This window comes from Pecten maximus, chromosome 4, assembly GCF_902652985.1.
Source record: "Pecten maximus chromosome 4, xPecMax1.1, whole genome shotgun sequence".
NCBI classification, from domain to species: domain Eukaryota; kingdom Metazoa; phylum Mollusca; class Bivalvia; order Pectinida; family Pectinidae; genus Pecten; species Pecten maximus.
This window is the reverse complement of record NC_047018.1, coordinates 41,148,078-41,207,966: the sequence shown is the minus strand read 5'-3', so window position 1 is coordinate 41,207,966 and position 59,889 is coordinate 41,148,078. Positions and strand designations below refer to the sequence as shown.

General features: G+C 35.7%; 2 protein-coding genes and 1 long non-coding RNA gene across 3 annotated transcripts; all 3 read left to right on the top strand.

The window, feature by feature from the left end:
• The first annotated feature begins 36,052 nt into the window (after positions 1–36,052).
• On the top strand, positions 36,053–37,677 carry LOC117326105. Its single transcript, XR_004532426.1, has 3 exons — positions 36,053–36,172; positions 37,217–37,315; positions 37,585–37,677. It is a non-coding gene; the product is annotated as an uncharacterized LOC117326105 (long non-coding RNA).
• Positions 37,678–41,997: 4,320 nt separating this feature from the next.
• LOC117326104 (scavenger receptor class F member 2-like) lies at positions 41,998–46,975 on the top strand. Its single transcript, XM_033882721.1, has 5 exons — positions 41,998–42,088; positions 42,186–42,296; positions 44,319–44,418; positions 44,962–44,996; positions 45,793–46,975. The coding sequence occupies exons 2-5, from the start codon at positions 42,200–42,202 to the stop codon at positions 45,858–45,860; spliced, it is 300 nt and encodes a 99-aa protein (XP_033738612.1). The 5' UTR covers positions 41,998–42,088; positions 42,186–42,199; the 3' UTR covers positions 45,861–46,975.
• A 3,712-nt stretch (positions 46,976–50,687) lies between these two features.
• Positions 50,688–57,590, top strand: LOC117326543. Its single transcript, XM_033883299.1, has 3 exons — positions 50,688–50,795; positions 56,484–56,684; positions 57,559–57,590. The coding sequence occupies exons 1-3, from the start codon at positions 50,720–50,722 to the stop codon at positions 57,588–57,590; spliced, it is 309 nt and encodes a 102-aa protein (XP_033739190.1). The 5' UTR covers positions 50,688–50,719.
• The last annotated feature ends 2,299 nt before the right edge of the window (positions 57,591–59,889 follow it).

Below are 59,889 nucleotides of genomic sequence, written 5' to 3'. Positions count from 1 at the left end.
TTTTAATTTTTCATATTTGAAGCTATGATATAAAGGTGCGTTTTGTGTATATATTTGAACTTAAGTATTGTACTACTTTTTTGTTTATTTTTGTTCTCGTGATGACAGAGTCAAATACATTGTATTGTTATAATGGAAAGCTATGTTTATTATTATATCATTAACTTTTGTTCACGGTGGGACCTTTTGTATATAGAAGATTCAGCAAAATTTGGTTTTAGAATTGTTGATAATAGAAGATTGAATACCAAATCCAGATACTAACGATATGTTTATCGTATTTTTCTCTAATTTTATATGTTAGATTATCTACAGTTTATGATAATCATATCGTGATTCTCATACTTATCTATATATATTATTTTACATTTGTAGTAAACCTTTCGTATGAAAAACCAGCCATGCAAAGCGAGGATTTCAATAAAACAAATTACTGCATAAAACGTTGTTGTGATGGGTGTTTAAATCTTGAAATGTTTGGTGGTTACTTTACCATCAGTTATGTATCCTAATGACGTGAGAGACCTGAAGCACTCACTTGGCAATCATTTTGTGGACAATGACCATTTTTATTTCATCTTGGAGAATTTTTTGTCACTCAGAGCTTAGAGATTATGATTATCAGCCAAACAAACAAAAAAACAATATTCAATGATGATCTCAACTATCTGAAAATTCAAACAATACACAACACGCTTCATTGCGAACTTGCATTAAAATGTTGTAACTAATTCGTTTCGTACGTGTTTACATGCTCGTACAGGAACATTCAAATACGCATGTGAAGCAGGCAGGGTTTTAATTGTAAATACTGTACATAGTTGTATGATCGCCTTCTAGCTTCGGGCTAGGGGGGATTTCCCTTAAGCTCAGCCAGTAGAGCGGCGGACCAGTAAGCCGAGGGTCGCGGGTTCGATCCCGGCTGGCTGCACACAACTACTCCTTGAACTTTTACATTGGTGCCGCAGACCTTTCCAAGTGAAAGCAACAGGCTTCCTTGGAGATAGAACCTAGGTTGGTGTGTTTGGGGGCGACCTATGAAGAAGGGAGTAGTGTAGCAGGCCGTGTTTTAGTTGTAAATACTGTACATAGTTGTATAATCGCCTTATAGCTTCGGGCTAGGGGGAATTTCCCTTTAGCTCAGTCAGTAGAGCGGCGGACCAGTAAGCCGAGGGTCGCGGGTTCGATCCCGGCTGGCTGCACACAACTACTCCTTGAACTTTTACATTGGTGCCGCAGACCTTTCCAAGTGAAAGCAAGAGGCTTCCTTGGAGATATAACCTGGGTTGGTGTGCTTGGGGGCGAACACATTTGAAGAAGGGAGTAGTGTAGCAGGCCGTGTTTTAATTGTAAATACTGTACATAGTTGTTTAATCGCCTTATAGCTTTGGGCTAGGGGGAATTTCCCTTTAGCTCAGTCAGTAGAGCGGCGGACCAGTAAGCCGAGGGTCGCGGGTTCGATCCCGGCTGACTGCACACTACTACTCCTTGAACTTTTACATTGGTGCCGCAGACCTTTCCAAGAGAAAGCAAGAGGCTTCCTTGGAGATAGAACCTAGGTTGGTGTGTTTGGGGGCGAACACGTATGAAGAAGGGAGTAGTGTAGCAGTCCGTGTTTTAATTGTAAATACTGTACATAGTTGTTTAATCGCCTTATAGCTTTGGGCTAGGGGGAATTTCCCAATAGCTCAGTCGGTAGAGCGGCGGACCAGTAAGCCGAAGGTTGCGGGTTCGATCCTGGCTGGCTGCACATTACTACTCCTTGAACTTTTACCCATGGATACATACGTACATACAAACGTACACAAACAGTGATTCTATCACATCCCCAGTCCGACGCCCAGACAGACGAAAAAATAGGACACCCAGACATACGACAAACAGACACAATAGTAGACAATGACCGGCGCAGATCCTGTCACAGATAGATATAAAGACCAATACACAACTCATTAAGAGTCCAATACGACAAAACCGACAGACAGACAGGTACACAAAGACATTTAAACTAAAGATCAACATGATTACAGACCGATATACAGCGTAAACTCAGTCAAACTTACACAAAGACGTGTACATACAGACACGTCCTCACATGTTTACACTGAGTACATAGAACAGACAGATCTCATATACATATCCAGCTACAGACTTACACTCATATTTACGTGTACAATAACGTTTTCTATTTTACATAATTCGATAATATGTTTTGTGTTTGCTGATATCAATATGTTCTATTCTTTGTCAGCATAGTGCTTGAACAGTTATATTTTAATTGTTCCTTCCATAGAACGATCCTTATTAAAGTCTTTTACAACTTAGGAATGAATACCATAAACATTCCCTTCTTGTACTTGTAGATTCGCTGCATATTTTAATATCAAATTTAAATACCGACATAACATCAGCTACTCTACGTTTCTGTTCACTGAAAAGATACATTTTATGCATCGTATAAATAATCAAATTCAGTATAACATTTGTATGGTTACAATTTTTGTATACCCATATATATTATAATGCAGTTTTCTCACATTGATGCAATTACCAAATTCTTGAAATATCTAGGTCCCATATTTCTACAAAATGTTTGCTTTCAATGAAATAATGTGTATAATCTTCGGTAACATTTCAAACGTTATGTTCCTCAATTCCCCATCTTTGTAGAATAACTTTACACGGTAAAAGTTGTAATGGAATAACTCCCATTTAACCATACTTTATAACGGTTATCAATCAAAAAAGTAAAACATGGCAGTAAAATACATCATTTAAAGGACCCGTTACAGGTTACTTTGATTTTTGCCCACGAGCCAATTTAATAATTACCGGGTGATATTTGTAGTACTATATGAGACAACCCATGAAATATGTTTACACAATTACCAGGGGCATGTTCAATGACCATTTAAATATAATCCTACATGGGAGTGTGACAGGGTTCCATTTTTAGTCAAAATAACGCACATTTAACTTTTTTTTGCTTCAAAAAGTTATCATTTTCTTTAAAGTAATATTAACTGCAAATCGTAGATGCATATATGCAACAAAAAATATCTATTAAAAATGTAGGCGACATAAGTGTCGGCCAGGAAGCATATAAGTTCATATAATAAATTAGTGTGTTAGACAACACCGAACACTTTTCAGGGGCTTAACAACATATTAACGATGCCTCATGCCGTCATACAGGTAAGTATAATGTCGTAAAAATATCTTCGTTCTAATATGTTATCTATGTACTCTTTATACAAATTAATTTTCGTTGTGCTCAAATTAATCTAGATTTTATATATATACCAATATACAATTTATTTTATAGCTGTCAAATTTGTGACTAAATCTGACCTTTTAGTAACATACACATATGAAAAAAATAATCCATTCCATTCCATAAAAGGTCCCACAATACGGGCACCGTAACAAACAACTGAATATACTTCCTTGTTAACTGGTATTACCAAACTCGGACCACTAACAAGCATGGCTCCCAAGAAGATTGCTCTTTTGTGGGGATTGTTTCTGTTTCTGTTCTGTGTCCAGTTACTGCGATCGGAAGGTTAGTAATTAGATCGAAGAGTTTGATTATGTAAGAGTAAGAGCCATGTTGAAAACGATTTTCGAGTGAGAGAGGTGTATGTACATGTTTGAGCGAATGGGAGTATTCATCTAAGTATGTTGTGCTCGCTCGTGTGTGTGTACATATATATATAAAGTAGGATATTCATTTTTCAGATGTATCGACTATGTGTTCGCTTTACCTATATATAGCAGGACTTTTAATGATCACACCATTAATATATGTATCTACTTTGATTAGCGTTTACGTTGACTTTTACCTATAAAAATGTAAATGTTGCTTTCTCGCTTAAGGAAACGCACACTCATTGACGAGTTAATTAGAGTTAGTTAATATCAGAATATAAGTGAACCACTTTCCTGGTCACAAACTGTAGTAAATTATCATATCATATATCAACGTTAGGATAGTGTGACCTTTGCAATAGAGGTAATTACTGCCGTTGAATCTTATCTGTGGACGACAAAAGTACTTCAGGTCTCACGCAAGTATATCATCCATTACATTCTATTAATAATGATTTAAATATATAATTGATTAATTTGAAGTTCACTTCAAGTCAACAAATGGCTTAAGTTATAGATACAAACCTGTTACACAATTCAAAACCCAACATTTTATAGGTTTAAAGACCTTTAAGGATTTGACAGGTCTTTATGCTGCAATAACGGAATTTACATACACAACCGGTGCTATTGTTATGAATGTTATTGATAACCAAACGCGGGTTACAATGTTCTACAAACAGGGCAGTGAGGGGAGCTGTTAACACCTGTGTGTTCACTGACGCGCTTAGCTGTAGACTGACTAACAATAGAGCTTTTCGCCAGCGTCACTCATTTGACGAGTTGTCTCCTAGGCATTGATAACTCCATAAGAAAACTAATCCATTTCACCACATAAAAATCCTCCCCATTCTATTCCAAAGGAAAGGCATGATCGGGGAAGCAACTTTATTCTCTCTGCCGACCTGCGAAATATGCTCATTCCGCATTCTCCGCATCCAGCTCACAATCGGCCAGGTATTTAGGCATTATTCTCCGCCTGCTTCCAAATCCGCAACCAGATTAACTCACAGTCTCCTGATGATCCTGTGACAGCTACTGTCGAGCTAATTCTTCTCCATCCTTAGATGACCCTCATGTGAGGCTCGGGTCCGGGTGAGACAAGAATACTGATGCGAGTTCTCTGTCAATCCCAAAGGGATGAGCGGTCTGCACATCGTCGCTGACTGAAGTATCTGGGCTCCAACCCACCAACCTGGTAAAGCATTTGGTTTCTATGTCTCTTGAGCCAAGTGGGAACTCACAATTCCTGCATGGCTTTAGACGATCATAATTAACCACAGTCTCCCTTTTCCTGTCCGCGATGCGGTATAATACTGATGACTTCACAGGGCCCTTCCAGTGCGGTTTCAACTTTGGGTTTTGTCCAACCTTGGTTGCTGAGTCTACTTTTAGAACCACGTCACCAACGTCGTACAGCTTCTGGATCAGATGTTCATCATAGCAGCGCTTCTGCGACCCTGTGCCGCAGACGAGCTATTTGATGAACTCCTATTATATTTGGCTGGTTCCTTGCGTACCTGGTTCAGCGACACGGTACCCAGGAAAAGATCCAGAAGCTAACTCACTTCTCTCCCTAACATCACGCGGTTTGGGGTAAATCAAGTCTGCCTGTATTGTGTGGCTCGAATAGCTCCAACCAGTTGCTGCAAATGAAGGTCCCAAATACTTTGTTTGCCTTTATGGAAACAGCGTATGATTTGCAAAATGTTTCGATTGTACCGCTTCACTTGCCCATTTGAAGCTGGATGGTATGGCGACGTACGTTTTTTAGAAATCTGCGGCAGCTCGCAGATTCCAGCCGCAACAGTTCCTTCCATATTTTCCTCTGGTCAGTATGAAGATCAGTTGGACATCCCAACCTCTTGGGAAAGGTTGTCAGCTTACAGGGAGTATCCCCTATTCCAAGCTACCTCAGAACAATAAAGGAGTGGCCCTGTGCCAACAAACAAGAAAGAGTGAATCTTTCTCAGCTTCACAGACTACGACAAATCATAGCACTTTGACTTTGACTTGGCTTCTTAGTTTCCAGCATTTTGAGGGCCAATAGCCCTAGGTGAATTTAGGAATTGCCTGCCTACGCGATGATTATCCAGCATCGTCCGGGGAAAGAGCATATCAGTGCAGATGGTCCCCGATAGACTGCCGGTGTTTTGCCGCGGAAATATCTCTTTGGCTGCCTTACCTTGTGGAGGGTGTAGATACTGCTCTCGGGCGCGGAAGATGTGGGGGACGTTTGAGGAAGACGTTGATTATGTGGTTACATTATCTCTAAGAAGGGTCATAGAGCCTTGACGGGGGGGGGGGGATTATGGTTTTGTTTGCCTGTTTTTTTATTCTTTCTTTTTTTTTCGTTTTTTTGGGTCGTCGGATTTGTCGGAAAGAAGAAAGCAATGATACTAATATGTAACCATCATTAACCCATCCGGGTGAAGATCGGAATGAAAAATTATCAAGTCATTGTCGTCCATCCGCATCACAAGCTCTCGATTTCAAGATCACCTCACGCAACATTCACTTTCTTGAGGATTTGATTTTAGTGTATATTTAATTGAAATCCCAAAAATGAACTTTGATAAAAAAAAAAATGTGTAAAGCTTAAAGCTCTATTAAGTAGTTGGAATAGACGAAATCGGACTCCAAAAGGAAAAATGAATGTTATTAAGTCATTGTTGATTGCACAGTTTCATTATTTGTGTATTACTTTACCAAATTCATCAGAAAATAATATTACACTTTAGAATACACTATTATTTGATTTTTTATGGAATAGTAAATGTCCTAAGATTAAGAAAGATGTAATGATTCAAAATTACATAGATGGAGGTTTAAAGATAATTAATGTCTGTGCATTTATAGATTCTCTTAAGCTAGGTTGGATAAGGAAAGTAACACAATAATAAGGGAAAAGGAGTTTAAAATTAAACACCACAGTGGATATATACAAGCTGTACAATTGTGGAAATGAATACATTAATTTCTTTAGTCAAACTTATTTTGGAGAGATGTGTTTAAAACATTGGATCAACTAAATACTTCTGAAGTCTTGAAAATCAGTAGACAATTTTGAAAACTGCTGTGTGGTGCAATAAGGATATCAAAACAAATAATAAACCTGTTTTTTTTATTCTACTTTTTTGTACCAGTTGGCAACTTTCTGCACTGATTAATGGCAATTTCAACCCTTGGTTCGCTGAATTAGCTCCGTTTCCACTTAACTTTGGATTTACATATATTGTGAAATCTTGCCTCTGTCTTTTTTTCTCTTCTCTTTCTCTTCCATTTACTCTACCTGCCTTTTTTTCTCCTACTCCAAAGTGTGTACATATGTGTACATGCATTTATGATATGTGAGTGTGTGCGTGTGTGTGTGTTTGTGAGGGTTTTGTTGTTTGTGACAAATATTGATATTATGAATGGGCTGAATCTTGCATGAAATTAAGATAATTATAATTCACACATTTATATACATATAATTACATATCAGCGTGACAGTGGTTTTTTTCTTCTTTTTTTGTGTGTGTGTGTATGTTGCTGTTGACGATGTTGTTGATGATGAAATCAATTGTTTCATTGGGATTTTAAATTATGAATGCATTGGTAATACTATTTTCATAATGATAATTATATTGATGTGGAAGCTGCTGATGACAGATTGTGCGAAATGTACTAATGGTGTAGGTGATGATGATGATGATGATGATGATGATGCATTGACACATTAATATATTAATATATTTCATCAATAAAAATCCAAGCACTGTTCCTTTATTGGGAGTAGTTTCTTGGATTATTTTTCGGGTCAAAGGTCCAGATAATTAGATATATCAAATAATTCAGGATAATACTTGCATACCATTTAGATCAGTTTAGTTCTAATCTGCCAAATGTTTAGCATCTACACTAATTAAAGGGTAATTTTTATTTCCTCATTTTAAATTCTGTTGTATGTCTGCTACAATAAACAGTAATGCCTGTTTGTCTTAAAATATTAGCGAATTATGAATCATATGTATCAATTTAACAAATATTTGAAACGCTGACTGTTTGGTTTATGCAACAAAGCATTGCATTATCAGTTGTCCTAATCAATCTTTATTTCCTGTTTTAGAGAACATTGCGGTTGGAAGAATGGCTTTGCAGAGTTCTACACACAAGAGTTGGTCTGCAGATAAAGGCGTGGACGGCTGTTTAAACCAAGGACTCGCCTCTGGTTGCTGTACACATACAGGGACTAACAAAAACCAAGCCTGGTGGCAGGTAGATCTAGGACATCGCTCCACAGTCAGTTACATCACAATATACTACCGAGGTGGGTCAAAATTAATAGCAATATTGATGTAAAATAATTCATTTTAAAATAGATCATAATTATTGATGTTATAGAGATTTCAAATCAGAGGTACTCGAACCCTAGATATTTGTATCTGAAAGACAATAAATACTTGGCCTCAGACTGGCGTTTGTGAATACATGTATGATATACTGTATGTAAATAGATATGAAGATGAGCATCATTCCTTTAACCAGTCAACAAGTGAACAACAGTAAAAGGAAGTAAAATTATTTCATATAATATTTTCACCAAACTGTTGTCGGACTAACATAAAGTAATAAGTTAAGCGAAAGCTGCACTGTCAATAACGTTTTTTTTTACTGTGGCTACTGAACTTATAAGTAAAAACATCACATAATCCTGCAACTTATGTTCCTATGTTGTGCACGTGATGGAGACGTCAGGATTTGTACAAATACAACAAGGCATCTCACACCAATCCCCCTCACTATTAAACATCGACATAAACGCAACAAAAATGGAGAGAAGTGTCGCAAGGCTGCTAAATATTATAACAAGAGATGATGACAGGGATTAAGAGTTTGAAGTAACAAAACTATCTGATAACGTTTACACGTGCATTGCATTGTCACTAGATGAACAAGCCCAATGCCGGAGACAGAATCCTTATTATATGTTTCGAACTCTCATTCTGTGACCTATGGTAACTAGTGCTTCGGAAATATTACAGCAACTTTGTGGAAGAGCTAATTGTTTGCTACCGAAAGTCGGAAACCCTGACCAGAAAAGATTAAAACCCGTGTTTTCACGTCTGCATTTTAGACTTCCAAGCCAACTTTCTTTATATATCATTACATGAGTACGAAGATACATGTTATATGTGTCCTGTAAATTGTGTACAGAGGATTTGCTGGTTACCATCAGCAGTGACTGGACACCAGACAATTTATGAAGTTTGCAGATTTGATTCTCACTCCATTTTTGACTATCTAGAAATGAACAACACTTGCATATATTAAATTACTTTTTGATTTTTTTTTAGAAGAAAGTTATTTCGACATGAGAATTCGACTAGCTGGTTATCAACTATATTTGTCCAACACCACTGACTGGTCACTAGGTGTCCTTTGCTACGAAGATACAAGTAGTGATATTTCTGCAGTGAAGTTGATAATAACAAATCAATGCCCACATGTAGCCCAGTATGTGACCATCTATAACTCTCGAAGTAATCCAAAGAGACATGAATGGTACGATAATTTTGCTTACCAGGAGCTTTGTGAAGTACAAGTATTCGGTACGTAGAAAGATTAAAAACAAACGAGAGAGAGAGAGAGAGAGAGAGAGAGAGAGAGAGAGCACTCGCAATACCATGCATATGGGGAATATAATTAGACGTTTGACAAACATTGTGGGGAATAATCGGTTTTATTGGGATTCCTCCGATTCCCCATAAATCCAAGCACTATTTGAAAAGAATCCTGGTGCGAAAATGTGTAAGTTGTCGTCGAAAATTGAAAATGTGCTATTTTTAGAACAACTATCAAATTTCATTCTCTCACACTGCCGTAGAAGTGGGCTTGAATAATTATGGGTAATATTCCCCACAAGACGACTTTATAGAGAGATAATTACGACTTCCCCTCAAACCTAAGAGCAGTGGCAGTGATAATTATTCCCCATAAATAGGCATATTAAGAGAGAAACCTAAGTATATATCCCTATTAAAGCACAGAATGAGAATATTTAACATACCATCCCCCCCACCCATCCCACCCCCCTCCTCCAACATACCAACATACATACTCACAAGAATGTGAATATGGCGGGCTGGGGGGGTCGTTCTCTCCCTTCGAGCAGTGATTTGACCTAAACAGTGGGCTGGGAAACATTCTATTTTTAATAGGAACGTATGTATTTGTTTTCCGAATCTTTAGCTATAACTCTTCATTCTGGTATCAATGAAGTACCTAATTCAAACGTTAATTCCTCAGATAAATCCACACAAACATCAGCAGATTATAACTTTAAGGAACTTGGTTCAGGTGAAACACCACCTCATTGGCCGATAAGTTTATTCTTTTCCCGCCAAAATTTAAAATCATCAAAAAAAAAAAATTAAATTTAAATGTTTTTTGTTCAATGCTCTGACACATACTGACTGGATAATTAGCACACACACAGTACTTCATTTATTGGCAGCTACTTAAGAAATGTGTTGAGTGAAACCATAATTTCCTCATTTTTCATTTTTGAGGCTGTGCGAGAGAGAAATACGGATATGGTGACTGTAATCAATCCTGTTCCGATAACTGTTACGGTGGCAACTGTGACGCTTCAAGTGGTTCCTGCTTTTGTAAGTACATTAATCATAAATCAAAAGTTCAGCTGAAATGCTTTCAAAGGATAAACATTGATAATTAGTCAATAAAAATGTCTTATCGATGTCATTTAAATAGCCAAGAAAGTCAATATATTTTGTTTTTAATTTTCCAGCTATATAAAATTCTAATTTAGCTGATAATTTATCAGCTGTTGAATTTCACTTTGTATGTAAAATCACGAATCCGATTAGAAATTCTTTGATTACATTTAATATATATAAATGTGACACGTTTGTTTTAGATTGTCGTCAAGGGAAATGGGGCGATACATGCGATCATGACTGTTCTGCTGACTGTGGCAATGGTTGTATTTCAAAGAATGGATCCTGTACAGGTATTAACAATTATACAAGTACGTCAATATCACTAATAGGTTAAGGTAATTTTGTTTATGTAAATAATGGCCTCATCTTATTTCAGGCTACTGCGTCCAAACACCATTGAAAGATGCAATTGATTGTCAGAGAATCGATATTGAACGTAGTCGTAATTCTAACAATACTTTCTTTTCTGTTTTTATTTTCGCACATTTTACCATTATTGTCAAACATTTGAGAAACTTTCACGACACCCAGGTGTGTTAGCAGCCCATGCTTCATAGATTATAGATTAAACACTTTGCGCGGGTTCTGCTGATTTCTGAAAGCATTTTTTTTTTTTCTTTCCCCCCCCTTTCCCTTTGCTAGAAATGTCCTTTAAATATTTTGCAGCTTCCTTGGTCTAATATTGATTACACATCGTGCATTTTGGTTTTTGTTTGCTCTTGAATATAATGTGATATTTCTCTTATTTTCCCCTTTTGAAAATCGTTCCATAATTCAATCAAAACGTCTTTTAAAGAGTTTCTGCTAAGTTAGGATCAAGTTATTTTCACCTCCCTTATTCAGCATTTTTAATTAGATCGCCATAAGAAGATACAGCTGAGTGTAGACTAAGATATATTTGACAGGTTGTTTGTGGTCTAACAAAATGTAGAATCGGTACGTGGATCGGAACTATCTGTTTTTAATATTTCAAATACTTTAATTTTAAGACTAAAACTGACCCTAATACTGACCCATTTTCCAATTTAAACTTATAAGGTTTGAAGATCTGGACAGGTGTATACTGTCATCTAACAAGGTAATGACCTCTTTATTGTTAGATGGAAACTGGTCATCACACCTTACCTTTTTCTATAATCGTACTTTTGAAATAATATGACTATAGCAAAGGATGTATATAATGTTTAAATAATATACAATCCCATTACAGTACCATTTCAAAAACATTTTAAAGTCATGATTATAAAAATATATCACAAAAGATACTTTATCTCAAACTAGTTACTCAAACTATGTATGAATTTATCAAACAACATGTTCTTATGAATTAAAGAAACTAGATAAAATAGCTTGAATGATCAATTCGTTCAGAAATTTTTAATTTGTTATTATTGATTCTTCAAAAACATTCATAAGAAATGATTATAAAACAATTAAATGTCCCTGATAGAATAAAAATGGAAATATATATAGAGTATTAGAGGTCAACATGTTAATCGCCATACATTAATATAATTTATATGTGTAAGTTTCATAAATACGTATCAAACATCCCACATACTAACTGCTGCTGGCTTTATTGACTAGACTAGAGCAAAGGATGTATATAATGTATAATATTTACATTAACACTGCAGCCCCACTATATAGCTTTACCAAGCTCACTTGAAGGTTACGAGTCCATAACTTCCAAATCTTGATTATGACGTCATTATTATAGTGGCGTCATAATTGTAACGTCGGCGATAACGAAAGATGGCTGTTGAAAAGGCTGTTCCGTCTTTGACGATAATGATTTGTTCATTCATCGTAGATGCAAAATTCCCGGATATAGTCTTTAAAAATCGTTGTCAAATGTAAATATAAGCATTGAACTGCTTTCATTTGGAAGTTATGTGCTGATGAATGCCTACATTTAGTTTTCAAACAAAACAGTATATATTTGTCGGAGCAATATTAACGTCTGCACGCAGTTATCTCCCTTGGGCGGTCCACTCAGATTGAGAGCTACAATAAAATCCTTTCCTTCAAGTAAGGAAATAATCTTACGGTTCTGATAGTAATTTTCTGCAGTAAGCCAACCTTAGATTACACACCCTGCTTTGCCCAGCTTCATCACAGTATACAGTACCTGAGACTTGCCACTAAATAACTCACCTGGCACAGCTCTCATGTGTATCTGGCCAGATTCAGTCATGCATGACAATTATAACATATAATGACAAGTATTGTGGGTAGTACACAACTACATACATATGTGTGAACATTGTATGAGAACAATAAATCAGGTATTGCTTGTAAATATATATAGTAAATATCTGTTTTAATGATACATTTAAATGAATTAAATTAATTTAGTTTATTTTATACTTACTTGCCAGTGAATCAGCAGTTCACATCAGACCTGCACCGGGTAGTTATATTTTCCTTTCATGGAAAGATTGTCTAACGTTTGATACAACACGTATTTAAAAAAACGTATAATTCATTAATGTTATAAAATTCGCATACCAATAATTAACATAATATAGACATTATTAAACTACCTTCAAAGTTAAACATCTCTGTTCAGAAATGCATAATAAAATAACATTTTTATTTCAAATTTCATAATAAACTGTAATACATTTTACTTGCATTTCAATAAAAACCTAATAGTTGAAACCTAATAAGGGCACAAATTATATAGCTGTCTTTTTATACATATCAATAAATATAAATTTAACATGTAGGCGTTATCAGTAACATGAAACCAAACACAAATATTCCTATAATACTAAACAAAGATAAATAATAATGATATAAACAGATCATACAATGTAAGTAACATGTGTAATGTAATTATAGACCCAGGGCAGACTTGGTGTCTTATAGGACTCCAGGTAGACTCAGAGTCCACTCCACGTTTACCTAGAGTCCAAACAGAGTGCACTCCAAGTCAAAATGGAGTGCACTCGGAGTGCAATGGGATGTAACCTTTAGTCTACACTCAACTGTACAGTGCAGTGCCATAAGTGAGTAGCCACTTCTACGCGACGTCATGTTGCAATGTCAAGTAGATGGCTTTGTATTTTCGACGTTTTTTTCAATAAAATAGCAAAAATAATGTTACTTACTTGTTAATATTTGGTAATACATCCCTTTGCTTTAATAACTGACTGTATTCTCTTTGGAATTGATTTATATAATGCCTTTATTCTTGTCTGGTCCAGCTGATTCCAAATTTCAGAAACGACCCTCACCAGATCTGCCTTTGACCTAATGTCATTCAGTCTTTTTGTTAGTTTAATTTTTAGTAATCTCCATAGATTTTCTGTTATGTTGATGTCTGGGGACTGTGCTGGCCAAGGAATTGTTTCAATGTTATGTTCCGTTTTCCACCGGCAGGTCTGTCTTGACACATGGACGGGACAGTTGTCCTCTTGTAATATCCAGTAAGAATTTCCAAACATTTTCGCAACAACTGGCCACAAATGTGTATCTAAAGCATTTATATATTTCTCAGAATTAATATTACCCTCCACTGGAGTCAATACCCCCACTCCTTGAAAAGTTATACAACCCCAAAACATGACCGAAATATTTGATCGTGGCGAATGAGCACTATACTGACCAAGGCATTCCGGTTTCCATATCTCGTCGCGTTTTCTCCAGACATATACTTTTCTATCCTGACCTAAGACAATCTTTGTTTCATCCGTAAAAATGATATTTTTCCAATTTTGTTCAACTGTCCATGTCCGATGATCTCGACATCATTTTACACGTCGTTCACGGTTCACCTTTGAAATGGTAGTACGCTTCCTAACAGCGCATCTTTTATAATCCAAATCACTGAGTCTTCTCTTTAAAGTTCTCTCAGATACTTCAGTGGGGTTTAACTCATTAAATGATGCCAATAAATCCAGAAAACTTTGACGTCTGTTCTGTTTTATCAGCCGCGAAAGCCAAGTGTCACTTCTGACGGTGGTAATTTTGCTCCTACCACTTCGGGGCTTGTTTTCTAAACTTCCTCTCTCGTGAAAACGTTGGAGAAACTTCTGAATTGTTGAACGGGATATGTTCAATATTTCAGCAATTTTTCGTCCAGAAATTCCACTTTCGTGCATTGCTGTGATCGTCTGCTTCTGGCACTGTGACATTTCACTACCGTGTGGCGCCATATTGTTTACACCGACAACGGTGCTTAAAAATGAAACCAAATACCGTATTCCGCGTTCCGGATTATGGACACGATGATCACGATTAAAATGATGTATGATATAACAATATTACTTGAAAATATATTTCTTTCATTTTATTAAAATACGACGTAACGGCGAAAACGTCGTTTTTGACGTTGAAAGTTGCTACTCACTTTTGGCACGGCACTGTACGTACAGTTGTATGAAGAATGTATGGAATCTCAATTGCATTCATATAATCGATAAGATGAACTGTTGGCTTCCAAATGCAATTGCATAGGGACATGTAATTTTTTTTATATGGTTGAAGGATTTAAATTTTAAAAAACTATATATTTTATTCTATCACTAATGACCCCAACCCTCAATCACTCATTTGAGTTTTTGAGTTTTTGCTACCTTAGAAATGATGGTATTATATATATTTCATTGTATAATAGAACAGAAAGGTATTTAGAAGATATGTAAAGTTGATAGTATACTACTTTTTAAAGGCTATTCAAGGACCCAATCAGCCATTGCCAATTGTATTTAATGACCTACAAAGTAGGCTTGTTCCAAAGAAGACACTACTTCTTCTTGCATTCAGAGTGTATACCAGGGAAGTATGGCGACGTCTGCGACCGAGATTGTCCTATCAACTGTGGTGAGGGGGTCTGCCATAAGAACTCTGGTTTCTGTAGAGGTAAGTTGTTTCTTAAAATATTCCTTGCATACATGCTTTGAAACTAACACACATTTATTGTTGAAATCATCAATACTGATCTTAAATCTATATTAAAGTTTGGTAGACTTTGAATTTGCATTTGTGTAAAAAGTAGCTATGGATCGCACACGCTTTCATTCTCTATGCGATGATGGTGAAAGACCAAAGATTTCAGATAATGAAAAATGACATAACGTGTTTCAGATTGCGTCTTTGGAAAGTGGGGAGACACCTGCACTCAGGATTGTTCTAGGATCTGTCAAGGTTGTTATCAGAGTGGATCTTGCAAAGGTAACTATATAAAACTGATTTAACAAAACAAAAAAAAAAAAACAACAACAACAAGGCGCTATTATGCATTACATCTTCCTTGGTTTATGATTATTAAAAATACATTAAACTACCATCAGGTGACGATTCATATATCAGGAATATATTTGATTAGTTTCTAAGCTGCCAAAAAGCTCTGCCATTTCATTGATTCGGAAGGGGATAGGTGTATTCACCGATTCATTGCGTCATAATTTCTTCGTCGCTTCAGGAGACGAAATTTTAGAGAAATATTGTTTTCTACATATAATTCATCAGCAAATTTCACTGCGAACATTAATTTGAATAGCTGCGGAAAATTCATGTCGCAGGGAGAAATTTTCTAATGGAAGCACATATTACTTCTCAATGAAAAATTGATTGACAAATCTTTTTTCTGTTTAGACTGTAGTCGTGGTAGATATGAACAATCGTGTGAACTGTTTTGTCCTACACACTGTACTAACGACGGGTGTGAGAGAGAAACCGGATCGTGTTTCGGTAAGAAGTACCATATTAAATATATAATATCAGCAGTATGTATGTTATGTCTATTTCTATGTAGAACAAAATTTTCCTAGCAATTTGCATCTTACATCCTTGTAAACATATATATAAGTGATATTCAGTCAAATCTTCTCATCTGGGAGTCAGTGAAAATTGCTTAGAGATATCCCGAGTACTCGGGCCTAATTTAGATATAATTCATTGTCGGAACTGGATTTTTACATCGGCTTTGGCACAGCTTTATCAAGGTTCGAGATAATGAAGTTTAATATTTTACTATGGAATTGTTTGTTTATATTTTTGTATGGAAAATTTGATAAAAATCCATTAATAACCCATTATATCCCTGCCTTAATGATATCCCAAACATACAATACAAGACTGTGATTACCTTAATATGAAACAATGTCATAGGCTACAAAGTTGAGATAGCTGTTGTGTTGATATTATATTGTTGATGTTCATATTATGTCGCTTTGTCCTTTAACGTAACATTACTTCCCTATACGAGTCTTTTATTAAAACTGGAATGTCGAGATAGTGTTCTATAAACGTCAGAAAACAAGACTGTTTTATTTTGACTTGGTAATGATAACTTAAAGTCCCAATATACAAACTATTTTACAATTTTTCGTAATCCTGTAATTTTCTAAAGAAAACATCGAAGTATGCAAAGATAGCACTAAAAATACCATTGCAGAGTGGTTATTCTTTCCCCTAGATATTTGGGTGAAAGTGGTGTATATTTGGGTTTTGAAAAGGGCAATGATAGTAGATTTACTTGGATTTGGAAAATTAAAAAATGCAGGCAAAAAAAATGTTTGTTTAGTAAGAACAATTCAAAGAACATATTTGCTAATTAAAACATCCTCTAATGAATAAACCTTTTCAAAAAATAAATAAATTAATTAATAAAAAAAAGAGAAAAACAAAACAAAACAAAAAAAACTCGAAAAATGGGGTGTTATTTGAAACTAAAACATATTTTTCTCATTTCATTTTTGATTTTTTTTACCATTGAGATTGTGAACCTGGAAAACACGGTGTGAAATGTGACTTGGATTGCTCGTCAACATGTAAAGACCTCCTCTGTGAGAAAGACACAGGGTTCTGTTCAGGTATGTATTTCCAAAATGTCCGTATCACTTACATGTACTAACCTATTTATGACTCACCGTATGGTGTATATCGAATTATATTCGTGTGAATTTTTAGAATGTACAGACGGAATGCATGGATACCAGTGCAACAAGACGTGTCCTGATGGATGTGGCTCAAACAAATGTAGACGCCATGACGGGGCTTGTGAAGGCAGGACTCATGAAGGTAAGGTAAATAATTGTTGGATACAATGCATGTATGGTATTATCTTAAAATACATAAACTATCCAGAATTCCTTTATGATGGTACGTGCGAAATTAAAGACATCTTGGTTTGATACATATTTAAATTAATCGAGGCAGGCTCACAATAAATAAACATAAAATATCCGTTGCAATCAATCCAGGGTATAAGCTATTTTTATGAATAATCACAAGCAAAGCAAAAACTTTCTTAAAAACTATTCATAAAAATAGATATGTATACATTAACGCTATTTCTCAACATTTCTAATTTGTAAAATTCTATTTTCCTTACCTGTAAAATGCAGATTTCTTAAGTTTCCCATGTTGACATTATATAGCATGTACTATATATAACAAAGTAACTTTTCTATAACACATTAACGTACGAGAATTGCCTCATGCATTACGATGTTATTGCCATCTCAAAATAATTTCAATTCTCCTGCGGCATTTGCGTTCTTCCTTGGTGAATCAGAAACCGAAGTATCAAGACGGTATTCATCACTATTGTGTATTTCCAGTATTGTTAGACGCAGAAAGGAGATATATAACTGGTGGATTCATCACCGGTAAAACCTTGTCTGAAAACTAGTCTTGGGCTTGGGCTGTGTATTCATTTCTAATTCACGACAATAATATATGTCACAATTAAAAATATGTACGTGATTGCCTGCCACCCGCTTTAACCCTGATATGTTTATCTACCCCAAAGTACAACTTATTTTCTAATTTGCTCAATCAAATTCGGTCTCATCAATATTTTTTTTTATTTCATTCTTGCACAAATCTTAATGTTTGTACAACATCCAAGATTTAATACAGATATATTGATGCGTTTGATTATACAATTGTATACATAAAACTCAGATTTGATAAATACGATACCTTGAGCTCTATAACAACAGGTTAATCAGCGACTTTTTATAATAAGTTAGGTACAGTAAATACGATCTCATGTCTAGTTTTACCGGCATACAGTAATAATAGATAGATACATGCCAACTATTACTCAGCAATCGTACATGTAATAATTTCAGCAACGCTGTCTCCTTCACAAAGGAGAATGTTCTAACAATGGGCAACAACCAATATCCTTGAAAGTATCATACTACCAAATGATTCTCTTTTGACACCGTTTCATTTTTTTACTATGACCATGATTGTCCTCTGGATCATTTCCTCCTACACAATATGAGATAATACCTTGGATATAACGTTGTACAGATCTCCGCCTTATATCCTGTATCAAATTGCTTTACAAAAATATAGGCTTAGAAGTTTGGTCCATCGGTCAAATTTAAGTCGCAGTCATGAAATAATATTAGCACCAAAAACATTAAAATACCTAGAAACATCAAAATAGATTATCCTATTGTTTATTTGGGGTATGATTGTATCTATATTAATTATAGGTGCTTTTGAGTCTCCTTGGTATCACAAGGTGTCTTTCAATAATACAGTTCAACGCCCATTCACTCTCATTTGGTCACATAATAGTTGGTATAACTTGTCTGGCAACTGTTGTAAAATGAATAAAGTCTCTAGTTATCAGTTTTAATATCCATGTTGTGAGCGATACATGCCTTCTTGTTCACACGTGTTTTGGCTACTGTGCAATTATCATATGAAGTTAATATCTAAGTTCTTTCATCAAACGTATAAAAAGTGATCACGCACTTGCATTTTTACACGGGGGGTTCCCCGAAAGGATGTGGAAAAGTATGGGGTCGCCTGCTCAACCACATGGGTCCCCCCCCCCCCCCCCCCCCCCGGTGACCTCCCAAAGTAAAATCCTTAACGCGTTTCCAACTGGGCTAACATGCGCAATCAATATAAGTTGTTACATCTTATTTCGCAATTGTTGTTTAATAAATAAAGTTTCACGAAATGAAAAGGGAGTGTTTTTTTACTTGAGCTAGGTAAAAATAAATTAAAAGCATAACACATATATTCCAAGCAGCCATTTGTTTCCCCCGTGAAGGATTTACATGTCCAATGACATAATTAATGATTTGGTTTTTTTACTTGCAGAAACAGACGAAAACAATAACATTACAGCTATAGCTGCCCTTACAACCGTTGCCACAGTCTGTCTGGTGGCAGCTGTCATCTCTGTTGTCTGTATGTTACGGTATGTGTCCTATAACCAGTCTATCTCGGGTGTTTTGAAACGCATACAAATGCCGAATATACGAATATTGCCTAGTATAAGGGTATATAAGGAATAAATGCATTTATCTGTAAATTCTCATTTAAATTTTATAAAATGATATTTTTCCACTTTCGGAGACATCTCCATGAGAGTTTGTTTCAATCGCAAATAAAAGGTAGCATGTGATATTATGTAAAGCATAATTGAATTATGAACTTGAATTAAAATATGTCAAACTTTTGGAGATATAACCTTGAATACAATGGAACATATGATATTAATGAAGAAAATATTGAATAATCGATGCATATATTCGAATTTGATTTAAAATGTGCCTTTAAAATTCGGTGATATAACATTGAGAGTTTGTTCCTAGCTTCAATACAACAATTAACAACATTGTGTCTTAAATCCTGATCAGATGATTATGTCATTTTTGCAATGTTCCGTGAGATTTTCGTTGTGTTGAAAAAAGAAATAACATTACTCTTTTATATCAAAAGATCTGAACAATGCCGGCATATGTTATATATTATCTTACGTTTCTTATTGTAGAATGAGAACCGCAACTAAAACGGAACGAGGAAAAGGTAGGTATGCTAATATCTATTGTAGAGCAATATGTAAGTTATATGTTAAAATATATAAATATACAATTATAATTCTTGTTAAATTATAGCAAATTGTATTTTGATTCAATGATAATAATTTTGACGTTTTCATAATGCTTGTCCTCTTTATGTTATTAAAGAAGAAAACCAGTACACGGACATTGACAACACCGGAAGACATATTCCTAATACCTACGAAATGTCATAAATGATACATCAACTGCGATAGGCGGTACTCTTAAGATACTCACCAGCTATACCAACAGATAAATTTCCAATCTGAAATGCCTTAATCAGATGATATTTCCCAGTTTGTGCTTTGGTAATACAGTAAAATCCTGCTTACTCAATCTCCAAGGACCCATGTAAATAGTTCGAGGAATACAAGGTATTCGAGTTTTGAGAGGTTACTTTTAAATCGTAAGGTTTGCCTATTACAAAATACAGTTCACCCAGCTGTATAATTGTAAATATTGTAGATAATCGTGATTCATATTGATTTAAATACTGTAATATGAAAAAGGAAGACATACACTAATTTGTAATGTTTCCTAATTTTACTCAGATATAGGCTGTAGTTATCTAGTTTCATGAAATGACATACATATACGTGTCCAAAATCTGCCATGTATGTACACTTATTCACGGTGAATTTACGGAATTATAAAGATATATTCAAATGTTTTCCGACATACAAATGTACATGTACTGTAAAATAGAAATTAAAGTGATCACTGTTGTAAGCAATATCATCAATCACTTTTCATCAATATTAAATATCACGGTACACACCAATGTAGAACATAATCCTCTATTACCTTCACTTAATATCACCATTTCGTATTTTGGTTTTTCGCAGAAATATAACTTCCGTTTGTACAGCAATTGGATGTTAAAAAGGTAGTCATAATCAACAATTATAATTAGCACTTACATAAATACTCAAACTAGGTAACAGAGAGGTTATCAAGCCAACATTAATCCTGTACGCTGTCTTGACCCGACACCGGTATAAGCCAATATGCGATCGTGCGGCCATGTGTGACACAGGTAAAAACAGATCAGGCGTGGAACCTATTCGACGAAAAGGTAGGATTAAAACATTGAATACGAAGGAAGGGGATGAAGGTTAGTTCGAAAGAATGCAGGGTATTCGACGAGTAGCGGTTCGAGTTACCAGAGGTTGATTTACAAAGAATATATAAGGACGAGGGCGGGACCAAGAGAAAAGTTCGACAAATAGGGGGTATTTGAGGAATGTGGGTTCGAATAAGTGGGGTATTGCTGTATCTGGTTTCGACATTCTTTTCATAGACTCAATGTCCAATACCGGTTCAACTACTAATAGATATTAGAGTTTAAAAACAGTTTTAGTTATTTAATCATCTATTACATCATTTCTCATTTTTTGTTTGTTTGTTTTGTTCAAGAATAATAAATAACAGCACTCGCGCAAACACGTGAATTTGGTATTTGTGAAAAAAGAAGTAGGCGTAACTACTGATTCGAACTCATCTTTGAATATGTCAGGTTATAAATTGAATTCTATGTAACACCAACCAATAGCGGTCGTAGTTCTCAGCCACTGTGGAAGTGCTTAGAGCATGCTATCGAACCTAACATCACACCCCAGTTCTCCACCCGAGGTTTCTTTTAATCCGATGTCCTTCAAATTAATAATAAATGCTTTACTCAAATTATGGTATTATGTGTTTTACGCATCTTACTTAGCATGTCATTAAAACATATACAGCGGTAAAAGTAATAAAATATAACTTATTCAAATTAGTATTCAAAAGGGAATTGCACATTCTAATACAAATTTAGAAAACTGTATTAGTCAGTTTTGCTCCTTCAGGACTGTTTGAAGCTAAACACCAAATGCATAAGGATCAAGAAGGGAGGTTGAAATTGATTCTTTTATTAAGATATAAAAGAGGAAATAAATTTAACGGCCGCATATTTATATCTGCAAGCTGAAAGAAAATTGTAAAGTTGATTTAAACATATACTACCTGTAGTTATGTATTTGTTCACGTTCAAGGTCAAATTTTACCAACTTGGGTGAAATAATAATAATAATAAAATAAAACCACACACACAAAAAAAACAAAAAAACAAAAAACAAAAAACAATACCGATGACCATTTTCAAAGAAAAGGAAAACAAAAACAAAAAAGAAGTTAGGAAATTATCAGGAAATGTTCGTTTTAATCACTATATAGTGGCTATGCTATAAAAGTGGAAAATACTCAAAATGTAGATATTTTTGTATCGATACCCCTGAAGACGATAGTAAATTTACGTCAGTTATAGTAAATTCTATATTGTTTACAGTTTGCATGATATTTAATTACTAATTATAATTCGATTAATTCCCGAATTCTCAACATTTTTTTTCTCATGTCAATCACTAATTGTATTTACATGCATATACTTACGTGAGAACCAGGAAAACTTTGAATTGTAAATATGTTTACAAACATGATGTCTGTTATCTGAAGTGGTGTAGTATTACTCAGGAGCTGTTAATATGTAGAACGTTTAACACACATAAAGGAACTTCCTTGATAGTTTCTGTTACAAAATGAGGACGGACAGCGACAATGGCTACTAGGAAGTTTTATTTTTTTCGTTGTTTTTGAATATGTCTACTTTTTGCACAATTATTACGTTGCGAAGATATGTTTTTTTCTTTAAAACATATATTTTTAGTGAATAAGTATGGAAATGTGGCAGATAACCTTAAACAAGTTTTAACTCTTAAAATTGTTTAATAGTGTTGTGATTGACTTGTGTGTACAATGTACAACCATGTCAATATTTAATTTCTTAACAAGTTAATGATATAATGTTGATAGACATGCAAGGAACTAAGCTTTAACAGACATTTTATTCTGTATACAAATCAGCTGAATGTAAGTAATACCGGATGGTAATTACTATTTGTACATGTTTAATATGCATGGTAGTCACGATGTTATTGGATACCGTTTGTCCATCTAGAGAGCTCTCCTGCGTGAAGTCGAGTCACAACGTACAGATGGATAGGCGACCTTTATGACGGTCTCTGGTCACTGATATTATTGTTATATTTCACTGTTTAGAGTGTGCCCCAGATAAGATGACTTTGGTGTCCGTTTCGTTATGCCTACATTACGAGCTAACGTTGGAACTACGATGATTTCCAAAAAGGAATAAATGATAGTTTAACATGTTGTTTCGATGTTAGTCTAACGTAAGTGTATTGTATGTAACTGTTGTTTCAGTGTTAATTTAACGTTAGTGTATTGTATGTAAATGTTGTTTCAATGTTAATTTAACGTAAGTATATTGTATGTAAATGTTGTTTCAATGTTAGTATAACGATAGTGTATGGTATGTAAATGTTGTTTCTATGTTAGTCTAACGTTCGTGCATTGCATGTAAATGTTGTTTCAATGTTAATCAAAAGTAAGTGTATTGTGTGTAAATGATGTTTCAATGTTAGTCTAACGTCAGTGTATTGTATGTAAATGTTGTTTCAGTGTTAGTCTAACGTTAGTGTAGTTTATGTCAATGTTGTTTCAATGTTAGTCTAACGTTAATGATTGTATTTAAATGTTGTTTCAGTGTTAGTCTAACGTTAGTATATTGTATGTAAATTATGTTTCAAGGTTGGACCAAGTGTAATTTATGCACCCATCAAACTACGTTGGTCAAACATGGAAATACTATCTGAGCTACACATTGACATACATTTTGCAACTTTGCTCTCTAGTGTATTTTAATTTTTCATATTTGAAGCTATGATATAAAGGTGCGTTTTGTGTATATATTTGAACTTAAGTATTGTACTACTTTTTTGTTTATTTTTGTTCTCGTGATGACAGAGTCAAATACATTGTATTGTTATAATGGAAAGCTATGTTTATTATTATATCATTAACTTTTGTTCACGGTGGGACCTTTTGTATATAGAAGATTCAGCAAAATTTGGTTTTAGAATTGTTGATAATAGAAGATTGAATACCAAATCCAGATACTAACGATATGTTTATCGTATTTTTCTCTAATTTTATATGTTAGATTATCTACAGTTTATGATAATCATATCGTGATTCTCATACTTATCTATATATATTATTTTACATTTGTAGTAAACCTTTCGTATGAAAAACCAGCCATGCAAAGCGAGGATTTCAATAAAACAAATTACTGCATAAAACGTTGTTGTGATGGGTGTTTAAATCTTGAAATGTTTGGTGGTTACTTTACCATCAGTTATGTATCCTAATGACGTGAGAAACCTGAAGCCCTCACTTGGCAATCATTTTGTGGACAATGACCATTTTTATTTCATCTTGGAGAATTTTTTGTCACTCAGAGCTTAGAGATTATGATTATCAGCCAGACAAACAAAAAAACAATATTCAATGATGATCTCAACTATCTGAAAATTCAAACAATACACAACACGCTTCATTGCGAACTTGCATTAAAATGTTGTAACTAATTCGTTTCGTACGTGTTTACATGCTCGTACAGGAACATTCAAATACGCATGTGAAGCAGGCAGGGTTTTAATTGTAAATACTATACATAGTTGTATGATCGCCTTCTAGCTTCGGGCTAGGGGGGATTTCCCTTAAGCTCAGCCAGTAGAGCGGCGGACCAGTAAGCCGAGGGTCGCGGGTTCAATCCCGGCTGGCTGCACACAACTACTCCTTGAACTTTTACATTGGTGCCGCAGACCTTTCCAAGTGAAAGCAACAGGCTTCCTTGGAGATAGAACCTAGGTTGGTGTGTTTGGGGGCGACCTATGAAGAAGGGAGTAGTGTAGCAGGCCGTGTTTTAATTGTAAATACTGTACATAGTTGTATAATCGCCTTATAGCTTCGGGCTAGGGGGAATTTCCCTTTAGCTCAGTCAGTAGAGCGGCGGACCAGTAAGCCGAGGGTCGCGGGTTCGATCCCGGCTGGCTGCACACAACTACTCCTTGAACTTTTACATTGGTGCCGCAGACCTTTCCAAGTGAAAGCAAGAGGCTTCCTTGGAGATATAACCTGGGTTGGTGTGCTTGGGGGCGAACACATTTGAAGAAGGGAGTAGTGTAGCAGGCCGTGTTTTAATTGTAAATACTGTACATAGTTGTTTAATCGCCTTATAGCTTCGGGCTAGGGGGAATTTCCCTTTAGCTCAGTCAGTAGAGCGGCGGACCAGTAAGCCGAGGGTCGCGGGTTCGATCCCGGCTGACTGCACACTACTACTCCTTGAACTTTTACATTGGTGCCGCAGACCTTTCCAAGAGAAAGCAAGAGGCTTCCTTGGAGATAGAACCTAGGTTGGTGTGTTTGGGGGCGAACACGTATGAAGAAGGGAGTAGTGTAGCAGTCCGTGTTTTAATTGTAAATACTGTACATAGTTGTTTAATCGCCTTATAGCTTTGGGCTAGGGGGAATTTCCCAATAGCTCAGTCGGTAGAGCGGCGGACCAGTAAGCCGAAGGTTGCGGGTTCGATCCTGGCTGGCTGCACATTACTACTCCTTGAACTTTTACCCATGGATACATACGTACATACAAACGTACACAAACAGTGATTCTATCACATCCCCAGTCCGACGCCCAGACAGATGAAAAAATAGGACACCCAGACATACGACAAACAGACACAATAGTAGACAATGACCGGCGCAGATCCTGTCACAGATAGATATAAAGACCAATACACAACTCATTAAGATTCCAATACGACAAAACCGACAGACAGACAGGTACACAAAGACATTTAAACTAAAGATCAACATGATTACAGACCGATATACAGCGTAAACTCAGTCAAACTTACACAAAGACGTGTACATACAGACACGTCCTCACATGTTTACACTGAGGACATAGAACAGACAGATCTCATATACATATCCAGTTACAGACTTACACTCATATTTACGTGTACAATAACGTTTTCTATTTTACATAATTCGATAATATGTTTTGTGTTTGCTGATATCAATACGTTCTATTTTTTGTCAGCATAGTGCTTGAACAGTTATATTTTAATTGTTCCTTCCATAGAACGATCCTTATTAAAGTCTTTTACAACTTAGGAATGAATACCATAAACATTCCCTTCTTGTACTTGTAGATTCGCTGCATATTTTAATATCAAATTTAAATACCGACATAACATCAGCTACTCTACGTTTCTGTTCACTGAAAAGATACATTTTATGCATCGTATAAATAATCAAATTCAGTATAACATTTGTATGGTTACAATTTTTGTATACCCATATATATTATAATGCAGTTTTCTCACATTGATGCAATTACCAAATTCTTGAAATATCTAGGTCCCATATTTCTACAAAATGTTTGCTTTCAATGAAATAATGTGTATAATCTTCGGTAACATTTCAAACGTTATGTTCCTCAATTCCCCATCTTTGTAGAATAACTTTACACGGTAATAGTTGTAATGGAATAACTCCCATTTAACCATACTTTATAACTTTTATCAATCAAAAAAGTAAAACATGGCAGTAAAATACATCATTTAAAGGACCCGTTACAGGTTACTTTGATTTTTGCCCACGAGCCAATTTAATAATTACCGGGTGATATTTGTAGTACTATATGAGACAACCCATGAAATATGTTTAAACAATTCCTAGGGGCATGTTCAATGACCATTTCAATATAATCCTACATGGGAGTGTGACAGGGTTCCATTTTTAGTCAAAATAACGCACATTTAACTTTTTTTGCTTCAAAAAGTTATCATTTTCTTTACAGTGATATTAACTGCAAATCATAGATGCATATATGCAACAAAACATATCTATTAAAAATGTAGGCGACATAAGTGTCGGCCAGGAAGCATATAAGTTCATATAATACATTAGTGTGTTAGACAACACTGAATACTTTTCAGAGGCTTAACAACATATGAACAATGCCTCATGCCGTCATACAGGTAAGTATAATGTCGTAAAAATACTTCCTTGTGACCTGGTATTACCAAACTCGGACCACTAACAAGCATGGCTCCCAAGAAGATTGCTCTTTTGTGGGGACTGTTTCTGTTTCTGTTCTGTGTCCAGTTCCTGCGATCAGAAGGTAAGTAATTAGATCGAAGAGTTTGATTATGTAAGAGTAAGGGCCATGTTGAAAACTATTTTCGAGTGAGAGAGGTGTATGTACATGTTTGAGCGAATGGGAGTATGTTGTGCTCGCTCGTGTGTGTGTACATATATATATAAAGTAGGATATTCATTTTTCAGATGTATCGACTATGTGTTCGCTTGACCTACATATAGCAGGACTTTTAATGATCACACCATTAATATATGTGTCTACCTTGATCAGCGTTTACGTTGACTTTTACGTATAAAATGTAAATGTTGCTTTCTCGCTTAAGGAAACGCTCACTCATTGACGAATTAATTAAATTCAGTAAATATCAGAATATAAGTGAACCACTTTCCTGGTCACAAACTGGAGTAAACTATCATATTATATATCAACGTTAGGATAGTGTGACCTTTGCAATAGAGGTAATTACTGCCGTTGAATCTTATCTGTGGACGACAAAAGTACTTCAGGTCTCACGCAAGTATAGCATCCATTACATTCTATTACTAATGATTTAAATACATAATTGATTAATTTGAAGTTCAATTCAAGTCAACAAATGGCTTAAGTTATAGATACAAACCTGTTACACAATTCAAAACCCAACATTTTATAGGTTTAAAGACCTTTAAGGATTTGACAGGTCTCTATGCTGCAATACCGGAATTTACATACACAACCGGTGCTATTGTTATGAACGTTATTGATAACACAACGCGGGTCACAATGTTCTACAAACAGGGCAGTGAGGGGAGCTGTAAACACCTGTGTGTTCACTGACGCGCTTAGCTGTAGACTGACTAACAATAGAGCTTTTCGCCAGCGTCACTCATTTGCCGAGTTGTCTCCTAGGCATTGATAACTCCATAAGAAAACTAATCCATTTCACCACATAAAAATCCTCCCCATTCTATTCCAAAGGAAAGGCATGATCGGGGAAGCAACTTTATTCTCTCTGCCGACCTGCGAAATATGCTCATTCCGCATTCTCCGCATCCAGCTCACAATCGGCCAGGTATTTAGGCATTCTTCTCCGCCTGCTTCCAAATCCGCAACCAGATTGACTCACAGTCTCCTGATGATCCTGTGACAGCTACTGTCGAGCTAATTCTTCTCCATCCTTAGATGACACTCATGCGAGGCTCGGGTCCGGGTGAGACAAGAATACTGATGCGAGTTCTATGTCAATCCCAAAGGGATGAGCGGTCTGCACATCGTCGCTGACTGAAGTATCTACGGGCTCCAACCCACCAACCTGGTAAAGCATTTGGTTTCTATGTCTCTTGAGCCAAGTGGGAACTCACAATTCCTGCATGGCTTTAGACGATCATAATTAACCACAGTCTCCCTTTTCCTGTCCGCGATGCGGTATAATACTGATGACTTCACAGGGCCCTTCCAGTGCGGTTTCAACTTTGGGTTTTGTCCAACCTTGGTTGCTGAGTCTACTTTTAGAACCACGTCACCAACGTCGTACAGATTCTGGATCAGATGTTCATCATAGCAGCGCTTCTGCGACCCTGTGCCGCAGACGAGCTATTTGATGAACTCCTATTATATTTGGCTGGTTCCTTGCGTACCTGGTTCAGCGACACGGTACCCAGGAAAAGATCGAGAAGCTAACTCACTTCTGTCCCTAACATCACGCGGTTTGGGGTAAATCAAGTCTGCCTGTATTGTGTGGCTCGAATAGCTCCCACCAGTTGCTGCAAATGAAGGTCCCAGATACTTTGTTTGCCTTTATGGAGACAGCGTATGATTTGCAAAATGTTTCGATTGTACCACTTCACTTGTCCATTTGAAGCTGGATGGTATGGCGACGTATGTGTTTTAGAAATCTGCGGCAGCTCGCAGATTCCAGCCACAACAGTTCCTTCCATATTTTCCTCTGGTCAGTATGAAGATCAGTTGGACATCCCAACCTCTTGGGAAAGGTTGTCAGCTTACAGGGAGTATCCCCTATTCCAAGCTACCTCAAAACAATAAAGGAGTGGCCCAGTGCCAACAAACAAGAAAGGGTGAATCTTTCTCAGCTTCACAGACTACGACAAATCATAGCACTTTGAATTTGACTTGGCTTCTTAGTTTCCAGCATTTTGAGGGCCAATAGCCCTAGGTGAATTTAGGAATTGCGTGCCTACGCGATGATTATCCAGCATCGTCCGGGGAAAGAGCATATCAGTGCAGATGGTCCCCGATAGACTGCCGGAGTTTTGCCGCGGAAATATCTCTTTGGCTGCCTTACCTTGTGGAGGGTGTAGATACTGCTCTCGGGCGCGGAAGATGTGGGGGACGTTTGAGGAAGACGTTGATTACGTGGTTACATTATCTCTAAGAAGGGTCATAGAGCCTTTAGAGCCAAACTGGACTGAACATTTGAAACCGGAAGATCGGAAAGAACAACAGCTTGAAGATCTGGATTTGGCGACGCTTATTTCATGGTTTGAGTCTGGTAATAATCATCGTATTCACGAGCACTGATTCTGCCACGGCCCGGGGATCGCGACCGACTTCGATGTACCCCCGTAACATGCAAAGTACTACCTGTAAACTCGTTTTTGATTATGCTGACATTATCAACAGCACCTTGTTCCTCGCCCCCGTTTTAATATAGATCCCATCGGGCGCCATTTTATCTACCCTATCTAACATCTGCTGGACGGTACCATTTTTATCCCCATAATCTCTCATTCGCTGTAGTTCTTCATCCCCACTACGGAATGAGCTATCTGGTTTCGAAAATAATCTAGTTGCTTTCTGTGCTCCCGCAGAGAAAGCGAGAACCTTCCTTCCATGGAATCGAGTGGAGTAGCCCGACTTTTTGTTTGCCCTTGACCGTCTGACCGTGGATTCGTCCCTTGCCCAATTACAACCTTCCCTCCTTAATGGGTCCCAGAATGTGTTGGGCACACCTTCCAAGATTTTCAGGTCCTCCAGCGTAGGTCCCTTCAGACGTTCACGCCTAGCCAGACTAATTTATTTTAGTTTACCTATAGCATTACCTATATCTATATTATTAAAATATATTCTTTGCCTGTTTTTTTTTTTTCGTTTTTTTTTGGGGGGGGGGGGGGGGGGGGGGGGGGGGTCGTTGGATTTGAAATTTTATGCAATAGAACGGAGAAAGCAATGATTCTAATATGTAACCATCATTAACCCATCCGGGTGAAGATCGGAATGGAAAATTATAAAGTCATTGTCGTCCATCCGCATCACAAGCTCTCGATTTCAAGATCACCTCACGCAACATTCACTTTCTTGAGGATTGATTTTAGTGTATATTTAATTGATATCCCAAAAATGAACTTTGATAAAAAAAAATTTTTAAAGCTTAAAGCTCTATTAAACACAACAGTGGATATATACAAGCTGTACAATTGTGGAAATGAATACATTAATTTCTTTAGTCAAACTTATTTTGGAGGGATGTGTTTAAAACGTTGGATCAACTAAATAAAGAATGGAGTGTAGTAAGGGACGATAACTCGTTATCGTTCCTTACGGAACGTAATGAAAGTATGAGCTAATTCGCGATTTTTGCCGGCTATTGTAGCGATTTGGGGGTGGAAAAAATGACATACAATTGTGATGGGGTTTTGAACCATTGTAAAACTCGGCTCGATCTAGGTCTGGATGTATCTGGTATCCCTGTGGAAATTCGTATTGATGAGATATTTTGGGTCAAACATGCCAAAATTGTCATTTTGACCGGTAGCTTCTGTTTATCCGGTCCTCAAAAATCAGCGTTTCAATCCAAAAATCTGAAACTCTAAACATGATAAGTAGAGATAGTTCTGAAGAAAAACGTATATTTACTTTCTCTATATCTTTCATAGAACGGCCACAATAGGGTTTTGAAAAAGGGTCGTATTTTTCGAGAGATTAACGGATGTTACGTCACGAGTGTTACGTCACAAGAATGTGTGGAATGTATTGTAGTGAGGGACTGTAATGTACATGCGGCTAATTCAGACTACTTTGCCGGAGCTAACTGAAAAGCGACTATATACATTTTGATAAAATTTTCCACACTTGTAAAACTCGGTGTGATCTAGTCCTGGCATGTCCCGTATATCTGTGAATAATGTAGTTATGGATATATTTTTAGTACAAACACAGCAAAATCGACACTTTGACTGCTGGTTTCTGCACAACTCGGCCTAGAGAATTAACGCATAAAGTCAACTTATTGAAACTCCACACATCACAAGTACAGGTAATTCCGAAGAAAGCGATATCTTTAGTTTTTCTATATCTATCACAGAACGGTCACAATAGGGTTTTAAACATAGGTAATATGTACCGCGAGGTCACACATTCCGGAGAGTCTATTACGGACGTACGTCACGAGTGACGTTACTAAGTCTGTTCCGCTTGTCTGGTTGAACTTGTAGATCTCGGTGAGCTGGGTTGTATTTTACAATGTACTGTCACTGCCAATATTTCTTACAATTGTACAATATCAGAGAAAATACGAACGACACAGTTCTCTGCACATTTTTTTTTTTTTTTTTTTTACATATACATGTACATGTATTTCACAAATATCTCTATCCCAAACACGGGATTAATCTTGTTTTGACATATATGGTACATTAAGTTCATTTTTCTGTCGTGTCCGTGATGCAACAGTTTCCGCTAAGGGCACACGGGTACGTATCGAAAGACAGTAAGCCAGACATTTACACTGCACTGGGGAACTCCCGCCTGGGGATTTCCCGCCTTTTTACACCCAGAATCCTACGTCATTCTATTTTTAGTAACAGTGTGTATTTGTGATTTTCTAAATCTCAACACACTATTTATCCTCGTATGGTATATAAAGTACCCGTTTCATGTGTTATTTACTCGGGAAAACAGCTACAAACCAGGGAAACATATTCTCCACAGGGACTTGAATCAGGTGAAACACCGGCTGATTGGCCGATCAAGTTGTACCAGTCGTTAACACATTTTTGGATGTAGATTTGACCTCTAACCCTGACCCAGATGTAAATAATCTACACTTTGGTTATAGATGCATATTGACAGCTATCTCCATAAAATATATCGAAGTTAATTGTGATCTCTGTCCCAATATCATGTTCAGACCAGAAGTGATGTTTAAGGTTGTGTGTACACTTGTGGAAGTTATTGTCAGTATGAACAACACATTAGGAGCCTTGATTTTGACATCATATGATATGCATGACATTTCTTTTTTTATCTTTGATGGTATATGTCACTATTTATCGATTAGAATACCGCGAGTACATCTGTTACTAAGATGAACTTAGGTTTGTTTGTTTGCTTGTTTTATCACCACGTGTATATATATTGCAATCAGGATCGTTTTGAGGCTGGGTCTCCTTATAGTAGTGGGTGACTACAATGATGTACCTCACTGAACAACACACAAGAGGCACTGAACGTATGCTTGGATAGATGCCAATTGCTGTCTCATAAAACTGAAGAATTGTAAAATTATTACAGTGGTAACTCCCAAACCTTCAATTTCCTCGCGCCAGTATTAATATCTAAACGTAATTGAGAGTTTTAAATGTCGCGCGAATACATTAAGTGCAAGTGAGGATACAAATGTATTAAGTGAAAATGAGGAAATTAAGTGCAAATGAAGGTATTAATGCTAAAGGAAGGGAAATAAAGGTTTTGGGGGTTACCAGTGTTATAAGATAACCAATACTTTATTAAATCCCCCACTTAAAAAAAACTTGACACAGGTGTTCTTCAAGATTATGGGGTGTGCAACTGCATGACGCTTTATTTTCCGATCGGTCTACCAAGATGGCCGCCACAGACTTACTTGCCTCTGACTGGTGAAAATTTAGATATTGTTTGATTTCGATTACAATTGGTATTTGATATATAGGGGTATTAGGGGACTGCAAATTCCATTGCATGGGTATCATTGCCATATCAAGGCTTCTGAATGGTCGAAGTTTAGATATTGGATTTGGATGCAAAATGGTAAATAGGGGAATTCGAATTCAACCACATGAGATTCATTGCCATAGGAACCACATGGGGGAATTCAATTAGTCAAATTTTAGATGCAAATTCAACCTCACGGGTTCTCTTGCCATAGAACCACGCTGAGGCTTCTTATTGGTCGAAATATTGACATTGAATGATTTTAATGTAAACCATGACTCGTGCATGGAACCTCTGAACTCAAGACGGACATTTCTATATCATCTTCAGCATTTATTTTTATCTATCTGTCGTGCTCAACCAGAGTTATCGTCCCTCACTACACTTCATTCTTTCTGTGACACTCCTTTAGATGTCACCCCACTAGTACTTCTGAAGTCTTGAAAATCAGTAGACAATTTTGAAAACTGCTGTGTGGTGCAATAAGGATAACAAAATAAATAATAAACCTGTTTTTTTTATTCTACTTTTTTGTACCAGTTGGCAACTTTCTGCACTTATTAATGGCAATTTCAACCCTTGGTTCGCTGAATTAGCTCCGTTTCCACTTAACTTTGGATTTACATATATTGTGAAATCTTGCCTCTGTCTTTTTCTCTCTTCTCTTTCTCTTCCTTTTACTCTACCTGCCTTTTTTTCTCCTACTCCAATGTGTGTACATGCATTTATGATATGTGAGTGTGTGCGTGTGTGTGTGTTTGTGAAGGTTTTGTTGTTTGTGACAAATATTGATATTATGAATGGGCTGAATCTTGCATGAAATTAAGATAATTATAATTCATACATTTATATACATATAATTACATATCAGCGTGACAGTGTTTTTTTTTTCATTTTTGTGTGTGTGTGTGTGTGTGTGTGTGTTGCTGTTGACGATGTTGTTGATGATGAAATCAATTGTTTCATTGGGATTTTTAATTATGAATGCATTGGTAATGCTATTTTCATAATGATAATTATATTGATGTGGAAGCTGCTGATGACAGATTGTGCGAAATGTACTAATGGTGGTGGTGGTGGTGGTGGTGGTGGTGATGATGATGATGATGATGAGAAATGCATTGATACATTAATATATTAATATATTTCATCAATAAAAATCCAAGCACTGTTCCTTTATTGGGAGTAGTTTCTTGGATTATTTTTCGGGTCAAAGGTCCAGATAATTAGATATATCAAAATAATTCAGGATAATACTTGCATACCATTTAGATCAGTTTAGTTCTAATCTGCCAAATGTTTAGCATCTACACTAATTAAAGGGACATTTTTATTTCCTCATTTTAAATTCTGTTGTATGTCTGCTACAATAAACAGGAATGCATGTTTGTCTTAAAATATTAGCGAATTATGAATCATATGGTATATTTAACAAATATTTGAAACGCTGACTGTTTGGTTTATGCAACAAAGCATTGCATTATCAGTTGTCCTAATCAATCTTTATTTCCTGTTTTAGAGAACATCGCGTACGGAAAGATGGCTTCGCAGAGTTCTACATACGAGAGATGGACTGCAGATAAAGGCGTGGACGGCTGTTTAAACCAAGATCTCGCCTCTGGTTGCTGTACACATACAGCGATTTACAAAAACCAAGCCTGGTGGCAGGTAGATCTAGGACATCGCTCCACAGTCAGTTACATCACAATATACTACCGAGGTGGGTCAAAATTAATAGCAATATTGATGTATAATAATTCATTTTAAAATCGATCATAATTATTGATGTTATAGAGATTTCAAATCAGAGGTACTCGAACCCTAGATATTTGTATCTGAAAGACAATAAATGCTTGGCCTCAGACTGGCGTCTGTGAATACATGTATGATATACTGTATGTAAATAGATATGAAGATGAGCATCTTTCCTTTCATCAGTCAACAAGTGAACAACAGTAAAAGGAAGTAAAATGATTTCATATAATATTTTCACCAAACTGTTGTCGGACTAACATAAAGTAATAAGTTAAGCGAAAGCTGCACTGTCAATAACGGTTTTTTTTACTGTGGCTACTGAACTTAGAAGTAAAAACATCACATAATCCTGCAACTTATGTTCCTATGTTGTGCACGTGATGGAGACGTCAGGATTTGTACAAATACAACAAGGCATCTCACACCAATCCCCCTCACTATTAAACATCGACATCAACGCAACAAAAATGGAGAGAAGTGTCGCAAGGCTGCTAAATATTATAACAAGAGATGATGACAGTGATTAAGAGTTTCAAGAAACAAAACTATCTGATAACGTTTACACGTGCATTGCATTGTCACTAGATGAAACATACCAAGCCCAATACCGGAGACAGAATCCTTATTATACGTTTCGAACTCTCATTCTATGACCTATGGTAACTAGTGATTCGGAAATATTACAGCAACTTTGTGGAAGAGCTAACTGCTTGCTACCGGAAGTCGGAAACCCTGACCAGAAAAGATTAAAATCCGTGTTTTCACGTCAGCATTTTATACTTCCAAGCCAACTTTCTTTATATATCATTACATGCGTACGAAGATACATGTTATATGTGTTCTGTAAATTGTGTACAGAGGATTTCCTGGGTACCATCAGCAGTGACTGGACACCAGACAATTGATGAAGTTTGCACTCCATTTTTGACTATCTAGAAATGAACAACACTTGCATATATTAAATTACTTTTTGATTTTTTTTTTAGAAGAAAGCACTTTAGACATGAGAATTCGACTAGCTGGTTATCAACTATATTTCTCCAACACCACTGACTGGTTACTAGGCGTCCTTTGCTACGAAGATACAAGTAGTGATGTTTCTGCAGTGAAGTTGATAATAACAAATCAATGCCCGTATGTAGCTCAGTATGTGACCATCTATAACTCCCGAAGTAATCCAACGAGACATGAATGGTACGATAATTTGGCTTACCTGGAGCTTTGTGAAGTACAAGTATTCGGTACGTAGAAAGATTAAAAACAAGAGAGAGAGAGAGAGAGAGAGAGAGAGAGAGAGAGAGAGAGAGAGAGCACTGCACTCGCAATACCATGCATATGGGGAATATAATTAGACGTTTGACCAACATTGTGGGGAATAGTCGGTTTTATGGGGATTCCTCTGATTCCCCATAAATCAAAGCACTATTTGAAAAGAATCCAGATGCGAAAATGTGTAAGTTGTCGTCGAAAATTGAAAATGTGCTATTTTTAGAACAACTGTCAAATTTCATTCTCTCACACTGCCGTAGAAGTGGGCTTGAATAATTATGGGTAATATTCCCCACAAGACGACTTTATAGAGAGATAATTACGACTTCCCCTCAAACCTAAGAGCAGTGGCAGTGATAATTATTCCCCATAAATAGGCATATTAAGAGAGAAACCTAAGTATATATCCCTATTAAAGCACAGAATGAGAATATTTAACATACCATCCCCCCCACCCATCCCACCCCCCCTCCTCCAACATACCAACATACACACTCACAAGAATGTGAATATGGCGGGCTGGGGGGGTGGGGGGGGGGGGGGGGGGGTCGTTCTCTCCCTTCGAGCAGTGATTTGACCTAAACAGTGGGCTGGGAAACATTCTATTTTTAATAGGAACGTATGTATTTGTTTTCCGAATCTTTAGCTATAACTCTTCATTCTGGTATCAATGAAGTACCTAATTCAAACGTTAATTCCTCAAATAAATCCACACAAACATCAGCAGATTATAACTTTAAGGAACTTGGTTCAGGTGAAACACCACCTCATTGGCCGATTAGTTTATTCTTTTCCCGCCAAAATTTAAAATCATCAAATAAAAATTAAATTTAAATGTTTTTTGTTCAATGCTCTGACACATACTGACTGGATAATTAGCACACACAAAGTACTTCATTTATTGGCAGCTACTTAAGAAATGTGTTGAGTGAAACCGTCCAATCTAGCGCATGGAATTAATAAGTGAGAGAGAGAGAGACGCAAATTTCATAATTTCCTCATTTTTCATTTTTGAGGCTGTGCGAGAGAGAAATACGGATATGGCGACTGTAATCAATCCTGTTCCGATAACTGTTACGGTGGCAACTGTGACGCTTCAAGTGGTTCCTGCTTTTGTAAGTACATTCATCATAAATCAAAAGTTCAGCTGAAATGCTTTCAAAGGATAAACATTGATAATTAGTCAATAAAAATGTCTTATCGATGTCATTTAAATAGCCAAGAAAGTCAATATATTTTGTTTTTAATTTTCCAGCTATATAAAATTCTAATTTAGCTGATAATTTATCAGCTGTTGAATTTCACTTTGTATGTAAAATCACGAATCCAATTAGAAATTCTTTGATTACATTTAATATATATAAATGTGACACGTTTGTTTTAGATTGTCGTCAAGGGAAATGGGGCGATACATGCGATCATGACTGTTCTGCTGACTGTGGCAATGGTTGTATTTCAAAGAATGGATCCTGTACAGGTATTAACAATTATACAAGTACGTCAATATCACTAATAGGTTAAGGTAGTTTTGTTTATGTAAATAATGGCCTCATCTTATTTCGGGCTACTGCGTCCAAACACCATTGAAAGATGCAATTGATTGTCAGAGAATCGATATTGAACGTAGTCGTAATTCTAACAATACTTTCTTTCCTGTTTTTTTTTCCCGCACATTTTACCATTATTGTCAAACATTTGAGAAACTTTCACGACACCCAGGTGTGTTAGCAGCCCATGCTTCATAGATTATAAATTCAAAACACTTTGCGCGGGTTCTGCTGATTTCTGAAAGCATTTGTTTTTTTTTTTCTTTTTCCCCCCTTTCCCTTTGCTAGAAATGTCCTTTAAAATTTTGCAGCTTCCTTGGTCTAATATTGATTACACATCGTGCATTTTGGTTTTTGTTTGCTCTTGAATATAATGTAATATTTCTCTTATTTTCCCCTTTTGAAAATCGTTCCATAATTCAATCAAAACGTCTTTTAAAGATTTTCTGCTAAGTTAGGATCAAGTTATTATCACCTCCCTTATTCAGCATTTTTAATTAGATCGCCAAAGGCAGATACAGCTGAGTGTAGACTAAGATATATTTGACAGGTTGTTTGTGGTCTAACAAAATGTAGAATCGGTACGTGGATCGGAACTATCTGTTTTTAATATTTCAAATACTTTAATTTTAAGACTAAAACTGACCCTAATACTGACCCATTTTCCATTTTAAACTTATAAGGTTTGAAGATCTGGACAGGTGTATACTGTCATCTAACAAGGTAATGACCTCTTTATTGTTAGATGGAAACTGGTCATCACACCTTACCTTTTTCTATAATCGTACTTTTGAAATAATATGACTATAGCAAAGGATGTATATAATGTTTAAATAATATACAATCCCATTACAGTACCATTTCAAAAACATTTTAAAGTCATGATTATAAAAATATCTCACAAAAGATACTTTATCTCAAACTAGTTACTCAAACTATGTATGAATTTATCAAACAACATGTTCTTATGAATTAAAGAAACTAGATAAAATAGCTTGAATGATCAATTCGTTCAGAAATTTTTAATTTGTTATTATTGATTCTTCAAAAACATTCATAAGAAATGATTATAAAACAATTAAATGTCCCTGATAAAATAAAATGGAAATATATATAGAGTATTAAAGGTCAACATGTTAATCGCCATACATTGATATAATTTATATGTGTAAGTTTCATAAATACGTATCAAACATCCCACATACGAACTGCTGCTGGCTTTATTTATTAGACTAGAGCAAAGGATGTATATAATGTATAATATTTACATTAACACTGCAGCCCCACTATATAGCTTTACCAAGCTCACTTGAAGGTTACGAGTCCATAACTTCCAAATCTTGATTATGACGTCATTATTATAGTGGCGTCATAATTGTAACGTCGGCGATAACGAAAGATGGCTGTTGAAAAGGCTGTTCCGTCTTTGACGATAATGATTTGTTCATTCATCGTAGAAGCAAAATTCCCGGATATAGTCTTTAAAAATCGTTGTCAAATGTAAATATAAGCATTGAACCGCTTTCATTTGGAAGTTATGTGCTGATGAATGCCTACATTTAGTTTTCAAACAAAACAGTATATATTTGTCGGAGCAATCTTAACGTCTGCACGCAGTTATCTCCCTTGGGCGGTCCACTCAGATTAAGAGCTACAATAAAATCCTTTCCTTCAAGTAAGGAAATAATCTTACGGTTCTGATAGTAATTTTCTGCAGTAAGCCAACCTTAGATTACACACCCTGCTTTGCCCAGCTTCATCACAGTATACAGTACCTGAGACTTGCCACTAAATAACTCACCTGGCACAGCTCTCATGTGTATCTGGCCAGATTCAGTCATGAATAACAATTATAACATATAATGACAAGTATTGTGGGTAGTACACAACTACATACATATGTGTGAACATTGTATGAGAACAATAAATCAGGTATTGCTTGTAAATATGTATGGTTCATAAATGTTTTAATGATACATTTAAATTAATTAAATTAATTTAGTTTATTTTATACTTACTTGCCAGTGAATCAGCAGTTCACATTAGACCTGCACCGGGTAGTTATATTTTCCTTTCATGGAAAGATTGTCTAACGTTTGATACAACACGTATTTAAAAAAACGTATAATTCATTAATGTTATAAAATTCGCATACCAATAATTAACATAATATAGACATTATTAAACTACCTTCAAAGTTAAACATCTCTGTTCAGAAATGCATAATAAAATAACATTTTTATTTCAAATTTCATAATAAACTGTAATACATTTTACTTGCATTTCAATAAAAACCTAATAGTTGAAACCTAATAAGGGCACAAATTATATAGCTGTCTTTTTATACATATCAATAAATATAAATTTAACATGTAGGCGTTATCAGTAACATGAAACCAAACACAAATATTCCTATAATACTAAACAAAGATAAATAATAATGATATAAACAGATCATACAATGTAAGTAACATGTGTAATGTAATTATAGACCCAGGGCAGACTTGGTGTCTTATAGGACTCCAGGTAGACTCAGAGTCCACTCCACGTTTACCTAGAGTCCAAACAGAGTGCACTCCAAGTCAATATGGAGTGCACTCGGAGTGCAATGGGATGTAAACCTTTAGTCTACACTCAACTGTACAGTGCAGTGCCATAAGTGAGTAGCCACTTCTACGCGACGTCATGTTGCAATGTCAAGTAGATGGCTTTGTATTTTCGACGTTTTTTTCAATAGAATAGCAAAAATAATGTTACTTACTTGTTTATATTTGGTAATACACCCTTTTGCTTTAATAACTGACTGTATTCTCTTTGGAATTGATACATATAATGTCTTTATTCTTGTCTGGTTCAGCTGATTCCAAATTTCAGAAACGACCCTCACCAGATCTGCCTTTGACCTAATGTCATTCAGTCTGTTTGTTAGTTTAATTTTTAGTAATCTTCATAGATTTTCTATTATGTTGATGTCTGGGGACTGTGCTGGCCAAGGAATTGTTTCAATGTTATGTTCCGTTTTCCACCGGCAGGTCTGTCTTGACACATGGACGGGACAGTTGTCCTCTTGTAATATCCAATAAGAATTTCCAAACATTTTCGCAACAACTGGCCACAAATGTGTATCTAAAGCATTTATATATTTCTCAGAATTAATATTACCCTCCACTGGAGTCAATTCTCCCACTCCTTGAAAAGTTATACAACCCCAAAACATGACCGAAATATTTGATCGTGGCGAATGAGCACTATACTGACCAAGGCATTCCGGTTTCCATGTCTCGTCACGTTTTCTCCAGACATATACTTCTCTATCCTGACCTAAGACAATCTTTGTTTCATCCGTAAAAATGATATTTTTCCAATTTTGTTCAACTGGCCATGTCCGATGATCTCGACACCATTTTACACGTCGTTCACGGTTCACCTTTGAAATGGTAGTACGCTTCCTAACAGCGCATCTTTTATAATCCAAATCACTGAGTCTTCTCTTTAAAGTTCTCTCAGATACTTCAGTGGGGTTTAACTCATTAAATAATGCCAATAAATCCAGAAAACCCCATTATATCTTTGCCTTAACGATATCCCAAAGATACAATACAAGTGATTACCTTAATATGAAACAATGTGATAGGCTACAAAGTTGAGATAGCTGTTGTGTTGATATTATATTGTTGATGTTCATATTATGTCGCTTTGACCTTTAACGTAACATTACTTCCCTATACGAGTCTTTTATTAAAACTGGAATGTGGAGATAGTGTTCTATAAACGTCAGAAAACAAGACTGTTTTATTTTGACTTGGTAATGATAACTTAAAGTCCCAATATACAAAATATTTTACAATTTTTTGTAATCCTGTAATTTTCTGAAGAAAACATCGAAGTATGCAAAGATAGCACTAAAAATACCATTGCAGAGTGGTTATTCTTTTCCCGTAGATATTTGGGTGAAAGTGGTGTATATTTGGGTTTTGAAAAGGGCAATGATAGTAGATTTACTTGGATTTGGAAAATTAAAAAATGCAGGCAAAAAAAATGTTTGTTTAGTAAGAACAATTCAAAGAACATATTTGCTAATTAAAACATCCTCTAATGAATAAACCTTTTCAAAAAATGAATGAATTAATTAATTAAAAAAAAGAGAAAAACAAAACAAAACAAAAAAACTCGAAAAATGGGGTGTTATTTGAAACTAAAAAAACATATTTTTTTCATTTCATTTTTGATTTTTTTACCATTGAGATTGTGAACCTGGAAAACACGGTGTGAAATGTGACTTGGATTGCTCGTCAACATGTAAAAACCTCCTCTGTGAGAAAGACACAGGGTTTTGTTCAGGTATGTATTTCCAAAATGTCCGTATCACTTACATGTACTAACCTATTTATGACTCACCGTATGGAGTATATCGAATTATATTCGTGTGAATTTTTAGAGTGTACAGACGGAATGCATGGATACCAGTGCAACAAGGCGTGTCCTGATGGATGTGGCTCAAACAAATGTAGACGCCATGACGGGGCTTGTGAAGGCAGGACTCATGAAGGTAAGGTAAATAATTGTTGGATACAATGCATGTATGGTATTATCTTAAAATACATAAACTATCCAGAATTCCTTTATGATGGTACGTGCGAAATTAAAGACATCTTGGTTTGATACATATTTAAACTAATCGAGGCAGGCTCACAATAAATAAACATAAAATATCCGTTGCAATCAATCCAGGGTATAAGCTATTTTTATGAATAATCACAAGCAAAGCAAAAACTTTCTTAAAAACTATTCATAAAAATAGATATGTATACATTAACGCTATTTCTCAACATTTCTAATTTGTAAAATTCTATTTTCCTTACCTGTAAAATGCAGATTTCTTAAGTTTCCCATGTTGACATTATATAGCATGTACTATATATAACAAAATAACTTTTCTATAACACATTAACGTACGAGAATTGCCTCATGCATTACGACGTTATTGCCATCTCAAAATAATTTCAATTTTCCTGCGGCATTTGCGTTCTTCCTTGGTGAATCAGAAACCGAAGTATCAAGACGGTATTCATCACTATTGTGTATTTCCAGTATTGTTAGACGCAGAAAGGAGATATATAACTGGTGGATTCATCACCGGTAAAACCTTGTCTGAAAACTAGTCTTGGGCTTGGGCTGTGTATTCATTTCTAATTCACGACAATAATATATGTCACAATTAAAAATATGTACGTGATTGCCTGCCACCCGCTTTAACCCTGATATGTTTATCTACCCCAAAGTACAACTTATTTTCTAATTTGCTCAATCAAATTCGGTCTCATCAATATTTTTTTTCATTTCATTCTTGCACCAATCTTAATGTTTGTACAACATCCAAGATTTAATACAGATATATTGATGCGTTTGATTATACAATTGTATACATCAAACTCAGATTTGATAAATACGATACCTTGAGCTCTATAACAACAGGTTAATCAGCGACTTTTTATAATAAGTTAGGTACAGTAAATACGATCTCATGTCTAGTTTTACCGGCATACAGTAATAATAGATAGATACATGCCAACTATTACTCAGCAATCGTACATGTAATAATTTCAGCAACGCTGTCTCCTTCACAAAGGAGAATGTTCTAACAATGGGCAACAACCAATATCCTTGAAAGTATCATACTACCAAATGATTCTCTTTTGATACCGTTTCATTTTTTTTTACTATGACCATGATTGTCCTCTGGATCATTTCCTACACAATATGAGATAATACCTTGGATATAACGTTGTACAGATCTCCACCTTATATCCTGTATCAAATTGCTTTACAAAAATATAGGCTTAGAAGTTTGGTCCATCGGTCAAATTTAAGTCGCACTCACGAAATGATATTAGCACCAAAAACATTAAAATACCTAGAAACATCAAATACATTATCCTATTGTTTATTTGGGGTATGATTGTAGCGATATTAATTATAGGTGCTTTTTAGTCTCCTTTGTATCAAATACAGTTCAACGCCCATTCACTCTCATTTGGTCACATAATAGGTGGTATAACTTGTCTGGCAACTGTTGTAAAATGAATAAAGTCTCTAGTTATCAGTTTTAATATCCATGTTGTGAGCGATACATGCCTTCTTGTTCGCACGTGTTTTCGCTACTGTGCAATTATCGTATGAAGTTAATATCTAAGTTCTTTCATCAAACGTATAAAAAGTGGTCACGCACTTGCATTTGTACACGGGGGGTTCCCCGAAAGGATGTGGAAAAGTATGGGGTCGCCTGCTCAACCACATGCCCCCCTCCCCCCCCCCCCCCGGTGACCTCCCAAAGTAAAATCCTTAACGCGTTTCCAACTGGGCTAACATGCGCAATCAATATAAGTTGTTACATCTTATTTCGCAATTTAAAGTTTCACGAAATGAAAAGGGAGTGTTTTTTTACTTGAGCTAGGTAAAAATAAATTAAAAGCATAACACATATATTCCAAGCAGCCATTTGTTTCCCCCGTGAAGGATTTACATGTCCCATGACATTATTAATGATTTGTTTGTTTTTTTTAACTTGCAGAAACAGACGAAAACAATAACATTACAGCTATAGCTGCCCTTACAACCGTTGCCACAGTCTGTCTGGTGGCAGCCGTCATCTCCGTCGTCTGTATGTTACGGTATGTGTCCTATAACCAGTCTATCTCGGGTGTTTTGAAACGCATACAAATGCCGAATATACGAATATTGCCTAGTATAAGGGTATATAAGGAATAATGCATTTATCTGTAAATTTTCATTTAAATTTTATTAAACGATATTTTTCCACTTTCGGAGACATCGTCATGAGAATTTGTTTCCTTCGCCAAAACAAGGTAGCGTATGATATTATGTAAAGCATTATTGAATAATGAATTTGAATTAAAATCTGTCATCAACGTTTGGAGAGATAACCCTGAATTCAATGTAGCATATGATATTAATGAAGGAACTATTTAATTACCGATGTGTGTATTTGAATTTGATTTAAAATGTGCCTTCAAAATTCGGAGATATAGCCTTGAGAGTCTGTTCCTAGCTTTAATACAACAATTGACAACATTGTCTTAAATCCTGATCAGATGATTATGTCATTTTAGCAATATTCCGTGAGATTCTCGTTTTGTTGAAAAAAGTCTTAGACGACGTAATATTGCTATTTTACCTTATATTTCTTGTTGTAGGATGAGAACCGCAACAAGAAAGGACCGAGGTAAAGGTAGGTATGACAATATCTATCTTATATCAATGTATGTTATATATTAAAATATATAGAGGATATTGAATGGTTTCTCGTTTAATGTAACATATATTTCACGAGTATGACAGAATATCGATATTAAAAATAATAAAAATATCGAAATATTCTGTCATACGAGTGAAATATATGTTATATTTAACGGGAAACCATTCAATTTTCTTTTTATTGCATTTCATAAACTTAAAAATAAGATTAAAACCATCGAAAATTAATAGTCAAAAAGTGCGGGAATCAGTAATGACGTCATCTCTTTGTGATGTTACTCCACGTCAACTTGACGGCGCCATTTTGAAAGGACTTATCAACGCAATTTAAGCCTTTTTTGCTGTTATATGAGAATATGTGCATGAATAGCTAACGTCAAGTGAGTATTTGGTCAAAAACTAGTCTGAAAATTTCAGAAATACAGCGAATTAACCAATTCATCTATTTCCGCTTCGATTGGAAACATTGGCAAGTTTCAACAAGGTGAATACAAAGGTCCGCTCTGATTGGTCAAAAACGGAAAACTTATATTTTTACTGCAAAACTGACATTTTCACTGCAAAATCAATCTTATATTTTCACTGCTCATAGCTGCAGTGAAAATATAAGTTTTATTAGTTTGATTAATTTCTATTTTTCACCGGCAAAAATGCAATAAATAAATATACTATTATAATTCTTGCTGAATTATAGCAAATTGTTCTTTTGATTCAATGATAATAATTTTGACGTTTTCATCATACTTGTTCTCCTCTTTATGTTATTACAGAAGAAAACCAGTACACGGACATTGATATGACCCGAAGACAAATTCCAAATACCTACGAAATGTCATAAATTGATACCATCAACTGAGATAGGCGGTCTTTTTAAGATACTCACCAGCTATACCAACAGATAAATTTCCAATTTGAAAAGCATTAATTAGATAATATTCCACAGCTTGTGCTTTGGTGATACAGTAAACTCCGCTGACTCAATCTCCAAGGACCCATGTAAAATATTCGAGGAATACAAGGTATTCGAGTTATGAGAGGTTACTTTTAGATCGTAAGGTACTGGTAGTATATTTACAACAAACGTAATCTTAACGTAATATTACGCTGTTTGCCTATTACAAAATACAGTGTACCCAGTTGTATAATGGTAATCATTGTAGATAATCGTGATTCATATTGATTTACATACTTTAATATGGAAAAGGAAGTCATTGTGTATATTGCTGCTATATACTGTCAAGTGTGCGGCTAGGACGGGGTCATTGGCATATAATCCCCAAAGCTTACATTTATACATACTCTCGTGAGAGCCAGACAAACTTTTTATTGTGAATATGTTTACAAACATGATGTTAGTTATCTGTATTTTATTCTGAATAACAATAACAAAATCATATGCGTGTTGGTAACAATGCATCCGTACGCAATGTTGAATTAGGTATGGCAATGAAAAAAGAATTTTCAGATTCATGCAAAGTGGTGTAGTATTACCGAGGCGCGGTGAATATGTAAAGCGTCTAACACACATAGAGGAACCCCCTTGATAGCTTCTGTTACAAAATGAGGACGGACAGGGAAAATGGCTTCTTGGAAGTTTTGTTTTCGTTGTGTTTTTGGTAATGTCTACTTTTTGCACAATTATTACGTTGCGAAGATACGTTTATTTTCCTAAAAGATATATTATAGCGAATAAGTATGTAAATGTGGCAGATAACCTTAAACAATTACTGTTCGTACCTGTTTGATATGCATGGTAGTCGCGATGTCATTAGACACCATTTGTCCATCTAGAGAGCTCTCCAGCGTGAAGTCAAGTCACAATGACAGATGGATAGGCCACCTTTATGACGGTCCCTGGTCACTGATATTGTTGTTGTATTTCACTGTTTAGGTTGTGTCCCAGATTACATGACTATGGTTTCTGTTTCGTTATGCCTACATTACGCGCTAACGTTGAAACTACGATTATTTCCAAAGAGGAATAAATGATAGTTTAACATGTTGTTTCAATGTTAGTATCAAGTTAGTGTATTGTATGTAAATGTTGTTTCAATATCAATCTAACGTTAGTGTAGTGTATGTAAATGTTGTTTCGATGTTAGTCTAACGTTAGTGTATTGTATATAAATGTTGTTTCTGAGTAAGTCTAACGTTAGTGTATTGTATGTAAATGTTGTTTCTGAGTTAGTCTAACGTTAGTGTATTGTATGTAAATGTTGTTTCTGAGTAAGTCTAACGTTAGTGTATTGTATGTAAATGTTGTTTCAATGTTAGTCTAATGTTAGTGTATTGTATGTAAATGTTGTTTAAATGTTAGTCTAACGATAGTGTATTGTATGTAGATATTGTTTCAATGTGAGTCTAAAGTAAGTGTATTGGATGTAAATGTTGTTTCAATGTGAGTCTTAAGTTAGTGTATTGTACGTAAATGTTGTTTCAATGTTAGTCTAACGTTCGTGTATTGTATGTAAATGTTGTTTCAATGTTACTCTAACGATAGTGTATGGTATGTAAATGTTGTTTCAATGTTACTTTAACGTAAGTGTATTGTATGTAAATGTTGTTTCAAGGTTGGACCAAGTGTAATCTATGCAACCATCAAACTACGTTGGTCAAAAATGGAAATACTATCTGAGTTACACATTGACATACATTTTGCAACTTTGCTCTCTAGTGTATTTGTATTTTTCATATTTGAAACTATGATATAATAGAGCGATTTTGTGTATATATTTGATCTTAAGTATTGAACTACTTTTTTTGTTATCGTGATGACAAAGTCAAAAACATTGTATTGTTATAATTGAAAGCTATTGTTTATTATCATTAACTACTGCTCACGGTGAGACCTTTTGTATATAGAAGATTCAGCAAAATTTGGTTTTAGAATTGTTGATAATAGAAGATTGAATACCGAATCCAGATACTAACGATATGTTGATCATTTATTCTCTAATTGTATATGTTAGATTATCTACAGTTTATGATAATCTTCACGAGGTCATATCGTGATTCTCATACTTATCTATATATATTATTTAACATTTGAAGTAAACCTTTCGTATGAAAAACCAGCCATACAAAGCGAAGATTTCAATAAAACAAATTACTGCATAAAATGTTGTTGTGATTGGTATTTAAATCTTGAAATGTTTGGTGGTTACATTACCATTAGTTATGTATCCTAATGACGTGAGAAACCTGAAGCCCCACTTGGCAATCATTTTGTGGACAATGACCATTTTTATTTCATCTTGGAGCATTTTTTGTCACTCAGAGCTTAGAGATTATGATTATCAGCCAAACAAAAAAAAACAATATTCAATGATGATCTCAACTATCTGACAATTCAAACAATACACAACACGCATCATTGCGAACTTGCATTAAAAATGTTGTAACTAATTCGTTTCGTACGTGTTTACATGCTCGTACAGGAACATTCAAATACGCATGTGAAGCAGGCAGGCAGGCAGGCAGATAGAACCTAGGTTGATGTGTTTGGGGGCGAACACGTATGAAAAAGGGAGTAGTGTAGCAGGCCGTGTTTTAATTGTAAATACTGTACATAGTTGTATAATCGCCTTATAGCTTCGGGCTAGGGGGAATTTCCCTTTAGCTCAGTCAGTAGAGCGGCGGACCAGTAAGCCGAGGGTCGCGGGTTCGATCCCGGCTTGCTGCACACAACTACTCCTTGAACTTTTACATTGGTGCCGCAGACCTTTCCAAGAGAAAGCAAGAGGCTTCCTTGGAGATAGAACCTAGGTTGGTGTGTTTGGGGGCGAACACGTATGAAGAAGGGAGTAGTGTAGCAGGCCGTGTTTTAATTGTAAATACTGTACATATTTGTATAGTCGCCTTATAGCTTTGGGCTAGGGTGAATTTCCCAATAGCTCAGTAGGTAGAGCGGCGGACCAGTAAGCCGAAGGTTGCGGGTTCGATCCTGGCTGGCTGCACATTACTACTCCTTGAACTTTTACCCATGGATACATACGTACATACAAACGTACACAAACAGTGATTCTATCACATCCCCAGTCCGACGCCCAGACAGACGCAAAAATAGGACACCCAGACATACGACAAACAGACACAATAGTAGACAATGACCGGCGCAGATCCTGTCACAGATAGATATAAAGACCAATACACAACTCATTAAGATTCCAATACGACAAAACCGACAGACAGACAGGTAAACAAAGACATTTAAACTAAAGATCAACATGATTACAGACCGATATACAGCGTAAACTCAGTCAAACTTACACAAAGACGTGTACATACAGACACATCCTCACATGTTTACACTGAGGACATAGAACAGACAGATCTCATATACATATCCAGTTACAGACTTACACTCATATTTGCGTGTACAATAACGTTTTCTATTTTACATATTTCGATAATATGTTTTGTGTTTGCTGATATCATAACGTTCTATTTTTTGTCAGCATAGTGCTTGAACAGTTATATTTTAATTGTTCCTTCCATAGAACGATCCTTATTAAAGTCTTTTACAACTTATGAATGAATACCATAAACATTCCCTTCTTGTACTTGTAGATTCGCTGCATATTTTAATATCAAATTTAAATACCGACATAACATGAGCTACTCTACGTTTCTGTTCACTCAAAAGATACATTTTATGCATCGTATAAATAATCAAATTCAGTATAACATTTGTATGGTTACAATTTTTTATACCCATATATATTATAATGCAGTTTTCTCACATTGATGCAATTACCAAATTCTTGAAATATCTCTAGTGCTAGGTCCCATATTTCAACAAAATGTTTGCTTTCAATGAAATAATGTGTATAATCTTCGGTAACATTTCAAACGTTATGTTCCTCAATTCCCCATCTTTGTAGAATAACTTTACACGGTAATAGTTGTAATGGAATAACTCCCATTTAACCATACTTTATAACGGTTATCAATCAAAAAAGTAAAACATGGCAGTAAAATACATCATTTAAAGGACCCGTTACAGGTTACTTTGATTTTTGCCCACGAGCCAATTTAATAATTACCGGGTGATATTTGTAGTACTATATGAGACAACCCATGAAATATGTTTAAACAATTCCCAGGGGCATGTTCAATGACCATTTCAATATAATCCTACATGGGAGTGTGACAGGGTTCCATTTTTAGTCAAAATAACGCACATTTAACTTTTTTTTGCTTCAAAAAGTTATCATTTTCTTTACAGTGATATTAACTGCAAATCATAGATGCATATATGCAACAAAAATATCTATTAAAAATATAGGCGACATAAGTGTCGGCCAGGAAGCATATAAGTTCATATAATAAATTAGTGTGTTAGACAACACCGAACACTTTTCAGGGGCTTAACAACATATTAACGATGCCTCATGCCGTCATACAGGTAAGTATAATGTCGTAAAAATATCTTCGTTCTAATATGTTATCTATGTACTCTTTATACAAATTAATTTTCGTTGTGCTCAAATTAATCTAGATTTTATATATATACCAATATACAATTTATTTTATAGCTGTCAAATTTGTGACTAAATCTGACCTTTTAGTAACATACAGATATAAAAAAATAATCCATTCCATTCCATAAAAGGTCCCACAATACGGGTACCGTAACAAACAACTGAATATACTTCCTTGTTACCTGGTATTACCAAACTCGGACCACTAACAAGCATGGCTCCCAAGAAGATTGCTCTTTTGTGGGGACTGTTTCTGTTTCTGTTCTGTGTCCAGTTACTGCGATCAGAAGGTTAGTAATTAGATCGAAGAGTTTGATTATGTAAGAGTAAGAGCCATGTTGAAAACGATTTTCGAGTGAGAGAGGTGTATGTACATGTATGAGCGAATGGGAGGATTCATCTAAGTATGTTGTGCTCGCTCGTGTGTGTGTACATATATATATAAAGTAGGATATTCATTTTTCAGATGTATCGACTATGTGTTCGCTTTACCTACATATAGCAGGACTTTTAATGATCACACCATTAATATATGTATCTACCTTGATTAGCGTTTACGTTGACTTTTACCTATAAAAATGTAAATGTTGCTTTCTCGCTTAAGGAAACGCACACTCATTGACGAGTTAATTAAATTTAGTAAATATCAGAATATAAGTGAACCACTTTCCTGGTCACAAACTGTAGTAAATTATCATATCATATATCAACGTTAGGATAGTGTGACCTTTGCAATAGAGGTAATTACTGCCGTTGAATCTTATCTGTGGACGACAAAAGTACTTCAGGTCTCACGCAAGTATATCATCCATTACATTCTATTACTAATGATTTAAATACATAATTGATTAATTTGAAGTTCAATTCAAGTCAACAAATGGCTTAAGTTATAGATACAAACCTGTTACACAATTCAAAACCCAACATTTTATAGGTTTAAAGACCTTTAAGGATTTGACAGGTCTCTATGCTGCAATACCGGAATTTACATACACAATCGGTGCTATTGTTATGAACGTTATTGATAACACAACGCGGGTTACAATGTTCTACAAACAGGGCAGTGAGGGGAGCTGTAAACACATGTGTGTTCACTGACGCGCTTAGCTGTAGACTGACTAACAATAGAGCTTTTCGCCAGCGTCACTCATTTGCCGAGTTGTCTCCTAGGCATTGATAACTCTATAAGAAAACTAATCCATTTCACCACATAAAAATCCTCCCCATTCTATTCCAAAGGAAAGGCATGATCGGGGAAGCAACTTTATTCTCTCTGCCGACCTGCGAAATATGCTCATTCCGCATTCTCCGCATCCAGCTCACAATCGGCCAGGTATTTAGGCATTCTTCTCCGCCTGCTTCCAAATCCGCAACCAGATTGACTCACAGTCTCCTGATGATCCTGTGACAGCTACTGCCGAGCTAATTCTTCTCCATCCTTAGATGACCCTCATGCGAGGCTCGGGTCCGGGTGAGACAAGAATACTGATGCGAGTTCTCTGTCAATCCCAAAGGGATGAGCGGTCTGCACATCGTCGCTGACTGAAGTATCTACGGGCTCTAACCCACCAACCTGGTAAAGCATTTGGTTTCTATGTCTCTTGAGCCAAGTGGGAACTCACAATTCCTGCATGGCTTTAGACGATCATAATTAACCACAGTCTCCCTTTTCCTGTCCGCGATGCGGTATAATACTGATGACTTCACAGGGCCCTTCCAGTGCGGTTTCAACTTTGGGTTTTGTCCAACCTTGGTTGCTGAGTCTACTTTTAGAACCACGTCACCAACGTCGTACAGCTTCTGGATCAGATGTTCATCATAGCAGCGCTTCTGCGACCCTGTGCCGCAGACGAGCTATTTGATGAACTCCTATTATATTTGGCTGGTTCCTTGCGTACCTGGTTCAGCGACACGGTACCCAGGAAAAGATCCAGAAGCTAACTCACTTCTCTCCCTAACATCACGCGGTTTGGGGTAAATCAAGTCTGCCTGTATTGTGTGGCTCGAATAGCTCCCACCAGTTGCTGCAAATGACGGTCCCAAATACTTTGTTTGCCTTTATGGAAACAGCGTATGATTTGCAAAATGGTTCGATTGTACCGCTTCACTTGCCCATTTGAAGCTGGATGGTATGGCGACGTACGTGTTTTAGAAATCTGCAGCAGCTCGCAGATTCCAGCCACAACAGTTCCTTCCATATTTTCCTCTGGTCAGTATGAAGATCAGTTGGACATCCCAACCTCTTGGGAAAGGTTGTCAGCTTACAGGGAGTATCCCCTATTCCAAGCTACCTCAAAACAATAAAGGAGTGGCCCTGTGCCAACAAACAAGAAAGGGTGAATCTTTCTCAGCTTCACAGACTACGACAAATCATAGCACTTTGACTTTGACTTGGCTTCTTAGTTTCCAGCATTTTGAGGGCCAATAGCCCTAGGTGAATTTAGGAATTGCCTGCCTACGCGATGATTATCCAGCATCGTCCGGGGAAAGAGCATATCAGTGCAGATGGTCCCCGATAGACTGCCGGAGTTTTGCCGCGGAAATATCTCTTTGGCTGCCTTACCTTGTGGAGGGTGTAGATACTGCTCTCGGGCGCGGAAGATGTGGGGGACGTTTGAGGAAGACGTTGATTATGTGGTTACATTATCTCTAAGAAGGGTCATAGAGCCTTTAGAGCCAAACTGGACTGAACATTTGAAACCGGAAGATCGGAAAGAACAACAGCTTGAAGATCTGGATTTGGCGACGCTTATTTCATGGTTTGAGTCTGGTAATAATCATCGTGTTCACGAGCACTGATTCTGCCACGGCCCGGGGATCGCGACCGACTTCGATGTACCCCCGTAACATGCCAAGTACTACCTGTCAACTCGTTTTTGATTATGCTGACATCATCAACAGCACCTTGTTCCTCGCCCCCGTTTTATTATAGATCCCATCGGGCGCCATTTTATCTACCCTATATAACATCTGCTGGACGGTACCATTTTTGATCCCCAGAATCTCTCATTCGCTGTAGTTCTTGATCCACATTACGGAATGAGCTAGCTGATTTCGAAAATAATCTAGTTGCTTTCTGTGCTCCTGTAGAGACAGCGAGAACCTTCCTTCCATGGAATCGAGTGGAGTAGCCCGACTTTTTGTTTGCCCTTAACCGTCTGACCGTGGATTCGTCCCTTTCCCAAGTACAACCTTCCCTCCTTAATGGGTCCAAGAATGTGTTGGGCACACCTTCCAAGATTTTCAGGTCTCTTCAGACTTTCACGCCCAGCCAGAATAATTTATTTTAGTTCCTTGTAGCATTAGCTATATCTATATTATTAAAATATATTCAAGAGTTTATGAAACGGTGATAACTTAAACATGTCATTTCCATCGGTAATCCGCATCGCCACTTGTTTTGATTTTTTAATTACCCACACCAGGTGCGATTTCGAGAGAACTGGATTTATTTGTATGGGATTCTCGTTTGGTTAAACTGCATGCTTCATAGCAAGTTACGTAATGTTCGCTAACACAGCTATAATTGTAAGTTAATGCCCTAGAAAGGAGAAAGCAATAATACTAATATGCAACCATCATTAACCCATCCAGGTGAAGATCGGAATGGAAAATTATCAAGGCATTGTCGTCCATCCGCATCACAAGCTCTCGATTTCAAGATCACCTCACGCAACATTCACTTTCTTGAGGATTGATTTTAGTGTATATTTAATTGAAATCCCAAACAAATTGTAAAGCTTAAAGCTCTATTAAGTAGTTGGAATAGACGAAATCTGACTCAAAAAAGGAAACATGAATGTTATTAAGTCATTGTTGATTGCACAGTTTCATTATTTGTGTATTACTTGACCAAATTCTTCAGAAAAATATATTACACTTTTGAATACACTATTATTTGATTTTTGATGGAATAGTAAATGTCCTAAGATTAAGAAAGATGTAATGATTCAAAATTACATAGATGGAGGTTTAAAGATAATTAATGTTTGTGCATTGATAGATTCTCTTAAGCTAGGTTGGATAAGGAGAGTAACACAATAATAAGGGAGAAGGAGTTTATAATTAAACACAACAGTGGATATATACAAGCTGTACAATTGTGGAAATGAATACATTAATTTCTTTGGTCAAACTTATTTTGGAGAGATGTGTTTAAAACATTGGATCAACTAAATACTTCTGAAGTCTTGAAAATCAGTAGACAATTTTGAAAACTGCTGTGTGGTACAATAAGGATATCAAAACAAATAATAAACCTGTTTTTTATTCTACTTTGTTTGAAGCAGGTGTGCTGACATTGAGTGACCTAATTAAAAACTTTGATGATTTGACTTTCTACCCGTTTGATGAATTCATGCACTTTTTCATTTGAACACCAACTTTCTATAGTATCATTGACTAGTAAATGCACTCAAACACTTTCTAAGAAATACTCCAACATTGTTGCCAGCTGGAATCAGAAACTGGAATCATGAATTTGATTTTGAGAAAAAAAGATGGGTCAAGATTTTTAAAATACCTTTTTCTGCTACTTATAGTTAAAAGTTACAGTGGTTCCAATTTAGAATCATACATCATATTTTGGTTACAAATTCTTTCCTTTTTCAGATAAACATTACTGCTAGACAATAGTTCATTGTTTATGGGAGTGTCAAGAGGTGCAAAAGTTACTTCAGAGGTTTGAAACTCTGCTTGACCTATTACGTATTCCATTTGCTTATAACAAGGAATCGTGTCTTTTTGGAATAGTAACAAAACTGTCATTATGTAGATAATGAAATTTTAATTCTCATCAAACATTATATCTATAAAACGAGAAAGGCTTCAGCAACTCCTTAAACCTTAAATCACTCATCAATATTATCAAAGATCATTTCCTGGTTCAAAAATTTGTAAATAACAGTAAAAATGAGCGTATTAAGAAGGATTTTGAAAACGGTTGGAGAAAATGGAATCATAGTGGTATATTTGTATCAATATTAAAACATATTTAGCTCTAATTTATCATTTTGGTACCAGTTGGCAACTTTCTGCACTTATTAATGGCAATTTCAACCCTTGGTTCGCTGAATTAGCTCCGTTTCCACTTAACTTTGGATTTACATATATTGTGAAATCTTGCCTCTGTCTTTTTTCTCTTCTCTTTCTCTTCTTTTTACTCTACCTGACCTTTTTTTCTCCTTCTCCAATGTGTGTACATATGTGTACATGCATTTATGATATGTGAGTGTGTGCGTGTGTGTGTGTTTGTGAAGGTTTTGTTGTTTGTGACAAATATTGGTATTATGAATGGGCTGAATCTTGCATGAAATTAAGATAATTATAATTCATACATTTATATACATATAATTACATATCAGCGTGACAGTGTTTTTTTTCTTTTTTTTTGTGTGTGTGTGTATGTTGCTGTTGACGATGTTGTTGATGATGAAATCAATTGTTTCATTGGGATTTTAAATTATGAATGCATTGGTAATACTATTTTCATAATGATAATAATATTGATGTGGAAGCTGCTGATGACAGATTGTGCGAAATGTACTAATGGTGGTGGTGGTGGTGATGATGATGATGATGATGATGATGATGATGAGAAATGCATTGATACATTAATATATTAATATATTTCATCAATAAAAATCCAAGCGCTGTTCCTTTAGTGGGAGTAGTTTCTTGGATTATTTTTCGGGTCAAAGGTCCAGATAATTAGATATGTCAAAATAATTCAGGATAATACTTGCATACCATTTAGATCAGTTTAGTTCTAATCTGCCAAATGTTTAGCATCTACACTAATTAAAGGGAAATTTTTACTTCCTCATTTTAAATTCTGTTGTATGTCTGCTACAATAAACAGGAATACCTGTTTGTCTTAAAATATTAGCGAATAATAATTCATATGGTTCAATTTAACAAATATTCAACAAAGCATTGCATTATCAGTTGTCCTAATCAATGTTTATTTCCTGTTTTAGAGAACATCGCGTACGGAAGGATGGCTTCGCAGAGTTCTACATACGGGAGATGGCCTGCAGATAAAGGCGTGGACGGCTGTTTAGAGCAATTAATGCAATCTGATTGCTGTTCACATACCGCGGGTAACGAAATAAATGCCTGGTGGCAGGTAGATCTAGGACATCGCTCCACAGTCAGTTACATCACAATATACTACCGAGGTGGGTCAAAATTAATAGCAATATTGATGTATAATAATTCATTTTAAAATCGATCATAATTATTGAAGTTTTAGAGATTTCAAATCAGAGGTAATCGAACCCTAGATATTTTTATCTGAAAGACAATAAATACTTGGCCTCAGACTGCCGTTTGTGAATACATACATGATATACTGTGTAATGTAAATAGATATGAAGATGAACATCATTCCTTTCATCAGTCAACAAGTCAACAACAGTAAAGAGAAGTAAAATGATTTCATATAATATTTTCACCAAACTGTTGTCGGATTAACATAAAGTAATAAGTTAAGCGAAAGCTGCACTACCAATAACGTTTTTTTTTTCACTGTGGCTACTGAACTTACAAGTAAAAACATCACAGAATCCTGTAACTTACGTTCCTATGCTGTAAACGTGATGGAGACGTTCAACAAGGCAATTGTATTGCCACTAGATAAAACTTATCAAGCCTAATGATATTTGTTTTCGATGATTAGGCACAATTATTAGGCTTGCGTATCTATTACGAGTGGTCTCATTACACACTTGTCAAAGTTAAACTACGTGATGGTAAATCATGATTTTAATGCAATGCGACCAAATATATATATATATATATGATGAATTGTCAATTCACAAAAATAAAAAGCAATGTCATCATACTTTTTTTTAATGAATAGTGTAAAACATGTTGATTTCATTGTTCTTTGTCCGAATTATTTTGGCTACTGCCTATCGTCAATGACACCTGGATAACGCCAAGTAGAGTTTTTCAATTTAATTAACTGTTCCATCGATGTGTAGAAGGTGGTTTTGATTTCAATGTCATAATGATCTAGTGTAAATGTAAGTGTGTTTTTTGTTCTTGTAGCTGCATCGCAGATCGCGCAACAAGCGACATGAACTTACCATAATGTAAATGCACTTCGATGCAGCTACAAAAAATTAAGTTAAATTAAGTAGGTAGAGCGAGGACTACAGAAATCTATGTACAGAAAGATGATTTCAAACAGGAGAGATAAACAACACATGCATATATGAAATTATTTGATTTTTTTTTCAGATGAAAGCACTTACGACAATAGAAATCGACTAGCTGGTTATCAACTATATTTGTCCAACACCACTGACTGGTTATCAGGCGTCCTTTGCTACGAAGATACAAGTAGTGATATTTCTGCAGTGAAGTTGATAATAACAAATCAATGCCCGTATGTAGCTCAGTATGTGACCATCTATAACTCCCGAAGTAATCCAAAGAGACATGAATGGTACGATGACATGGCTTTGTTGGAGCTTTGTGAGGTACAAGTATTCGGTACGTAGAATGATGAAAAACGAGAGAGAGAGAGAGAGAGAGAGAGAGAGAGAGAGAGAGAGAGAGAGAGACACACGCAAATTTCATAATTTCCTCATTTTTCATTTTTGAGGCTGTGCGAGAGAGAAATACGGATATGGCGCCTGTAATCAATCCTGTTCTGATAACTGTTACGGTGGCAACTGTGACGCTTCAAGTGGTTCCTGCTTTTGTAAGTACATTCATCATAAATCAAAAGTTCAGCTGAAATGCTTTCAAAGGTTAAACATATAAAAACAAAGTAATTAGTCAATAAAAATGTCAGTTAAATAGCCAAGAAAGTCAATATATTTTGTTTTTAATTTTCCAGCTATATAAAATTCTAATTTACCTGATTATTTATCAGCTGTTGAATTTCACTTTGTATGTAAAATCACGAATCCGATTAGAAATTCTTTGATTACATTTAATATAATATACAATGTATATAAATGTGACACGTTTGTTTTAGATTGTCGTCAAGGGAAATGGGGCGATACATGCGATCATGACTGTTCTGCTGACTGTGGCAATGGCTGTATTTCAAAGAATGGATCATGTACAGGTATTAACAATTATACAAGTACGTCAATATCACTAATAGGTTAAGGTAATTTTGTTTATGTAAATAATGGCCTCATCTTATTTCGGGCTACTGCGTCCAAACACCATTGAAAGATGCAATTGATTGTCAGAGAACCGATATTGAACGTAGTCGTAATTCTAACAATACCTTCTTTTCTGTTTTTTTTTCGCAATTTTTTTTCGCACATTTTACCATTATTGTCAAACATTTGAGAAACTTTCACGACACCCAGGTGTTTTAGCAGCCCATGCTTCATAGATTATAGATTAAACACTTTGCGCGGGTTCTGCTGATTTCTGAAAGCATTTTTTTTTTCTTTTCCCCCCTTTCCCTTTGCTAGAAATGTACTTTAAATATTTTGCAGCTTTCCTGGTCTAATATTGATTACACATCGTGTATTTTGGTTTTTGTTTGCTCTTGAATATAATGTGATATTTCTCTTATTTTCCCCTTTTGAAAATCGTTCCATAATTCAATCAAAACGTCTTTTAAAGATAGTTAGGATCAAGTTATTTTCACCTCCCTTATTCAGCATTTTTAATTAGATCGCCATAAGCAGATACAGCTGAGTGTAGACTAAGATATATTTGACAGGTTGTTTGTGGTCTAACAAAATGTAGAATCGGTACGTGGATCGGAACTATCTGTTTTTAATATTTCAAATACTTTAATTTTAAGACTAAAACTGACCCTAATACTGACCCATTTTCCAATTTAAACTGATAAGGTTTGAAGATCTGGACAGGTGTATACTGTCATCTAACAAGGTAATGACCTCTTTATTGTTAGATGGAAACTGGTCATCACACCTTACCTTTTTCTATAATCGTACTTTTGAAATAATATGACTATAGCAAAGGATGTATATAATGTTTAAATAATATACAATCCCATTACAGTACCATTTCAAAAACATTTTAAAGTCATGATTATAAAAATATATCACAAAAGATACTTTATCTCAAACTAGTTACTCAAACTATGTATGAATTTATCAAACAACATGTTCTTATGAATTAAAGAAACTAGATAAAATAGCTTGAATGATCAATTCGTTCAGAAATTTTTAATTTGTTATTATTAATTCTTCAAAAACATTCATAAGAAATGATTATAAAACAATTAAATGTCCCTGATAGAATAAAAATGGAAATATATATAGAGTATTAGAGGTCAACATGTTAATCGCCATACATTAATATAATTTATATGTGTAAGTTTCATAAATACGTATCAAACATCCCACATACTAACTGCTGCTGGCTTTATTTATTAGACTA

What these genes read in the sequence shown, in the direction of transcription:
- LOC117326104 (XM_033882721.1), top strand. Translation starts at nt 42,200, where the DNA reads ATGCATGGATACCAGTGCAACAAGGCGTGTCCTGATGGATGTGGCTCA. An exon ending in TGAAGGCAGGACTCATGAAG is followed by an intron (nt 42,297 to 44,318) that starts GTAAGGTAAATA and finishes TTTAACTTGCAG; the next exon opens with AAACAGACGAAAACAATAAC. An exon ending in TCCGTCGTCTGTATGTTACG is followed by an intron (nt 44,419 to 44,961) that starts GTATGTGTCCTA and finishes TTCTTGTTGTAG; the next exon opens with GATGAGAACCGCAACAAGAA.
- LOC117326543 (XM_033883299.1), top strand. Translation starts at nt 50,720, where the DNA reads ATGGCTCCCAAGAAGATTGCTCTTTTGTGGGGACTGTTTCTGTTTCTG. An exon ending in CCAGTTACTGCGATCAGAAG is followed by an intron (nt 50,796 to 56,483) that starts GTTAGTAATTAG and finishes TTCCTGTTTTAG; the next exon opens with AGAACATCGCGTACGGAAGG. An exon ending in CATCACAATATACTACCGAG is followed by an intron (nt 56,685 to 57,558) that starts GTGGGTCAAAAT and finishes TTGTTCTTGTAG; the next exon opens with CTGCATCGCAGATCGCGCAA.